Raw genomic sequence first — 72,089 nt, 5'->3', positions numbered from 1 at the left:
AAGAAATTCCTCCTCATCTTGGTTTTAAAGGAGCGTCCCTTCAATTTGAGGTTATGCCCTCGAGTGTGCCAAAGAAGCAAGTCCACGTGTTTCCCAACCAGAAACTATGACTGATCATGGATATCCACTGCTTGCTGAAGTCTAGGTTTGAGGCGTTCAAGTCGAGTGACCCTGACCTATACAAGAAAGCCAGATATAATCTAAGGAGATCCATCAAAGATGCCAGAAGATAGTATCAGCCCAAGCTAGAGTCCCAGGCTAGCCACACAGACCCCCACTGACTATGGCAAGTTCTGCAACACATAACAGGTTACAAGATGAAGGTTTGTAAAATCGCCAGCAGCCCTCCCTGATGAGCTCAATACATTCTATGCCCATTTTGAAGAGATCAGTGAGATCGGGATGAACCTGTATCGGAGGTTGCCATTGCAGATGTCAGAGCAGCCTTCCTGAAGGTCAATCCACGGAAAGCAACTGGCCTGGATTGGGTACCCGGACAAACACTCAGATCCTGCATGAATCAGCTGGCAGGGGTATTTGCAGACATTTTCAACCTCTCTTTACAACAATCTGAGGTCCCTATCTGCTTCAAGAAGACGACCATCATACTGGTACCCAAGAAAAGCCAAGCAGCGGGCCTTAATGACTATTGTCCGGTGGCTCTGATATCCATCATTATGAAGTGCTTTGAACGGTTAGTCATGGCTCAAATCAATTCTAGCCTCCCAAGATTGCCTGGATCCATTACAGTTTGCCTATCGCTGCAACAGGTCCACAGCAGATGCCATCTCCCTGGCCCAGCACTCAACCCTGGAACACCCAGAATACAAAGACATGTATGTCAGACTCCTATTTATCGATGTAAGCTCAGCCTTCAACACCATCATTCCCACAAAACTCACCTCCAAACTTCATGGCCTGGGGCTTGGCTCCTTCCTCTGCAACTAGATCCTGAAATTCCTAACCCACAGACCGCAATCAGTAAGGATAGGCAACAACACCTCCTCCACAATCATCCTCAACACCGGTGCCCCACAGGCTGTGTCCCCAGCCCCCAACTATACTCCTTATACACTTATGACTATGTGGCCAAATTCCCCTCCAACGTGATTTTCAAGTTTGCTGAGGACACTAGCATAGTGGGCCGGATCTCAAACAATGACAAGACAGAGTACAGGAAAGAGATAGAGAATCTGGTGAACTGATGCAATGACAATAATCTCTCTCTCAATGTCAACAAAATGGAGGAGATAGTCATCGACTTCAAGAAGCATAGTGGAGGACATGCCCGTGTCTACATCAATGGGGATGAAGTAGAAATGATTGACAGCTTCAAGTGTCTAGGTGTCCAGGTCACCAACAATCCGTCCTGGTTCCCCCATGCCGACGCTATAGTTAAGAAAGCCCACCAACATCTCTACTTTCTCAGGAGGCTAAGGAAATTTGGCATGTCCGCTACGACTCTTACCAGCTTTTACAGATGCACCATAGAAAGCATTCTTTCTGGTTGTGTCACAGCTTGGCATGGCTCCGATTCTGTCCAAGACTGCAAGAAACTATAAAGGGTCATGAACAAAGCCCAGTTCATCACTCAAACCAGCCTCCCACCTATTGACACTATCCACCCTTCCCGCTGCCTCGGCAAAGCAGCCATCATAACTACAGACCTCACGCACCCTGGACATACTCTCTTCCAACTTTTTCCGTCGGGAAAAGGATACAAAAGTCTGAGGAGATGTACCAACCGACTCAAGAACAGCTTCTTCCCTGCTGCCATCAGACTTTTGAATGGACTTGCCTTGCATTAAGCTGATCTTTCTCTACACCCGAACTATGACTGTAACATTACATTCTGCACTCTCTCGTTTCCTTTTCTATGAATGGTAAGCTTTGTATAGCGCGCAAGAAATGAGAGAAGAAGAAAACCAGAGCTGGGCAGCCAACTATCTCCACATTGACGATCAAATGAGTTCATGCTAGTCTTCACAAATGGCTTGCACACAATAAATGTCAGCTTAAATAGGATTGACGGAAACCTAGCCTTGGCCAGTCAACATCCCATTGAATTGCAGCTCATTGCTGATGGGTAAGTGCAGTTGGGCAATAAGTGGCATGATGATGAAAGGGGATGTGGAAGTGAGGCCTCAGCTTAAAGTGGCTCTCACCAGCCCCCACCTAACCAATAACTGCCAGACTGCCTCATGCCCAATGACCGTGTCTACCCCTGAAGCTGCAGGCTGGAGGCCAGGCCCTTACAGGCTTCAATACTCAAATGGATTTGGCCAGCAGCAGGAGTCTAAATTCACCATGTAGACGTACTAGGAAGAGAAAGCGTAAAGATTTGTAGTTAGTCATGCAAATGCATATGGTTTTGTTGCACAATGTTAAATGGTTAAGTTTCTGCTTTATTGTTAGGTCACATGTTTCATTTGTTTACACCACTTTCCCATCTTGCCTATTTTTGCTTGCTGCCTTTTCACGTCAAACAATGGATGGTTATGAAAGGGATATTTAGTTGGTTTGGGGGACCAATTGGTATTGGGGGGTTGGGGAGAAAAATGGATTTAATATGTGGCTGCCAGAAGGGTGCTGTGCTGGAACCTAACTGATTCTCACCAATATGAGGGCATTCCAGACGGTGATATCCTACAAATGTCACTGGAATATCCTTGCAAGGAACCTGAAGCAAAAAGGTGAGGGTGACTTTGACGGCCAATGAGGACAGCAAGGCCACCACATTCACTTAGCAGCAGGTCATCTTTCAGCACCATCAAGTTCAGCACTACCCTCCTCACCCACTCCTAAACCCTTTTACTCCTGGAAGTAAGAAAGATCTCACCCGATATAGAACATGAGGCGGGAGTTCAGAGCACATTTGGATGTTCGGTACCTGCCAGGCAGGAGGCTGGAATATTGGAAGCCAGAAGCCTGAAGCATTTCTCGGGTAGGAATTTAGATCATCCATTTAAAAGAAGCTCGAAACTGGATCATGTGTCAGCAGCAAGCCTGAAGGCAGTGTAATTTAGGAGCCTTGAGTGTCTAATACAGAAAGCCCAGAATATCATCCAAACAGCGGAGGATGTGCTTGTAGAAAGACAATACAATGCAAAAGACAGTACTTTCTGGGAGGCATAAAGGTGTATCACCTGCTTCATTTAATTCTTATGGAGATCAATATTAACTGGCAATTGTGAGGAGATATTTAGACATATGATCAGAGGGCAGTGTGCTATGATGTGTCATGTTGCCATTACTATAACTCTGATACCTCATCCCAGCTGGATGATGTAGTTTCTGAAATAAGCATTCATTAGGAAGGAATAAGCAGATGAATCTAAATTTGTGCCGTTATTAGCTGTATCTTTATTCACAGTTTCTTAAGGAAAATATTGGACAAAAATTCACATGCCCAAATTTCTGAAATGGTAGACGTATTCAATCAAAATATCTTTAATTTCAGTGATTTTTACAAACTGATGATTAAAATATGCTACATTTTAAATATATTTGCTTCAGAGCAGCATGATTCTGCATAATAATATTACTTGTACTTTCTAAAATCAACAGCAGTGCTATAAGTAATGGGATTTAAATGCAATAAACTGGATTTCTTTTGTATCTTCAGTTTGATCTTCAAATCTTCAATTTCCGTTATCTGTGTTCTCCAGCAGTTTTCTTATCCCCAAAACAAGTTTAAACTTGAATTGATGTATGCAAATGAGCTAACACTCATAGATGAAGCTGACTTGAATACGTTCAGATAAATAATTCAAAATTAAAGAGAATTTACGGTTAACCCTTCTATTCCTGTCGGTTTCAGAATATTTCATTTATTATCTTCCAACCCTTGCGTATGTACATACTGCATGTGCAGCAAGGAAGATTAGAGTTGACAATAGGGGGAACTTAAGTGTCTGTGACAAAGATTTCATACTAAATGATTGACTGTCATGTAGAAGAATGTCGTATGGCTTCCCGACCTCATTTGCATACACATCGGCATATGATATTGGTCAGGGGTTTTACTTGGGGTTTATATAGTTAGCAGTTTTATGTATGGATAAAATGGAGACAGGGTGTAAGGGAACGCAATGTAAGATAGGATTCCAGCTATCAGTCAGGGTATATTGCATGAGCCAGAGGGCTTTGGTGGACAAAGGATCTTGGTGGAAAGTATCACAATGGTGGGCTGGCTATGATGAGTTGCTCTGTTTGTTTAGAATAATGTGGAGATGCCAGCATTGGACTGGGGTAAACACAGTGAGAGTTTTAACAACACCAGGTTAAAGTCCAACAGGTTTATTTGGTAGCAAATGCCATTAGCTTTCGGAGCGCTGCTCCTTCGTCAGATGCAGTGGAAATTTCCACTCCATCTAACGAAGGAGCAGCGCTCCGAAAGCTAATGGCATTTGCTACCAAATAAACCTGTTGGACTTTAACCTGGTGTTGTTAAAACTCTTACTGTGTTTAGAATAATACATGGCCATTTAGTTTTAGTCCTTACCATACATTGTAGGACTGTGAGGTGCACAGAGGTAGATTTATAGCTCATGGAGTCCTGTGCGCACCTTCATTTCTGGGGGCCCCCCCTCCCAAACCTCACCCTTCACCCCATCTCCCCAGCCTGCTCCTGTTCTGCCCCCTCCCCCACCCCCACCCCTCCCATCCCCACCTGAACATGAAGGCAGAAGCTATGAAAATACGCCTACTGATCACTGCTTCTTCACTTGTGCCTGGATGAATAGTTGAAATCTAAGGTTACCTCTTGTATGAAGCTGTGATATTGATCATGGATTTTTTTATAACACTCGTTCAAACCCCAGCTATTCCCCCCTCACATACTCTCCCTCCTCCCCACACGCTTACACTCAACCCCCACTCCCTCACACGCTCCCACTCTGATCTCACTCGGCTCTGGGGTTGCCTGTCCATTATTCTCTCTTGTCTCTGGGGTTTTCCATCCATGCCATGGCCACCTCCCCCTCACCTCAGGGCCTCTCTCTCCTGCTCCCTACCTCACCCACACTCGCCAGGTGCCCGCCGTTGCTGCCTCTCCCTCATCTCAGTACTTGGTGCCTTGCCCCCGTTTGGTGTTGTTCTCGCACCTGCTGCTGGGTCCAATTCCAACTCAATCCTTCCAATGTTTTCCTGCTTGGTACCTTCCCTCCTGCTCTTTGCTTCTGATTCAATCACAGTCTGCATTCCTTCTACATTTGACACTGAAAGGCTCAACCAGCAAATGCAGGGTGGAATCAGCTTGTGGTTGGATGAGCAGCAGAGGCCAGCTCCTCCAGGACAACTCCCAGAGGCCAGCTGAGTCCTCCAGGACAACCCCCAGAGGCCAGCTGCGTCCTCCAGGATAACACCCAGAGGCCAGCTAAGTCCACCAGGATGCCCCCGAAGGCCAGCTGAGTCCTCCAGGACAATCCCCAGAGGCCAGCTGAGTCCTCCACGACAACCCCAAGAGGCCAGCTGAGTCCTCCAGGACAACCCCAAGAGGCCAGCTGAGTCCTCCAGAACAACCTTGGTGGCCAGCTGAGTCCTCCAGGACAACCCCAAGAGGCCAGCTGAGTCCTTCAGGGCAACTTCCTGAGGCCAGCTGAATCCTCCAGGACAACCCCCAAAGGCCAGCTGAGTGCTCCAGGATACCCTCGGAGGCCAGCTGAGAGCTGCATGATCACTCATCCCCCCCCACCCCAAAGGCCCTGCGTGCTCCAGGATGCCTCCCCCCGCCACCTCCCCCCCCCCCCACACACACCACCCCCAACACCCGTGTGGGTCCCTGTGCCTAGGCAGGGTGTATTTCATTGTAAATCCTCCCCTGATGCCACACATCGTTACTACCGTTCTGGGTGAGAATTTTCAGCCTTATTTCCCTCAGCTTTTTCATTCTTCTTGCAAATTGCTACTTTTCAATTTCCAGATGCTTTCCAGCCATCAGCATAATTTAGGTAGGCAAACACACTTAGGCAGAGAAGTGAGCTGAAAGCATGGCCTTCAATAAGAATTCAAATCTATTTCCATCCTCTGTTCCTGATATTTAAAAAATGCCTTTTTATTTCTTCAGTCCTTTGAATGTGTGCTGTCAGAATTGAGATGTCATGCCCTCTTTGCCACCATGATTAATCATAGCTGCTACTGTCAATTTATACAGTATCTTTAATGGGGATGATTGTAGTTTAAGTCTGACAACAAAGAACATGAGAGACTGCATAATTGTGTTTATTTGAGTAAACAATATAAATGCATTGTTGGTTGGTGGGTGAAATTATCCTGCATTAGACCTAACACACACACTGAGTTTACACTAATATTAGTAATTTGGGGTAAGTGAGCTGTAAAATTATGGAAGCATTTATAAAGAGTATGTTTGTGATTTCTCTATGCACGGCACAGAGTTAAATCTTCACCCTGAGCTGTATTAACACTAATTGAATACTAACACACTTTTTCACACGTCTGCATGACTGGGCTGAATCAGTTTTAAAGTTTATTTATTAGTGTCACAAGTAGGCTTACATTAACATTGCAATGAAGTTACTGTGAAAATCCTCTAATCACCACACTCCGGCGCCTGTTTGGGTACACTTCTGGGCTGAATCAGGTGTCTTATTGGAGTGTTTTTACAAAGCTTTGGGTGTATGTTGTAAGATGAAATGTGCATGCAAAGAAAATTATTTAAAGGACTGGAATCAAAACTGTTAGGATAAAAGGGTGTGACTGGAACTAGCCAATGGCTGTAAATGGTGTACCCCAGCAGGGAATACTGGGTCCATTCTTGTTCTGTGTCTATAGAGGATTTGAACTTGATACACAGAAGCACAATTTCAAAATATTCCTGACACAAAAGTAAGAAGCTTGCTGAGTGACAAAAAGGATGAGTAAATGTGATTTGCTGTGGAAATATTGAAGTAATAGATTTTGGAAGTTAAAATAAGGAATGGGAGAATACACTAAATGAAAAGACACTGAAGGTAATTTTACCTTTGCGCATTAGTGTAGAAACGGTGATAGCGAACTGGCAACTCATTTTACACCTTTCCCAATTGTTACCTTCTATAATTCTTCCTCCATGTCCACCTCTTCTTCTTACGCACTCATACAAATGAATCATCGTGCAATTCCCTTCCTAGACCTTTAAAAAGCTGCTGGAGCGTCTGTCTCTCTGCTGTTGCTTGTTTCTAACATAATGATGCTGAATGCTACTGTGAGGCTTATTGGTGAGCAACTTGCTCCTTCTGGAATAATGGTTTATCTGTAATAAGAAGAAAAGGGCACATGATAAGTCAGCACTCATAATTAGGCATGTTGCTGCTACACAATCAGTCTACACACAATCTGCAGTACTGTGTGCTTTACACCTACTGAAATACTGATTATAATGGAGCAATTTTAACCTAACCCGATAGTTGGGATGCAATATTAGTTTTCTACCTTGCTTGATTTTAGTCTCCATTCTGTACTTCAGACCGCAGAGCAGTTTTGGCATTCAATATAACTGACACAAAAATGAAGTACCTTACCTATTGAATTTTGGAGATTGTTTGAAAACTGACTGAATTCCCTGCAATTCTGTATTTATCCATCAGCTTTCCCACCTACGCTATTGTAGGTTTGGATTTTGCAGTACTGGATCTTAACTACATTCACCACTTCCCTTTGTGCTGCATTTGCAGTCAGTTATTGCATCAATTTGGATTAAATATGAAGGTACTCAAGCTAACTTGTCTGGCAGCTGCAGTGTGGCAGCCTTATACATGGCAAACGACATTTATTGTTGCTGATTTTCATTTCTCACTTTAGTACCTTTTCTTCAAGACAGATTGCTTCTTCTCAGTATGTTTTCATCAGCTATGAGTATGTGACTCCATGTTGATATGCCCCCCCCCCCATACCTAGTTCACTCTTTGGCTATTGATGTATTGTTCCTCGCTCAACAGAAAGCAGATTGTCTTGCCTTCATGCCATCCACTGTGATCTATAGGGTTTATTCTGCAAATCTTGGTTACATCTTCTGCAGTCTCCCTCCATTTTTCACTGAGATTGTGCAGTCCACAGCTGAAATGGTCCACAATACTGTGGGAAAAATGGTTAAATAGATTGTTAAGCAAACCTGGAATGTGCTTTCTGATTAGGTACTTTTCTGTATGGTACTCCAAGGGCATCTGCATTTCTAGAATAGCAAATAATAAAGCTGCACATTCATTTGGGTGCATTAAAAAGGAGCAATGGACCAAATAGCTTCCTTGTATGTGGTATGATTACTTAACACCAATTTTGTGCATTACCCTGTGCAACTAAGGAAAAGATCAGTCCTGAGTAGAGTTGTATCACGGACTCAAATAAATATAAATATATATATATCTATTAATATAGATACAAAACAGCAACTATAGATGCATACTCAAGGAAATTTACTTTTGAGCCACTGAGTCACCTCTAGGTTTGCCTCAAACATTTCTATCTGACATGAATATATCTATTTTTACATGATTTGTTGACGTTTGCCATAGACAGTGGATATTAAGTGAGAAAGATAGAGGGCACCAACTGATGGATTAGCTGTGCTGAAAACATTAACCAGACGATATACACTGTCCCACCCTGTGAAACTTCACCATTCTTCCATGCAGCTATGGACTCTGGATACCATTACAATGAATTATTTATTATTTTCTAGATTAGGCCTACATTTAATAAAGCCCATTCGTGGACTACATTGTTTTTTTCCTTCAACCTAATTGACACAGTAGTTAGTACAGCTGCCTCACAGTGACAGGAACCTGAGTTTGATTCCCGGCTTGCAGAGTCTGCTCGTTCTCCACGTGTCTGTGTGCGTTTCCTCCAGGTGCTCCGATTTCCTCCCACAGTCTGAAAGACGTGTTGGTTCGGTGCATTAGCCATTCTCCCCCAGTGTACCTGAACAGGCGCCGCCAGAGTGTGGCGACTAGTGGATTTTCACAGTAACTTCATTGCAGTGTTAATGTAAGCCTACTTGTGACAGTAATAAACTTAAACTTAATCTTAATGATACAGTGTTCTGAAAGCAAGCAATACCTCAATATTAGAGGAAGGCTGGATTTTCATCTCAGTTAATAGTTTTCAATTAATGGACTGCTTAATCCTGGAGTACTTTGCCACATCCAGCTATATCTACTTTTTCTCATGGGTGGAGACTGTTATTTACATAGAAGAACATTGTCTTGGGCAGATTTTTGTTCACTGGTGGGGGTTGGTTTACTGCCTTGTAGATGTGTGACTGTAATGATGATGTTAAGGTGATTTTCCTTGTTTCCTTTCACTGTGCTTCTTGCCAATCAAAGGAGACACATATGGTGCTCTGTGTCCAAGTCATTACCTCATTACAGCCCATGTCTGTCTGCGACTGGGAGCCGAAAGTTGCAAATCTCCAGCTGTAGACTGTGATACAACTGGAATTGGTTGAGGTCAACAGTGCCGTAATTACTTGAAAATGTCAGAGTACAATAAAATACAACAGTTCATCTGGCAGAAAGCAAATTAGCTTTGACCATGGTGTAATTACCCTTTTCTGCTCTGCCATTAGAACAGATCAAATCTCTACATTCACTGTTTGAGGAAAGGCCATCAGAATACACTCTACCTGACAAGGATGCGCGTTTGCCATTTTGTGGTGTAATTAATTGTCCTTAGAATAGAATTTTTTAATATTTGACTCCATAATGGAAAAGTGTAAAAACTTGACATGTTCATCTAAAGACTGCTTACGTTCTTCGCTGAAATGAAAAATTTCCATTTTCCCTCATTGATGTGTCTTCAAAGAAAAGGTGCCAACAATTTGTAATTTGAGGGAGAAGTGCTATTTTTCGTAGCATAATATACGGATCATATTTTAAATGAGAGATTTATCCCTTAAGGGATGGCATGATTGTAATCTTAAAAAGTAAATTCCTGAATATCTGTTTTCTTCTAAGTATTGTTATCAGAGACCAGTGACATGCTTTTTTTAATCATTCGAAAACCCAGATATTTCCTGAAAGAATGAAACCACAAAGTTCACAGTTTAAAACAAAATAATTTTGCTGCACAAAAATCAAAGAACTTGGGTATTGCTAACTATTCCCTCAGTTATGCTAAGGATATTAAAAGTACAATGAACACAGTTATTTATTCTCTAAACTGAATTTCTTTCTCACCTATTTGACTTACACCCCAAAATTCAAGTCAAATACTTATCCAAAATTGGAAAATTAACCACTTGGGCTAAGTACTGTTTCAAAGATGTTTATGAGGGTTGAAATTTATTTGACCTTCTGCTCTCTTCCAACAAAGTTATCCCTTCAGATCTCTTCCAACTTTCCCATGTTTATAGACTTCTCATTCAACACAGGCATCACTTGTGTCTTAAGCATGGTCACCTAAAATCAGAACTCTACTGGATCTAGTATTCTTTGTCTCAGGAGTCGTGCATTAAAACTCTCCCTCAACTCAGGTTGACTATCCCTAGAAGTTTAACCCACTGTTAGGAGTCCTTTGATTAACAAGTGTTTTAAACTCTTTTAACCAGCATACACAGTTTCTTGTGAGCCCTGCTTGAAAGAGATGTTTTTGCTCTGCAGCAGATTATTCTAAAGTCAAAAAATACTACTTGAAACATACCCACACCCACAATCTACTCAACCCTGTAATTAACTTCCTGTTGATTCTTCTCCAATGGTTATCTCCCAGGCAACTTGGTCACATGATCATTTACTGGAAGGCAGATGTTTTACCAGAAATCTATCTCCTAGAAACCTAGTGGGGGATTAATCGACTGTCTCAGAAAGCCTGGGGAAATCCCAATGCCCCGCTGAATGGGGTGTGAGCCAAAAATCAGAATTTTTTCCAGGCATTTGTGCTTTCAGGATTCACTCGATGCGTTCCACTGGCTCCAATTGGGTTCCTTCCCAGAGCAGGCTGCAAGCCAATAATTATGCAAAATTAATACAATTGGCGAATTTGATGGCCTATTCGCCAACCCCCCACCAAGCACCCAGCCCTCCAGTGGGAATAGCATTGGGTGGGCTTTGGTATTGCTAATCACAAGTGGGGACATAAAAGTAAAATACTGCAGGTGCTAGAATCTGAAATAAAAGCAGAAAATGCTGGAAAACAAAAACAGAAAATGCTGGAAAGTCTCAGCAGATTTGACAGCATCTGTGAAGGGAGAACAGAGCCAATGTTTCAAGTCAGGATGACCATTTGTCTGGGCTGAAAACAAGGAATGTTGGACAAAATTTATTCCATGAGAGTGGGGTGGTCATTGGGGGAGCTATACTTGATAGGAATGACATGGACGAAAAGACAACGGGAATGTAAATAGTGATGATAAAGGCTGAGAATGTTGTGGAGAGCATCCATTCAGAGAACGGAATGTGTAACTGGCAGACAAAGGAACGTGGCAGTTGGCCTTAGTGGAGTGGGAGGGCGGGGTTGGAAAACAAGATGAAAAGTGAGATATTAGAAGTGGAAAAATAGAAACAAGAATATAAAGTAATAAAAATGGATGAAAGGAAGAAATGAAATAAAATAAATGGAAATGGGGTGAAGATGGAGGAGAGAGTTCATGCTCTGAAGTTATTGAACTCAATGTTCAGTACAGAAGGCTTTACAGCCTGTTCCTCCAGTTTATGTTGGACTTCACTTGAACATTGCAGAAGGCCAATGACAGATATATGAACAGGAGAGCAGGATGGTGAGTTGAAATGGCAAGCAACAGGAATATCTGGGTCCTGCTTACAGATGGATGGGAGCTGTTCTGCAAAGTGGTCACCCAGTTTGTGTTTGGTCTCTCCGATGTTGAATAAACTGCATTTAGAGCTGCAAATGCAATAGACCAGTTAAAGAAGGTGAATGTGAAGCGCTGCTTCACCTGAAAAGAGTGTTTGGACCCTGGGATGGTGAGCATGGAGGAAGTAAAGGGGCAGGTGGTGCAACTTGTTGCAACTTCTACGCTTGCAGTGGGAAGGTGCCATTGCCAGTGAGTGCAGTGTTGGGTGTGATGGAGGGGTGGACCAGGGCGTCCCAGAGAGAACGGTCCCTGCGGAATGCTGACAGGGAGAGTGAGGAAAGATGTGTTGAATGGTGCCATCATGCCATTGGTGGTGGGCAAGTGACAAGTACTACCACGTGGTCCAGCCCTAAAACTCAATATGAAGTTGAGGCATACAAATACTTTCCTAAAGTATGTGCCATTGAACAGTAACTTATGTTTGTTAACATCAGTACAATAGTCACTTTTCCACACATTTCTAAAACAACTACTGGCAGTGAAGCACACAGATTTCTATGGGGGTTTTCTATTCTAACTTCAGTGGAAGATTGATGGATACATCAATCAAATAACTGCCCACATGCTTTTTCTGGCATTTTTGCGGTTTTTCTGAAACTTTGGTTGGAGTTCAGGAGAATTGTGCAGAAACTCTACCTCACAATCTTAAAGCATTTTTTGCTTGTTAATAAGTGATTAATGGAAAACATGCAAATTTGCTCAGAATCTCATTTCTTCGGGCATCACAATAGCTTTTCACTATTGATGCTGGCATTAAAGTACAAGGTAGTTTGCAGAATTCCAGGGGCAAGGAGAGCAGTAGAAATTATATTAAAGAGGGATTTTTCAGTGAGCAGGTCTGTGTGGGCATAAAAATCTAGTTTGGTCTTTGATGTATATTTTACAGGAGGGACAGGAGCCTGTATTAAAGTATGCTATCAGGACTCAATATTGCACGATACAGTATCACTGATGTGTCAGCTACTCAGAACCATATCCAAGAACAACAAGCACAGAAACTGGGCTGCACCCCAAAAGTGATCAATTACCTTTTTAAGTTCCTGGAACTCAGTCAGGTGCAACCTCCAGGCAGCAGTAACAGTGGAAGTGATCATTGCCTCAAATTGCTTCGCAATTGAATACTTCCAGAAATCATGAGGAGAGATAAGTGTCAGGTAGCTTACAGTTTTATTATATTCATTTAGGGGATGTGGGCATCATTGGCTCTGCCAGCATTTGTTGCCCATCCTTAATTGCTTTTGCATTGAGGGTGTTTAAGAGTCAACCACATTGCTGTGGGTTTGGAGTCACATGTAGGCCACACCAGGTAAGGGCAGCAGATTTCCTTCCCTAAAGGAGATTAGTGAACCAGATGGGTTTTTACAACAATCAACAATGGTTTCATAGCCATCATTAAACTTTTAATTCCAGATTTTTATTGAATTCACATTTCACCATTTGCCGTGGTGGGATTCGAACCCGGGTCCCCAGAGCATTACCCTCAGCCTCTAGATTACTAGTCCAGTGACAATAACACTATGCCTCCATCTCGTTTGATGTGTATTGGCATTCAGAACCTTAATGCAGTGCCAACAAGACAAATTCAATTTTTGAAAATGTGCATCATTTTCAGAGTATAAGGTGTCATAAATTGTATTTGTAATACCAGAAAAGTTATTGCTGCATTAATAAATGGATGGTATGTGAAAAGGGCAACAATTTTTTTCAAGTATGCTCATTTTTCAGGGGTGCCCTTGATGCACAGGTTTTATTGGAATTAAGTATTGCGAACTGTTAAGTGCATTAAAAAAGAGTGCAAAATTATCTCATGGAGATAGGGGCCAACCATTTCACATGCAGTTGATGGCAGTTCAAGAAATATGTTTGTGAGTCAAATATATTGTTTCTTTCTCTTAAATTAGCAGTTTAGACCCCTCAGTGAATGCCTTATGATACGACCTGGAACAGGTTTAGAGAATAATTGTAATATTTTGCATGCTTCGCAATATTACAAGTTAGGGTTTTCACATGTTTGCTGAAAAGTAGTATGCAACATTATGGGTGGAATTTTCCCGTCCCAGCCGCCACGGGAATTGTAGCGGGCGGAGTATGGACCATGCAAAAGTCCATTGACCTTGGGTGGGATTTTCTGGTCTTGGGGCGAGCGTGGCTGGAAAATCCCACCCGATGGGTCTCAAAAAGAGGAGAATACAAAAATCTTTGCGGCACGGACATTCTTTGCTTGCTCGAGTACTTTTAGCAACCAAGAGGATAGAGTTCAGTATTTTCCATTCAATACTGTTTGACTTTTTTGTTCCTAATCTTAAGCACTATTTTGGAATTACTGAAAAATAATTGATTGCAATATTAACAATTTTGAACATTTCTTTGCATTTGTATTGGAGAATCACTGATACATTGCCCTTGATTGTTTCGGGGAAAATAATAATTCACATCACAACAGATCGAACATCAATGCTGAGAAAATTATTATAATTTATAATTCAACATCAAAACGCGTCAATATTTCGAAATATCTTAATTAGTCAAGAATACCCAGCTTAGATTTGTTAAAGGCTGGTTGGGATGTCATTTTTTTAAAAGTTGTTTTGAAGATGTGGCAATTTGGACAGACAGATAAGATATAATGGGCTGGATTTTTGATTGTGGGGAGGGACAATTTCTGGGTCTGAACCCAACGTTGTACGTTGTCAGATATCCGAAACAGGGCTGGATTCTCACCTGCAGGTGGAATTTTCCAGTCCCACTGCAATGAATGGAGATTTGACTGAGCGCCAAATTCTCCATTCACACTGGCAGCGGAGGAGGGTGGGGGGAACATGAACAAACAAAGAATTCCGGCCACAATCTTTGTAGGGATGTAGTCGGGGAGCTACTATGACACCCAATTAAGGACGGAGGTGATTCCTGAAGGGAATTTAAGAAATATTCACTTTAAAAATGACACAGCTGCCAGCGATGGGTGGATAGGTGGGGGTGAGGCTGTGGGGGTGGGGCTGACCCTAGGAAGATGGCATGCTGGCCCAACGCTCCCACCCATGCCGCCACCTGCCACCAGTTTTCCAAACCTCCCAATTTGAGTCCTACATCTGATGCAAAGAAATTCTGCCGAACATCTCCATTGAGGCTTGTTAGACAAATTAAGGTCTCTGTTATCAGAGCAAATAAATTAGCATGAGTACAAAGTTGGCTAACAAACAAGAATAAAGAATTTGATTACATGGGTGATACTCAAACTGGAGAAGAATTTGAAATTTGCGATATCCCAAAGGGTCAGTGCAAGATTCCCTCATATTTTCAGTATATAGATAATTAGGGAAAAATGTATTCAAGATTCCCAGGTACATTTTGATTGACGCCTCAGTTGGTGAATTAATTGTACTGTAGTTAACCTCCAAAAACAAGAATGTTTGCAGCTTTATAAGTAAAGGAAAAGAGCACACAGGAATATGTACAGTAACACATGTGACACCAGCATTCTGCATTAAGATATAAAATACTGAAAGCACTGAGAAAATTAGCCAATCTATCCAAAAATGTACTGTAGTTTAATTCCATCCACACACTTACCATAGAATCATAGGATCCCTACAATGCAGAAAGAGACAATCCAGCCCATCGAGTCTGCACTGACTCTCTGTAAGAGCATCCCACTCAGGCCCTGCCTGCCGTCCAATCCCTGTAGCGCCGCACATTTACCATGGTTAATCCACCTAACCTCACATCTTTGGACACTAAGGGGAAATTTAGCATAACCAATCCACCTAACCCCCACATCTTTGCAGTGAGGGAGCAAACCAGAGCATGCGGGGGAAACCCAGGTAGATACAGGGAGAATGTGCAAACTTCACACAAATAGTCACCCGAGGCTGGGATTGAACCCGGGTACCTGACATTGTGAGGCAGCAGTGCTAACCACCATGCCATCTGTGTACTTGTCGCACACAAGTTAATAAAGTAAAGTTTATTTATTAGTCACAAGTAGGCTTACATTCACACTCCAATGAAGTTACTGTGAAAATCCCAAAGATGTTCAGGTTAGGTGAATTGGCCATGATAAATTCTCCCTCAGTGCAACCAAACAGGTGCCGGAGTGTGGCGACTAGGAGACTTTTCACAGTTAACGTGTTCATGATAACTTATTGGGGGGATTTCTCGGCCGTACAAACCGCAAGACAGGAAATTCCCGTCCAAGGTCAATGAACCATAATTTTCAACTCATGTCTGCATCAAGTCCCAACTCTGCAAACCATAATCCAGTCCTTGATGCCTGGAGCATCATGACTACACGATTCTTACCTCCAGCCCCTCCATCCTCTCTCAACACCCACATACCTCCACACAGTCATGGAAGTGCCTCAGAGACATCAACAAAGACACGGCCAATAATGGAAAACAAAACTGTAAAATGTTGTCACCAACACATTCCAGAAGTCCACTACTCTCCATGAATGAAGAACTGCCTCATATTTAGTCTTTTCCCACATTTCCATGGTTTAACTTCACATTCCCAAGTCTGTAAAGCGGAAATAATCTATTAAAAGACATGGAATCCAGTCCTTTAGTTATTTTATATATTAACGTATAGTGTCAATGTCACGTTATTTTACTGTTGATACCCCAGGATTTTTTGTCAATTATTCTTTCACAGTGTGACACATTTTAATAATTGGTCATGTCGGCCTTTCTTCTGCTTCATCTTCTTTAATGATACATCCATGATGTATATTCACATTTCATAATTTTAGCATGGGTAGAAATTACATTGCATTATGCACTATCAGGGCGGCACGTTGGCACAATGGTTAGCACTGATGCCTCACAGCACCAGGGACCCGGATTCAATTCCCGGCTTGGGTCACTGTGCGGAGTCTGCACATTTTCCCCATGTCTGCGTGGATTTCCTCCGGGCGCTCCAGTTTCCTCCCACAGTCCGAAAGACGTGCTGGTTAGGTGCTTTGGCCATGCTAAATTCTTCCCCAGTGTACCTGAACAGGCACCAGAGTTTGGCGACTAGGGCATTTTCACAGTAACTTCATTGCAGTGTTAATGTAAGCCTACTTGTGCAACTAATAAATAAACTTTTAAAAACACTTTACAACATGTTTGTATGCACAAACTTCACCATCAAATGAAAAGTTTACAATTAGGAAGAGAAATGATACTGCACTTAATAGTTCAAACACTTGAAATGATTTATGCTTTTAGCTCCATCTGGTTTGTAATCTGATTTCCTGTTACTGAAATTTTTTCTACTTGTAAGACATATTTTAATAATGGTCCTCATAAGCATAATGTATCACAGAACACCTCCAGAGATTTGTCACAAGGGATTGATAAACCTAAAACAAAACACAACTAATAGAGTAATAGTACACTTCCTGAAAATAAACTTTACACTTACTTCTAATAGCATGTTTGGAGAAAAAAATCACACAAATCAAACTATTTTCTCTGATTGAAAATTTAAGTGGCACCATAGCAAATGAATGACCAGTTGATTTTGCAAAGGAAAGTATATATTACTTTGTAAACTTAAAATGTTAAATTGTGGCCATATTTTACAGATGGCAAAATTGACTTTCTGATATTTTCATAAGGAGGATTTAATCAACATAAATTTGAACGAGCATCCAATGATATTTTATTGGCCGCAAAGGTGAATGTTTCGCAAAGCTTGCACTGGACTGCACCTCGTTTTCCAGGTGGACTGACTCACAGCACAGCACTGCTTTCCATAGCAATGGTAAAGGTTTTATCAGAAGATGTATTGGTTGCCTCGGGCCTCATTTACACTACAGCTGTAAATCTAAATTTATTCCAGATTTACAGCCATTCTGATTTAAAATGCACCGTCTAAACAGAACAGCTAAACACAAGCTCGCACCAGTTCAGATTTTTAAAAAATGACTGCTGTCTCTCTTTTAGGGCTAAGCAGTCTAATCTGACTCTTCGCTCACTTCTTGCTCCACAGTGCATGGTAGTTTATGTGTCACATTGGTGAATTCATGTCTTTGATTCAAGATGGATGTGTGGTATAATCATTTGAGTCTAAATGCTGGATTGGTATACAAAATATCAACTGTGTACACAGGACACAAATGATATTTTGTCTATTCCCCTGACTGACTGGACATTTGTCTCCAAATGTTGCATGCTGCACTTAACAATTATGTGAGAGGTTTCTTTTTTATTTCTACAATATTGCTTCTTAGTATTTCTGTTCTGTTTTCCTCACATTGGTCCAAAGGGCATCACCTGACAAATGTTGCAATCAATGTTACTAACCCTTTGGGACAAGGTGGTTAGGGATGATTTATATCTGAAAAAATCGGGTTACCTTTTCCATTTCATCCCTTGGTGAAAACCAATTTAATTGTAACATGCTATAATCATCAGTGGTTCTATTGTTATGATCTGAATTTTACTTCACTTGAACATAGCTAAGAAAAAAAAAGAGAAGATGCCCAGTAGTGTCTTTGTTATTTTCAGAATGCTTACAAAATGTGCACGGCCACATGGTTTAAGAATATACGCTGCCTGAGAATGTCATTTCATTAAAGCGCATGAAAAGATGAGCTAATTATGATGCATCTGTGATCAGCATCCTTTCACAATTCTCAAGCATCTAACTTATGGGGCCAGATTATCCTCGGAAATCGGGCTCCCCGGGCCCCAGGGCAAATGTCGGGGGCAAGCTGGCTTATGGTTGGTTGGCTCGCTGCACTTTAATTTTTCGGCTGATAAGCCTTCAATTATTATGAGGTGAGACTTCTGTCCCTTTCCAGAAGGAGATTCAGCCTCAGAGCCTCATAGAGTGCTGGCCCATCAGAGGCAGCTCTGTAGTACTGACAGCACCACTGGGGATGCTGGCCACTACCAGTATTGCAACTAAGCCAAGGTGGAGGCATTCAGAGATGAACTTAAAATCATAGAATCCTTACAGTGCAGAAGATGGCCATTCGGCCCATCAAGCCTGCACCAATAACAATCCCACCGTAACCCCATGTATTTATCTTACTAATCCCCCGTAACCTACACATCTTGGGACACTAAGGGGCAATTTAGCATGGCTAATCAACCTAACCCACACAACTTTGGAGTGTGGGAGGTAACCGGAGCACCCGGAGGAAACCCACGCAGACACAAGGAGAACGTGCAAACCCCACACAGACCTGGAACTCCAGATAAATCCGGGATCACACCGGGGCCAGGCTAGCAGGCTTTGGCAAGGAAAATGGGGGGAATGTTGAACAGGGGTGGAGGTTGGGGAAGGGGGAGGGTGCGGTGGGCATGTGGCAGGGTGGAGGGTGGATGGAGAGAGGAAAACTGTGGCAGTTGGACCTCTGATTGACATTAAGGACCAGTTCACTGATCAGCAGCTCGCAGGGTCAAACCTGTCAGGTTTCATATTGAGGCAGGCCTCTCCTGCTGCCTATTAAATCTGAATAGTCATGGGATAAGGCCCTTATATGAGCATCAATTGACCTCTTAAAGGCTTTAATTGAACCATGGGTAAGCAGCCCACTCAACACCTCGCCACCAATGGCATGATGCCCCATTTTATGGGTCCACCTGCCTGTTTTGCAATCCACAGTTGGCCTGTAGAATCCAGCCCATAAAGTAGAACTTTATCCCATGGGCAAAGGATATTTGACCTTTACACCAGAGCCAGCTCTCTGAAATATCTATTCATTTGATAGTATATGCATAACTTTAAAAAATGAGCTTTAAAAATATCAAATATTTATCCACTGCTTTTAAAAATGACTATGGATTCTGATATTATATCTGAGGATACTTCATGTCATAACTCTGAGTAACAAAACTAACTTTTTTCTCTGTTCTTTCAGTCCTTAAATTTATGTCCTCCAGCTACCTGCTCTCAAACCACTGAACATTTAACTGGTAAAACTGAAAACTTCACTCATTCTGCAGTAGGGTGCAGTTTGGCTTCATGAAAACTAAGAAAAGTGAAGATGTATGAATAATCCATAGAAGAGTCATGTTCACAGCTCCCATCAATGGGCAATCCTCTTTGCTGCAAACTAAACACTGCACAGAACAAGTTCCTTTTTTCATTTGAATGGTGATATTATCACATTATGTGTAAAATAACATCTATTTATGGGGTGCTGGATCATGAGCATGATCTTACCGGCCGTTCAAGCCCTGCTGCCGCTACAAGCAAGGATGGAGCATTTAGCACTCAGCCACATCTCCATCTGCTGTAGATGCACCAGAAAATCCCGTCTGTGTGAACGGCCGGAAGGTTCCGCCCCATATTTAGCATCCAATGAAACTAAAACTGATAACTATAGTTGGAAATAATTTAATGCAAACTGTTATTGGAGATACTGGGGTGATTCTCTGGGGCCACCAGCCCCAGCCCAGGATTCCCGATGGCCCATTGAATCGGGCGTGAAGGGCAAATCTGGATTCTCACAGGGTGTCAAACTCATTGCCAGCCCACTGCATCCAGACAGATCAGGTTCTTGCCCAGAGCAGGTGAGAACCTGATCAGTGCTAATTTAAATACATCTGAATACACTCAATGGGCTGGAAGCCTGATTCAGTGGTCTCCTGGGATGCTCCTGTCCTCCCCCCAACAGCAAGTCCTGTGGGCGCCAATTAGACCTGGTCCTGAAAATTGGGGATCAGGTGCCATGGACTCCAAGAGGGGGCAAGGAGGTGAGTACTGCCTCCAACTGTGCCCATAGGTTCCTCTGCTGTGACCAGGCTGGGAGTCTCAAGGAACATGGGGGTTGGGGTGGCTTGAGCTGGGGAGAAGGGTTTAAACTTGGGGGTCCTCCCTAGAATGGGGCTGGCGTAGATGGACTTCCCCTCGTTGCCCTGGAAAACTCTTAGGGTGGTGATTTCAGGCACCTTTTTGGTAAAAAAAATCTTTATTATTGTCTGTGTTCTGTAAATTCTTGGATTAAAATCCATGCCACCTGGACACCTGGAAGCCTTCAAAAATCACAGCAGCACTCTATTCTACAGTAGGGATTGCTCTTGGTTGATTCAGCAGGCCCAGGTGTTACCAGACCCCTTTGAAGTGCTTTGAGTGACTGGAACTGTCAGTTTCACAGGTGATCCCCTTATTTTTCTCATAAGCCTCAGCTGCTCTGAAACCTCTTAGAACTGCTTTGATTGACAGAAGTATTCAATTTCACAAGGGAGATCCCCCTTTCCAACTTGAATGAGCCCCAGCTGCTCTGATACCACTTAGAACTGTTTTGACTGATAGCCAGAACAGCAGATCAAAGAGGGGAGTTGCCGAGGTTTGTTTACACGATGAACTGATGGTCCACTAGCTGCTAAAAGCTTTCATTAGTGATTGCTCCGGGAAGAACAAACAGTTCATTGTAGATACAATAAGTTCATGCTTCATTAAGCTTGAAGTGCTTCCTCTTTTCACCACAGTTGTTTTGTCTGACCCCATTTTTAACACTGCATGGTTTTTCAAGTTTTTGACCCTTCCTAGAAAGCAGATATGGTTTATAGCATGTTTTTATTTTCCATTGGCTTTTTTTATCTTGCCTCCAAAGCTCCTTACTGAACCCATGAGCTTCACAGTACTGCTTCTTTCTCTTACTGTTTCTTTTTGAACTCTGCCAAACTAGTTTCAGAACTGCACCTATTTCTACTATCATGGCTATCTTTGAAAGATAGAACCACTGAGATGCAGTTGTCATTGGAAAAACTAGGGGTTTAAATCAGTTAAATCACATATTTTGAATGGACATTGCATGGAACATCTAATCTGTCTTGTGATGAACTAAACCTTTGGGGGGCAGTTCAGTTGCAGGCTTCAATGTTTTTTTCTGGATTCTTCCTGCAGTAAAGACTGTCAGAGGTAAATCCACAGTTATGGGCAGGATTTTCCCATCCTGCCTGCCACGGGAATCGTAGAAGGCGGGGGGCAGTCTATGCAAAGGTCCGTTGACCTTGGTGGGATCTTCCTGCCTTGGAGCAAGCATGGCCAGAAAATCCCACCCGAACTGCATTAATGTGAGACTGGGTAACCCTTCCTTCAGTAATTCTAAGAGACGGAAAAGCAGGATGTTTTCTGGAATGTCAGCTGAACAGCTGATCGCCGATTCAGTAGCCTCACATGCCTGGCGCGTTTGGCCCAGCATAATTCACGTGGGGGCATTTTCTTTCCTGTTTTAAAATTGTTAAATCCCACCTCAGTTGCGCTGCCAGCACCAGCGGGAAACGCACCAATTTTCCCATTGGCAGCAGCACTTAGAATTCATTTGGAAGAATTACAGCCATTGTATGACATTTTCCTTCAAGTTGCATTTCACAGAGAATCTTAGTAAATACATTTGCTCTTTCTGTAGTTCTGATGTGGAAAGAACATAAACATAAGAACATAAGAACTAGGAGCAGGAGTAGGCTATCTGGCCCCTCAAGCCTGCTCCGCCATTCAATAAGATCATGGCTGATCTTTTTGTGGACTCAGCTCCACTTACCCACCCGCTCACCATAACCCTTAATTCCTTTATTGTTCAAAAATGTATCTATCGTTGCCTTAAAAACATTCAATGAGATAGCCTCAACTGCTTCACTGGGCAGGGAATTCCACAGATTTGTGTGAAGGAGTTCCTCCTCAACTCAGTCCTAAATCTGCTCTCCCTTATTTTGAGGCCATGCCCCCTCGTTCTAGTTTCACCCGCCAGTGGAAACAAACTTCCCTGCTTCTAGCTCATCTATTCCCTTCATAATTTTATATGTTTCTATAAGATCTCCCCTCATTCTTCTGAATTCCAATGAGTATAGCCCCAGTCTACTCAGTCTCTCCTCATAAGCCAATCCTCTCAACTCCGGAATCAACCTGGTGAATCCCTTCTGTACCCTCTCCAGTGCCAGTATATCCTTTCTCAAGTAAGGAGACCAAAACTGTACACAGTACTCTACACCAGCCTCACCAGCACTTTATACAGCTGCAACATAACCTTGCTGTTTTTAAACTCTAGCAATGAAGGACAACATTCCATTTGCCTTCTTAATTACCTGCTGCACCTGCAAACCAACTTTTTGTGATTCATGCACAATAAACATGTGTCAATAAACTTCCATCAAATCCTCTATCAATTTAAACTGGACTAATTTTAGCATTGGAATTTTAATGCTTCCTGTTTGTATACGTTGGTGTTGCTGAAGAAGGATGACTAAAAATGCAACATTCATTGCAGACTGTAGCTTCATACTTTTATCTCCACTTTCAACAGTTTGTATTTGTTATCTTAGTGATGCTTATCCAGCTTTGTAGATAATATGGAAATTCTGTTAATTACCTATCTTAATGAGTCAGCAGGTTCATGGAAATAATATGTGCTTTTTAAATGATAAACCAATTACTATTCCCAGAAATATGACCATCTCAATCCAAACTGTAACTTTAATCCATGTTAGTTATTTGCTTCCATCACCACTTATTTCTTTTTTCCATTGGATGCCAGTAATGAGCAAATCTTTTATTTTATTTATTAGTCACAAGTAGACTTACATTAATACTGCAATTAAGTTACTGTGAAAATCCCCTAGTCACCACACTCCGGCGCCTGTTTGGGTACACTGAGGAAGAATTTAGCATGGCCAATCCACCTAATTGTCTTGTCTTTTGGACTGTGGAAGGAAACCAGAGCATCTTGAGGAAACTCCCTCAGACACGGGGAGAACATGCAGACTCCACACAGACAGTGACCCAAACAGGGAATCGAACCCGGGTCCCTGGCGCAGTGAGGTAGCAGTGCTGACCACTGTGCCGCCCCTAAATCTGCTACTAGATTCTTAAATGCACTGAAGTTTGAAGATGAAATTTTTCCAGAAACTGCATTTGTATGATTCTCAGAGTCACTAATAAAACTACAGTGGGGATAAATCGTGGAGCCTTATTTTTTTAACGTGATGTTTTCTTCCAAGAATATATAAGTTAGACTGGAGCATTTTTATGAAACAATTCTGCGAATTGTTCATGTTTTCTGTTTGTGCTATTGTGGTTTAACTGCCAAACGAAGGTGATTTTTTTATGTACAATGCCTGAAATGGGAGTTGCAAGCAATCAGTAGTATGGTGGAGGTTAGAGAATCATTCAAATTGCACAACCCACTGACTTCTTGTGCTGTTCCAAAAAGGGCACTGAAGATGTTTGACTATATTTGACTACACAATCCCATATTTTATGTCGAGTTGTGATGGAAGAATGAGCAGCAACCTGATTTTGTGCCATATTATGTGAGCTGTACACATTGAAATACCAAAAGTCTTTTTGACGTCTGTGAAGCCACCCTCTGCAAGTGATCTTGAAATATAGGAAACTGCTTAGTTTATATTGCACCTTCATGTAATTGAAAACAGTGGCCGGGATTTTGGATTGGGGCCATATCAGAGGTGGGCAGGCAATGCAATGTGTCGCTGCCGGCCACTGTGCCAGTGCCGGCCATGATCCCCACCCTGAAAAAATAACAATGAAGGTGACTCAGGATTGGATTAGTTGCCTGCCATGACAGATAAATGCATAATTCTTTCTTTAGTTTAAACAATAGATGGAATTCTCTGCTTCCCCCGACCCTCTACCCCCACCCTCCGGCGGCATGTTTCTCGGCAGCGGGAGGCAGCCCACCATTGGCCGACGGCAGGATCTTCCGGTCCCACCAATGGGATTCAATGGGAAATCCCGTCAATGGGATTTCTCATTGAATCCACCCACCATTGCTGGGAAACACGTGGTGGGGATTTGCTCTCGGTGGGACCAGAAGATGCTGCCAGTGGGAAGGGTGGGATTTTCCCACCCAATAATTGATTTTGTCAATGAACTGCCCAACCAACGTTATCAGCATTTCCCCCCTTTACCACCACGTTCGCCGATCTGGAATCGTGTCGAAATGAACATGCTGAATAAAAGTCTGAATCGGGTGCTCCAGCAGCTGAAGAGGTGCGTTCTGAGCTTCCAACAGCTCTCTGACTCAGATCGGTGGTGGGGGGGCGCGGGGAGGGAGGCCAGATTGTTTTCTGGTTGGAGGGGGGAGGAGGAGGAAGCGGGTCAGATGTATCTCTGGTGGGGAGGGGGGGAGGGGAGGGAGGGCCGATCGTTGTCTGGTTGGGAGGGGGGGGGGGAGGGCCGATCGTTGTCTGGTTGCGGGGGAGGGAGCCGGGCCAGATCATTTCAGGCACCCCCATACGCACTCAGCGTGAAAAAAAAATCGTGAGTCTGAGTCGCGCTGTGGGCGTGGTTTAGCGCACCCAAAACAATTGGAGCTCTGAACTGCGCATGCGTAGTTAGGAAAAAATTTGAAAAGCGCGCCCGTGTCAGATCGCTCCCGGGCCGGAGAAAGCGGCCTGGGAGCAGAAAGCTCCCAGGGCGGCACGGTAGCACAGTGGTTAGCACTGCTGCTTCACAGCTCCAGGGACCTGGGTTCGATTCACGGCTTGGGTCACTGTCTGTGTGGAGTTTGCACATTCTCCTCGTGTCTGCGTGGGTTTCCTCAGGGTGCTCCGGTTTCCTCCACAGTCCAAAGATGTGCGGGTTAGGTTGATTGGCCATGCTAAAAATTGCCCTTAGTGTCCTGAGATGCGTAGGTTAGGGGATTAGTGGGTAAATATGTAGGGATATGGGGGTAGGGCCTGGGTGGGATTGTGGTCGGTGCAGACTCGATGGGCCAAATGGCCTCTTTCTGTACTGTAGGGTTTCTATGATTTCTATGATTCTCTGGTGGGGAGGGAGGAGGAGGTGGGTCAGATGTTCCTCTCGGTGGGGGAGGGGGGGGGGAGTGAAGCTAGATCATTCTCTGGGGGAGGGAGTGAGGCCAGATCATTCTCTGGGGAGGGGGGGCGGAGTGAGGCCAGATCATTCTCTGGGGAGGGGGGGGCGGAGTGAGGCCAGATCATTCTCTGGGGAGGGGGGGCGGAGTGAGGCCAGATCATTCTCTGGGGGAGAGGGGGGGAGGGAGGCCAGATCATTCTCTGGGGGAGAGGGGGGGAGGGAGGCCAGATCATTCTCTGGGGAGGGGGGGGCGGAGTAAGGCCAGATCATTCTCTGCGGGAGGGGGTGGGGGGGAGTGAGGCCAGATCATACTCTGATACTCTGGGGGGGTGGGGGGGGGGGGAATTGAGGCCAGATCATTCTCTGGGGGAGGGGTGGGGAGTGGAGCGGAGTGAGGCCAGATCATTCTCTGGTGGGGGAAGAGGGGGAGGCCCAATCGCTGAGTGGTGGGGGGGGGGGAGGGGGGGCAGGGGCGTCCGCTGCCACTCTGCGGGCGATTGGTGGGGAGGAGGGGGCAGGGGATCACAATCGGTCTGGGTAGTGGTGGGGGGGTGGGTGGATAAGGGGGACAGTGATGTCTGTGGGGGCCATCGCTCCAGCTTTCCGCTCCCAGGCCGCTTTCTCCGCTTTCTGTGGCCCGGGAGCGATCTGACACGGGCGCGCTTTTTCAAATTTTTTTCTAACTATGCATGCGCAGTTCAGAGCGCCGATCGTTTTGGGTGCGCTAAACCCCGCCCACAGCGCGAATGGGACTCGTGATTTTTTTTTCAGGCTGAGTGCGTATGGGGGAGCCTGAAAGCAGGTTTCCAAGTCGGATCTGAATTGCGCCCAGATTCAGCACTTAGAATGAAAACGGTAAAATCAGGCCCAATGTTATGGTTGTAATGTCCTCAGTGTATGCAAGCAGGTGCCAGAATGTGGCAATTAGGGGATTTTCACAATAACTTCATTGCAGTGTTAATGTAAGCCTACTTGTGACACCAATAAATAAATCTTTAAATTTAAATTAAGAAGAAGTGTATTTTTTAAAAATTCATTCGTGCTGGCTGGCCAGCATTTATTGCCTATCCCTAGTTGCCTAAGGGCAATTGAGAGTCAACCACATTGCTGTGGCTTTGGAGTCACATGTAGGCCAGACCAGGTAAAGACAGCAGATTTCCTTCCCTAAAGGACACCAGTGAACTAGATGTTTTATTCAGACAATCGATAATTGTTTCCTGGTCAACAGTAGATTTTTAATGTAGACATTTTTTTTATTGAATTCAAATTCCACCAACTGCTGTGGCAGGATTCGAACCTGGGTCCCCAGAACATTAGCTGAGTTTCTGGATTAATAGTCTAGCAATAATACCACTAGGCCATCGCCTCCCCATTTGGTGTAATTCAAGCAGGAATTTCAATACTCCATAGATTATAGAAGGATCACTGACTGAGGAAGGTATGCTGCACTATTTGGAACCGAAAATATGTGGTCACTAATAGTCTGATGATTTTTTTTTGTAAGTGTTAATAAAAATACATTTTTTCCTGGACTGCAGTGGCAGTTGCATACAGTATAAAGAAACTTATACAGGCTTCAATCTTATAATTTTAATATAGAGTTGTGCATGGAGAACTAAATTAAAGGTACAGAATTGTCTTTTATCAATAGAAAAATACATTTGCAGGTATGACACTATTAGCCAGTTTTGAATGCAGCTGAATCCTTAATATGAAAATATTCTGGTAGCCCTTTGAATGCTGAATATATTAAAATTTTATATAGGTCAAGGTCTTCAAAAAGACCGTCTTATAAGCTTTTCATTCCTATCTAGAAACACTGGTTTCTCTTCTAATACTAAGGTGAATCATAATGAAACTCCCATAATGAAATGATTTCCAACTTTGGGTCTTAACAATGGAGACAAAAAAGGAAAATGGAAAAGAATAAAAATATTTTCTTAGGGCAACAGATGGATTTATGGATCTTCACAAGAACTACCAACACAGAATGATTGTTTGCTACTCCCGGGTTTTTGTTCCCCCAATACTTTTATTTGTTTTGTAACGTTTTAATTCCTCTGTGGTTCTTCAGCACTTTTAGTAAAAAATAAATCTTGGTGCGGCTTAACATTTAGTTGACCTCATTGGCTGTTTAATCTCTGGCTCAGATAAGGCCACCCACATTGTAAAGCTTATTTCCAATCTGACAGGGCTGAGCCAAAATAGGTAGCTTGCTCTTGCTCCCAAAGTATTTCTATGAAATGGACCACAGAGAATGAATTCTCACAAAAGCTGTTGAAATTAAACATTTCAAATCAGATAAGATACAATGCTTTTCCTGGGAACATTCCAGACCAGGTTAAAGTCGTATCTATCCATTCTAGTTTCTATCATAGTTTTATGCCTTAGGCCCATATGTTGCATTGCTTTTTATTCCCCCTGTTTCCATTCACTTGGACCCACACATGTGACTGGGAATATGAGAGATTTAAACAGACATTTATCATTTAAAGAATTGAACGCACTGTGCCAGCCTTTCTACTTCAGTTTTGCTTAACTTACTTTATCCAAGCTCCTGATCAAGGTGGCCTAAACACATTCAATGGCACGTTGTCTGTTTTAAGAATACTAAATGTATGCCTAAGCCTCCAACATAGCAGCCATTAAACAAATGCCAATGAGTCTGAAATGTGCTTCCCGCCATATTGACAAAGATAAAGTGTCAAAGTGTCAAGGCCCCATGACGCAAACAGGAATTAAGTCGTAACAGAACCCAAATGAGTAATGAATGTTGAAGGTTTTGACAGTTTATTTTGAAACATAACAAGGAATCCTTATGCCACCTCTGCCCCTGGTTTCCCCTTCCTCCTCCCTCTCTGGCTGTGATCAGCCGAGATACCCCTCCTGCCTGATTTACCATGTCAGGAGGTGTTTGCTTAAGTTCCTGGCAGTGGAGTGCAGCTGCACAATTTCACAATGCTGTTCACTGGTCTGCATGTTGTTGGGAAGGAGAATAGAATAGAATAAAATCCCTACAGTGCAGAAGGCGGCCATTCAGCCCATCAAGCCTGCACTGCCAACAATTCTACCCAGGTTCTACCCTGTAAGCTCACGTATTTATACTGCTAATCCCCCTGAAACTAAGGGTCAATTTATCATGGCCAATCCACCTAATCCACACATCATTGGAGTCATCATCAGGAAGTATAACTGGGACCTACGGAATAAGAACATGAATCAGAGTGTTCTGCCATCCAATTAGATCATGGCTGATCGATATATCAATTCCATCTCTTCACCCTGGCCCAACAAAAATCCATCAATCTCAATTTTGAGATTTTGATTTGAACTAGCCTCAACAGATTTTGTAAGTTCCAGATTCCCACTACTCCACATATGAAGAAGTGCTTTTAAGGACCTCTCATTTTAAGGTTATGTCCCCCTGTCCTGGACTCCCTCACCAGAGGAAATTATTCTTCTCTACCTATCCCATCAATTCTTTTGATCATATTCAACACCTCAATCTTCTATACTTTGTCTATGAAACTTGTTCTCATCTTAAAATCTCTGAATCCTTAAGTCTCTTCACATCCATTTTTAGATTAGTCAGCTATGGATTACAACCAACCCAAAACAATGTCACAAATTTAATTATCCATTAAACCATCTAGGCTCAGATTGGTATACCATCACTACAGGGTTACATAATTGCCTCTGCGTGAAACATAAAAATATGAATCAATCAGTCAAAGGATATCACCACTATGAAGCTACCATGCTTACATTACTTGCTAGATGCATATACACCATAAAGGTACAGACTACTTTACAACTAGACTGTCAGGAGCAAAATTTTGCATCAATGAGTTTCCATATCTTCTTCCAGCATAAATAAACTATAAAGGATAGAGGTTAGTGTTAAGTACTCACATTCAACATTGTAGTTATAGCGGTATTCAACTATACCCAACACCTGATCAACCATCATGGAAGTAGGAGAAATTGACAGCAGGTTTGCTTATCGTCTTTATGGACAAAACTAGAGAACTGAGGGGCTGTGATCCTGAAATAAATACTAATATATGAACAAACAACAACAGAAATGTAAATTTTTATGTTGGACATTTTGCTGGAATCATACCTAGATTCCAATGGTTAAATTACAAGATAAATTATGCAAACTGAAACAGGAGCCCCAGGAATTTAGAGGTGTTCAAAACTCCCAACTGCTAGTTGGGAGTTCTAGGACGAGGGGACATAGCCTAAAAATTAGAGTTAGACATTTAACAGATAAGGTTCGGAAACATGTCACCACAAAAAGGATGGTAGAAACTTTGAACTCTCTCCCACAATGGCAATTGATGACAAGTCAAATGTTAATTTTAAATCTGAGAATGGTCAATAAAAAATATTCAAAGCTATTAAGGGATATGGGACCAAGGTGCATTAGGACATAGATCAGTCATGGTCATATTTTATATTAAAACATGCTCAAGGGGTTAAATGGTCTACTATATTTGCTATTTTCCAATACATGCCTTTAACACAGCAAAACATCCCAATGGCTTCAAAGAGGCACAATCAGCAAAAATGGATACCAAGACAAAGCAAGGGATATTTAAAAGAATTACAAAAATCTTGTTCATTGAAGGAGGTCCTCAATGAGAAGGGAAATGTGAAGAGGCTGAATGGTTGAAAAAAGGAATACAATGGAAAACAAAATCAGGCAAGGTTTGTAGTAGTCAGCTAGAGTACAAAATGAATCTTGACTGAGCGTCCAGAAATCCATTAGCCTATTATAATACCTGAGCCTCACAGAAAACATTGCTTGATTATTAGCTTTAGCTTTCTGATATCTTTTGTCAATATTTCAATGCGTTTTTACACAAGATAAAAAGTTTTTCAACGCTTATTGTTTCTACTATTGAAACTGCAAAGGGACTGGATGATTGATACTTTTATTGAGTTATGAATGAATGACCAGTTTAAAGATTTTTAAACACATTCTACTGTCACAAATAGGGTTCATTGTTTCTATACAGTGTATAGTGGTTGAATGAGCATGGAAATGCCATGTTTTGGCATTGGAGTATAATGGGCCATAAGGGTTGTTTGAAATGGCATGGTTTATCATGGGGGCAGTTTGGGGCATAGCTTGGCATGGGGAGCATGAGGGGCCACAGGGGTTGTTTGGATGTACCATTGCATGAGGAGGACCTTTGGAACTCACTTTTCAAAAGATTCCCTCATGCAGACTATAGTTTACAACACCTCTGAAGGGCTGTGAACCATGACTCTTTGAAAAGCTGGCTCCACTTCATGAAAATTGCGAAGGACTAGGACATGCCTATCTCTCCAATGGAACCGGCCATGTCAGGACTGCAGGCTTGTGATCTGGGGCGGCACGATAGCACAGTGGTTAGCACTGCTGCTTCACAGCTCCAGGGACCTGGGTTCGATTCCCGGCTTGGGTCACTGTCTGTGTGGAGTTTGCACATTCTCCTCGTGTCTGCGTGGGTTTCCTCCGGGTGCTCCGGTTTCCTCCCACAGTCCAAAGATGTGTGGGTTAGGTTGATTGGCCATGCTAAAATTGCCCCTTAGTGTCCTGAGATGTGTAGGTTAGAGGGATTAGCGGGTAAATGTGTAGGGATATGGGAGTAGAGCCTGGGTGGGATTGTGGTCAGTGCAGACTCGATGGGCCGAATGGCCTGTTTCTGCACTGTAGGGTTTCTATGTCATTCTTAAAAGTCACTCTTGAAAATTGGAAACCCCAGGAATAGGGTCGGGAATCACAGAATCGGGAAAATTGGCTATTTTTAAGGGCTGCCCAGTCACCCAGAGTTGGTAAAATCCAGGCCCATGATTTTAGAAAACTGAAGAATATATGTAGAAATATTAAACTATCCCTGAAAATAAAAATCAGCTTGCATCACCATAATGCCCAATCCGCCTTACCACACAGCTCTCAAACTTTGCCAATTGTTAATGTGACAGGGAAATGTTTTACTATAGGTATCACTCAGAGTTGCCCAGGTAAAGTGACAAATGGAGCCAGAAAAAAGCAAAGCAATGGCCAATAATAAAACTGCTGAAGCTCCTTAATTACTCAGATAAAGTGCTCAGGATTCAAGGCCCACTCCGCAAAGTACTGAAATAGCAGCCTAACAGAAGCAGGTCGCTATTACCGCCAAAGTAATCTGCAGGGAATGATTTACAAGAAGTTGACACCACCAGGGAAAGGTACAGCAGTTAGCCAAAAACACTCGAAGTGTAGAGTAGCATTGTAGGAGAAATTTGCCATTGCTGATCAAAATAAATGTATCTGGCTGTAAAATCAGCCGGATATATTACACTACTTTTCTGCCAATGTGGAAGTTTCTGGCTGGCCTTTTGGGTGTCTCACTTTAAATGAGTAAAATCTTACTAAGTATTAAAATATATTTATATTGAGCATGGTGAAAGTTTCTGCAGGATGAGCATGGGACCATGCAGTGTGCACCTTTCATCTATTTCGGTCTGGGCTAAAAGGAGGCTGTGCTTGTAAAAGAGAAGAGGCTTTTAGCCATTATTTTCCATTTGCAGCTTTTAGCACTGGTGTTTGCTAACATTTTGACTATTTTTATGATTACTTTCAAATTTTTGTCATAACAGTCGGCTATATTTATGTGGAACATAAAACAGCCATTTGCCAGCTGACTGGAAAGTTGACAGTAATTCAGCCATTTGTGGGGCTATAACAGGAAGTACTGGAAAAAGAGAGAGGGCATGCGAAATGGTTTCTCACAACACAAATGTTCGCAGGAATTCAATGATAAGCCGTTGAACACAAGTAGCAGAGTCGTTTAGCATTCAGCAAGTCAAGTTCTTTTGAATAATGAGTTTGGTTTGTGTTCCCTCCTCCTCTTCCTCCAATCTTCCTCCCTGCATCCTTCAGAATATATCTCGTTCCTCTAGCACTTGCAAACCTTCATCAGAGGGGTGCTGCTGAGCGACTATCATGTTCTGGATCCCTGACAATGTTGTCAGGCTCTTCTTCCAGGACTGTCATGACAAAATAGAACAAATGAGCCTGCCTTCAAATGATCTTGCATCCACAGATGCTGTGTGATGATTGTGTGGCCATATGTGTGCCTTTGTAATGAGTGAAATAGACAAGAGGGAATCAGACATAAGTGCTGGTGATACTTGCTCAGACATAAGAACATAAGAACATAAGAAATAGGAGCAGGAGTAGGCCATCTAGCCCCTCGAGCCTGCCCCGCCATTCAATAAGATCATGGCTGATCTGACGTGGATCAGTACCACTTACCCGCCTGATCCCCATAACCCTTAATTCCCTTACCGATCAGGAATCCATCCATCCGCGCTTTAAACATATTCAGCGAGGTAGCCTCCACCACCTCAGTGGGCAGAGAATTCCAGAGATTCACCACCCTCTGGGAGAAGAGGTTCCTCCTCAACTCTGTCTTAAACCGACCCCCCTTTATTTTGAGGAACTGTACTCCTTCCATCTTCCTCTGTTTCTTCCAGGATTTATTGACAAGGATTTTTAGGATGGCCCCTCTGGGGGAGTCAAAGCCTGTAATTGCAGAGCTCTGTTCTAGTTCAGGTATGCTTCCTTGTTATGCAAGTGGATGAACAGCATTAAGGCATTGTAAGTTGAAGGAATATGTACATAATGACAGATGTATCTATCATGCAGCCCATTTCACACTCATGGAGCAGCACCTTCACTTCACCACACATTTGGATGCTGCACATTTTATCAATTGCTCATGCGTTTCTAAGATTTACACTTATTGTTATCTCTTTTTCTCCATTGGAAATACATTTAATGTATTATCAGCCTTTAGAAAGGGATGAGATCATTATGCCTCCTATGTGATCATTTACCTTTAAGTGCCTGCATCTTTTAAAGGACCGCAGGCAACATTTAAAGGCTTATAATTCAAACAATTATCCTTCCCCTTTGAGCAAAACCAAATCTAGGCAGCAAGATAAACGCAAAATACTGCAGATGCTGGAATCTGAAACAAAAGCAGAAAAATGCTGGAAAATCTCAGCAGGTCTGACAGTATCTGTAGAGAGAGAGTAGAGCCAACGATTCGAGTCTAGATGACCCTTCGTCAGAGCTGATGAAGGGTCATCTGGACTTGAAACATTGGCTCTACTCTCTCCACAGATGCTGTCAGACCTGCTGAGATTTTCCAGCATTTTACTGTTTTTGTTTCAAATCGAGGCAGCAGTTCATTATGCATAGCTAATTAGGGCTGAAGTTGAGAAATCTCAAGTTCAGTACAGCTCAGTGTTTGCTAGTGTTAAGAATGATGTTCTTCAGTCCCATTGTTATGATGCTGGGTGCTCAAAAATCCCACTTTTACACTGCTCAATCGGTGTAAAACTCACAAACAAGTATCCTTCACCTTCACATGTTTTTCTCAATTTAAAAAAAAGCTGTTAATTTAAGTAATAGCTACATTTTAAGTGGCTCATAATTTCCTGAAATGCCATAATGGCATCTTCAATAGTTATGTTGAAATTTTCTGAAAATCTTATTCACTACCATCAGAACATCAAACCTGATGCAAAGCAAGTCAAGTTAAAAGTAAAATGTCAGAGCATCAGAGAAACACCACTTCCTTCTTTAAGCCCCTCTATATACCTGAAAATTAAAGTTTAGAGACATCGAAGCATAATTTGTGCACATTAGGCACACAAGAAAATGCAGAGGCGCAATTTAAATATTTTTAATACAAATCATTCTGATGCTATGAAGATGCATTCAAAGGTTCAGGAAATCCATTGTAGGTCTCAGTGAGAAGTTTTAAATAGTACTGAAACAAATCATTGTCAGAAATGGCTTTGGGCATTGTGCCTAACATTTTAAGCGCAAGTTATGATACTTTGATTTCATGATTCGATGATTCTATGAAATTTACAGTTTGTTCAGAACTGGCAGAAATGCACGAGCTATACTTTTGCATCAGGGCTGAGCTATGTTAGGAAGAGGTAAAGAGTTTCAGCAGAGAATGTCATGGAATTAAAATGAAGGCTGTGGCATATGCCCAAATAATCTTAATCTTTTGGTCACTGGAAAACGTGTTCTACATGCAGCCTAATTAGCTGTCCTTAAAGGGACTACTAGAGGTAATCACCAAAAAGATAAGTTTGTTAAAAAGCACTTGTCTAAATGTGGAGCTGGGAGAAGCTCATGTGTCTGTGACCATTGAATGTTTCAACTCTGTCCCCTTTAATGCTTCTCCCTCTCAATCATTTCCGCCCTTTCTCTATTGCGCCCTCCTGCTCCCCCCAATCACTTTCCTCGATCCTGATTGCTCCCCCTCCACCTGCACATTCCAGGACCTACTTGAAGGCAACTGTCAGCAACAAAATGAGCCCAAAATCCATTGCTGATTGCCAGAGAGCTGTCAGGAGGTCCCAAGCATAAGCCTGCAGCTCACTTGTCTCACTGAAGTGAGATTCCAAGATCAATACTGTGTATGCCTCGGGCCTACCTGTTCTGGCACAGACAGCAATCTCAGCAGGGAACCAATTTCTAGGCACTTGAATTGATGCTTAATATAGAATTCTCCTTTGCAGGATTCCTGCTCCAGCAGTTCGAGTCATGGAAACCCACTGTCAGTTGAAATCTGGAACAGAAAAATTAAGGGCAATGGGAATACAAAAACCTGTCTTCCTGGCTCCACATGAATTTCAAAATACAGATATGCTATATGGTTTGGGCCACTTGTTAGACTCCATCCGTGTCTGGAAAATCTAAACCCAATGCCGATTATGCTCATGACAGTCTAATTTGCCTGAGGCATTTGTAAAGAGTCATTACGCCCCTCTTAGCCTATACGAAGGACCTGTGGGCAGCACAGTGCACAGTGATAGGCATTGCTGCCTCACAGCGTCAGGGACCTGGGTTGGATTTCCGGCTTGGGTCACTGTCTGGGTGGAGTTTGCACTTTTTCCCCATGTCCACGTGGGTTTCCTCCGGGTGCTCCGGTTTCCTCCCACAGTCCAAAGATGTGCTGGTTAAGTGAATTGATCATGTTAAATTCTCTCTCCGTGTACTCGAGCAGGTGCCGGAGTGTGGCGACTGGGGGATTTTCACAGTAACTTCAAAGCAGTGTTAATCTAAGCCTACTTGTGACTAATGAATAAACTTTATTTTACTTTAGTGCCTGTTTAGAAGGTCATCTGGATTCCAGAACATCTTCTGTAGCTAATTTGGCATTGGGCATTTTTCAACTATCCTTGGGATATAGGATGTAGCCCTACAAATTTTTTTCTTTTTGCTGCCCATTTTCATCTAGAAAACAGCTGCAGCACTGATCAATTTGTGGTTCATTGTAACCTTGGCCATGAGTTACACTCAAAGTAAGGTCGGAGCAAGTTTAGTTCAGAAAATGGAATCAGTTCACTCAGCACGTGTTTACTCTGGCACCCCAGATACAAGAATGTTGAAGATAACCGTGAGACTGGCAGCCAGATTCATCACCTGTTTCAGACAGCAGGCTATTTGTCAGTTGAAAATTAGGATATAAATATTTCACCAATTGCAACATAAAGGTAAAAATAGGTAGATTGTGTCATGAGCACACTTTTGCTCAATGGTTCCAGCTGTTGAGCAATAAATCCTGTGGCAGAGTTTAGGATGAGTGGAAGATAACACACTGCGGCCTGGAATTCTGCTTCTGAATCAGTTAGTAGGAATTTGGAAAATCCCCGACTTGCTTTGTGAAATGGTCCTAAATGATGGGATTGTTATTCTGAGGGGGCAGATGTGGGATGGAGTTGGACCCACCGCCCCTAGACACAGATTGGAGGCTCGCCTCAGTTCTCTGGGACTTTGCCCCAGTTGTTTAGCAAAATATTAGGCCGTCTAGACCTCACCACCTCAACCCCCACCCATCCTCAATGCCTGCACATGCCAACTTATGGCCCCCACCAACTCCAAATAGCCACTTATGGCCCCTATACTAAGTACCAATTCATGCTCACTCATGAACCCCCTTCAACCACCCTTGGTCTAGGCTAATGGATTTCTGGTTCTCAGTGAAGAGTGCACAATGAGGTTTGCCTGAGAGACCAGAAATTCACTGGGCTGTTGAAACACCTGAGCTCCACATAAAACCTTGCTTTATCAGCAGCTCTAGATCTCTGATCTCTGCTGTCAATTGCACTGTTTTCTTTAACTCAACCTTCAACTCCTCTGGGCTGGCATGTACCTCTGAGCTCCTGCAAACACAAAGCTTACTCTATCAAAATTGCAGGACTGAAATTCCTGTTCCCACAATAGAGCTGGCAAGGTTGAGAGTAGTGCATGCAGACCTGCTACACGCATTCTTATCGTCCACTGGTAAAAATTGCTCGAGGTGGGAAATGGGGCCGGGTTCTGGAATCAGGTCCGGTGCGCTATTTTAAATGCCCTTCTGCTTTCATTCTGACACACACAAGGCATGAAATGTCAGGCCAAAATGGGTGGAATTATCCCAGCCAAAGAGAGATGTGTTTACATGCACGCGGGGAGTTAATTCCTCCTGAAATTGACATCTGGTTGAGATCTCAGTGTCACCCCACCCTCTTTTGAGTTTCTCTGGGATGGGTTCAGAGGCGAGTGAGGAACTCCATTAGGTCTGATGGGTAACCAATAAAGGTGGTTAACATGTAACTAGCAGCTTCTTTGCCCCTCGATTCTGGTTTCCCGGTCAATGTACTAAGGGTTTCTTGAACTGGCAGCAACTCACTAGGGCCGCCAAGGTGAGTGCACAACACGACGATCTCCTTCAGTGAAACTGACAGGCTGGGAAGGTTTTGCCCAGTGAATGGTGGGGTGAGAGGCTGCTGCTCACTGCATTCCTTTTCAGAGAGTAGGTAATTGCCAACTTCTTGGAAGACACTTAATCTACTGTGTACTTGATTCATTTTCTGCCACACTTCCTTGCTGCCAGCATTCACTATAAGAGTTTTAACAACACCAGGTTAAAGTCCAACAGATTTATTCCTGTCTGGAGACAATACACATCTCTTTAACCTGTGCTTAATGCTCCCTCCACCCACATTGTCTGTATCTTTAAGATCTGGCTGGCTGTAGGGATTCGCATTCTAATCAGTATTCTGTAACTTGATTTTTGTGTCTCTGTGCCCTGTTTGAGAGCACATTTCCACTCCATCTGACGAAGGAGCAGTGCTCCGAAAGCTAATGGTGTTTGCTACCAAATAAACCTGTTGGACTTTAACCTGGTGTTGTTAAAACTCTTACTGTGTTCACCCCAGCCCAACACCGGCATCTCCACATCATGACGAGCATTCACTGTGCCATGGACACAATATTTGCAATGTGTGCAGCTCCATCTTCCAGCTCCGCTGTTTGGCAAGAGCAGAAGTAGCATCATCACCAAGAGTACCAGCAGTAGCAGGAAAAACAGCAAGCATGAGCTGCCTTCTAGGCTTCTCCAAATGACAGAGGGGATGGAGACTAAGATCCAGCTCCAAAGAGGCAAGATCCCTAACACAGGTAAAGGATCAGCTCTCTTGACATGTCCGAGCATCAGTACCATAGGAGGACCTGGATCTTATGGTAGGTCACTCCTGATATCTGTCTCCATCTGGAACAAGACCTGCTTCCCATTGAGCAAGTGAGCATATATCGCCAGTGGCATCAAGGTGCCTGTCACTAATGGACCACCCCCGCTCAACCCCATGCTGCCAACAACCACCTCCCCCATCCAACCCTATTCTCTGTATCTAATGTAATGTTCTCCCTTGGGTGGCACGGTGACATAGTGGTTAGCACTGCTGCCTCACAGTGGCAGGGACCTGGGTTCGATTCTCGGCTTGGATCACTGTGCGGAGTCTGCATGTTCTCCACATGTCTGCATGGGTTTCCTCTGGGTGCTCCAGTTTCCTCCCACAGTCCAAAAGATGTGCTAGTTAGATGCCTTGGCCAAGCTAAACTCTCCCTCAGTGCACCCGAACAGGCGCTGGAGTGTGGCGACTAGGGGATTTGCACAGTAACTTCATTGCAGTGTTAATGTAAACCTACTTGTGACACTAATAAATAAACTTTAAACTCTTCTCTTACAATGAGAGAAAGTAGAAAGTTGTGAGTGTTCATAATGCATTGTGTGGATAGGAGGAAAGGACAACATTTACATGACTATAAGGTGACTGTGAGACATGGATGTAAGATAGCAATAGGCTGAGGGTGTGTGTGAATGTTGATTATTTTGTTGGGGATCTGAGGTGCCCATGGAGAGAAGAATAGGTGCACCTGCAATGTGTGTTGTTCTGAGGTGTGCTGTTCAGTAGCATGCTTGACATGTCAGAATGTGGGGCTTAGAACCTGAAATAGCTCTGTCATTCAGCTTTCCCACCCTCCTGAGGTCCTGGATTCTCTTGGTTCATTGTCTCTAAGTTGAAGGGAACCACACTCCTGCTGCTGACCTCCTCAGTCACATCCATCACACCTGCTTGGTTGGAGAGGCTGTCCTCTCCATCCAGTCCTTGGAAGAGCTCACTTCATTGGATTCCCTCAGATCCCTCATCTCTCCATTGCATTGGTGCTACAGCCTCAAGAGTTGGTGAGCCGATATATTCCATGTCATGGTCTCTTTAATTCAAACTCTTTCCATTGACAGAATGGGCACATCATGCCCCATTCCCCCATTTCCCCTCACCACCTGCTCCCTGAAAGGTCAGGGAAAGTAATGCCATCGATCTGAGCAACATCCTCGGCAAAGCTCACCAAATAGTGACTCAGGTTTCTATCCTGGAAATGGTCCCTCGGTCTGACAGGGATTAAGTGCAGAAGATTCCACCCATAAGGTTGGTTTTCACATATCATTGACACCAAGTTCTACCTCACCTGCATTTCTCAGGGCCCCTCCAATGCATCCATGCTGTTGGACATATTGTCTGATAAATTTTAATTCTCAGCTAAATACTAAGAAAACCAGAGACATTCTGCTATTCATTGCATCATTCTCCCGACCACAGTTGCAGGCTTTTCAAACCCGCGTTTATTCTTCCAAAAAGACTGCATATTTCCATAATTGTATCCATCTATCTCTCCTCAAGCCTATTCACAATTCCTGCCTTTGTCACCTCCAGGCTCAAATTAACCCAAAGCTCGTTCCTTTTGACTTTCTATTTTCCATCCTCTATGAACTGTAGCTCAATCTAAACTTTGCTAGCCCCATCTTGCTCTGCCATCATTCCTGTCCTCACTCACCCCTGCATTGCATCCTAATCCTACAACGTCTAGAGTGGAATTTTACAGGCCCCCCCACTGGTAAGATCTTATATTCCTGTCAATCAATTGCGTTCTGAACAGCTTGCCACATTTTATGGCCCCATCCCCACCACGACAGCGCTGTAAGATTCTACCCCTACATTTGAAATTCTTAGTTTTGTATTTAAATCCTTACATGGCCTTACCCCTCCTTACCTCTGCAACACCCTCAAGCACTAAAGCCCCCACAAGCTCCCCATTCCTTTGCCTGCAGACTCTTCCATGTTCGCCCCTGCATACACTCTGCCATTTGCAACTTTGTCCACAGTCACTTTCTCTCCAATTTTAAGACTCTCCTTGAAACCCATTATTTTTAAGGAGCTTTTGTCTGCCTTTCCTAATCTCTTCCTTTTTGTCTCAGAGATCATTTTCTGTGAAGGATCATGTGGTATTTTCTATTATGATAAAGTCATTGCTGTTGCATCTTTGTGCGAAACTCTCAATGGTATTATTGACATTTTTAAAAATGTATTCATTCTTGAAATGTGGGTGTCGTTTATATTTTTAAAGCTCTTAAGTTTTTAACCTCAAACTGTACCAGATATTGCCTGTTTAAATTGTTGCAGGACAGGGGCCTCTTTTTAAAGCTTTTTATTTGAAGAAGACTGGTGTTGCGTGCAGTCCAAATATTAGTAGCGAAAATCATCTCTCATTGAGGGTATCAAAGGGTCAAAAATGAGTTGACAATGTTTGTCAAGATGGAGTGTGAAAGAGATGTCTACACATCTTGCTGGTGTTGTCTGCTGTGACACAGTGTTCTGTAAAAACATTAGAAATTAATTGCTTGTGTATGTACTTATGTTATTCCATGGGTTGTGCACATATTGCTGCTGACAACACAGAACATTAATAATAGAACACGTGTTGCCACTGACAGTATTAACTGGACAATTCTGACTGCAGGAATACAGTGCATTTTGCATGAAGTGATGTAGTTATTCCATCCCTCTATTTATTTACATCACTTCAAAACAATTTTTGGTAAATAATTTAGGGACCCATAGGTTTTTTTCTCTCTGAGCATTATGCTGAAATTATCAATAGCAGGCCATGCTTAACTGTCATCTTCATGCACCTCCATTCCAGAAAATAGATTTTTACCTTAGTTAGCTAATGGAGACATGAGACTGCATCCTGTGCAGTATAAATACTACACTCCATCACCCCTTTAACCTTAAACTGAAGTGGAATCAGACCGGGTATTATACCTTGTTGCATATTAACTATTCACTTGCAACTTATTCCAGGGTTACCCAGCCTAACAATTGGCAAATTAATTCATACGAGGAATATTTTTATATCAGCTAAAACAAAGCTACCAGATTGCTGATAAAACACACATTTTTAATTCACTGCATGGCTGATGTGGGATTGGGAGTTTTAATTTATATCATACTGAAGCCACATTGTGAAAGGATTTTTAAAAATCTATTATTTTTCTCTACAGTTTCTTGCTTAATGTGATTTACGTTTCTGTGTTAGGTCACCATCTATTTCCAGTAACATGAAAGTTTTATTGCATCATCATGGTCAATTTATTTGTTCATTTGCGCCCATCTCAAACATTCACACTTGTCATGATTTTTTTAAAGTATGTTTTCTATTCAGAACCTCTTTGTGCGAGCAACAATTCTTTCAAATATACATAAATGTGTGAGCAACATTCAACAGAAACCCATTTCTCTGTTTCAAGCTTCAAAAGGAACTGAGTTCATCATGCATGATGTTTTACATATTTTCAGTCAAACCTGAATAGATTTAACACCTTAGAAGGTTAAAGTAGTTACATGGTTGAAAGCACGTTGCTGTGCAGCAAGCCACAAAAGCCAAGGGTTAAAGGATTAGTATTTCATTTCCTTTTTACTGCAATGTCTGTTTTCTGTCCAGGCTGCTTCACTCTTATTTGCCTCACACCTTCGCTAAGTGAAAGGCTGAGAATTTGCAGGCCTTAGGCCTCATTTTAACAGGCCATATCTAGCACTTTGGTGTCTAATTTGTCACGAATGTCATAGGTCAGGGGGTGTTAGAAAGCTTCAGCCAGCAAATGGCCACTGGGACAACAAAGATGTTCTGAAGACCAACAGATTTACCATACTCACTATAACGTGAATATGTGTATGTGTCCACAAATTAAATCAAGGTTAAAAGCCTTTGGTTCTTTTCTGTTATAATGCAGTGCTTTTACGTTTCGATTAATTTGTGTGAATACTCTGTCAGACTTATTACATTGCATTCATTATTCTATAGTTACAGGAGTAGAAGAAATCTCAAAAAAAGCATGAAATTCAGCTATGAAATTGTTAACAAGGGAGTACTGTAACTGACAGAAAATATTTAGCTCTGCTCGAGCTATGCTACATTTAGTGAGAGGGTGTTAGCTGCCTCTGATATGTTTGAAATGTCAGTCATCATTACATCATTCAGAATTAGAAATATTACTTTCTGAGCATTCCAGTCCACAGAATCCGGCATGTAATATGAGCGCATTCTGTGAGATGATCAGAAATTTGTGAAGGTCACTAATGATACCTAAATTTTACACTGGTTTGTCATCTGTTTGCCTGGGAGACTCTAGTGGGTGAACGATTTTTTGCCTTTCTCTTTCGCATATTGAAATGTTCAGACGTTTAACCTCAAGATTTGAGATGTTCAAGAGCCTGTTAGTGATTGTGAAAGTATTAGCTGTCACTGTACTCCTATATCAAAGGGTAGAATTTGGTAGACGTTATTCCTGTTTTTCAACCATACAGTAGGCATAAGGCATAGCAGTGGGACAGTCTGTCCCCAATGTATCTGTTGGCTTCACTGCTGCATTTGTGGGTCCCTTACTTTAGTCATCCCAGGCGAAGGTCTAAAACAGGTGTGAGGTTCATTAGATACGTAAACTAAATGTTTAACAATCTGGCATCGATAAATAGTAAGAAGTTTAACAACACCAGGTTAAACCTGGTGTTGTTAAACTTCTTACTGTGTTTACCCCAGTCCAACGCCGGCATCTCCACATCATCGATAAATAGGGCAGACATCAGTCTTGCCTGGCTCAAGACTCAGGACTCTTCAGCGTCAATGAAAGGTAGGTGACATTTTTTAAAATGAACAAATGTTCCCATGGAATTGAAAGAACAGGAGTCTCCCCTGACTCCACAGGCATCATCCTCATGCTCCCTCTGCCCCATACCCTTGTACCCAGCCTCAATTCCCTTCTGGGCGAGATTCTTTGGCCTCCCAGCCGTGTGTTTCCCGCCAGCAGGAGATGGCGTGTTTGCTAGTGGCAGGATTCTCTGGTCTTGCCGCTGTCAAGGGGAATTCCAATTAACGTCATCCCACGCTGGCGTGAAACCAGAGGGCGGGGGTATGTTGCCGGCAGGACCGGAGAACCCCGCCGGTGTGAACAGCCAGAAAATTCCGGTCATGATGTCTGATGTTGATGAGACAGGCAGGCTAACATTGATATTTTCCCCATGATCAACTGCCTTTGGAAGCTCAACCTTCTGTTCTTCTATGACTGTACTCCTGAGATTGAAGATGTCTTGCTTCCACTCCAGTTCAATGGTTTCTCAAATGGCTGATAATTTCAATGCGCAATCTGCAGATTCGAACACATGTGAGGCAGATGGGGCTTGGAGGGTTAGGCTTGGAGTTGTTGGGAGATTTGTGCAGTCTTTCCAATACCTTGTCTTTGCCTCTGCGTGTTCCCGATGAAGTCTCTCTGTGCTCGGTGTCTTCCTGAGTGAATTTTCTCCATTTTGGTTCGTCACAAGCTAGCGACTCCTGTGAGTTGGCAGGAATGTCTGCCCTTTTCAGCGATGTTGTTTCAGGATACCCCTGAAGCTCAACAGTGGGGCTGGAAACTCATGCCAGTTTATTGTGAAAACTGAAGACGAATTGCCATTGATTCCTGATTTGGGAGTTGGAGTTGGATGGGAGGGAGGGTGCGGGGGGCGGGGGGGGGGGGGGGCTGCATAGAAAACAAGCCCAGAATGACATACACCTCACAAGATATTTAAATTCATAGTATTCAATGTTCACTGACAGTGTAAGTTTGTAATTACGATAACAAAACTATTGATATGGACCTTCACAGCAACATTTTAAATTTCATGTGCAGTAATGGAAATTGCACACTCTGATCTGACTTCCAGATTCCGCACCATTCCGTGGCTGAAAGTGTGTAAGCAATCTCCACAATTGTCATCTAAGCTGTTCTCCAGTGGCAAATAGAAAGTATGTTTGACGATGAATAAAGCTGGTGATTTGTCGCGAGAACGACAAGCCCTGCAAATTCCTACACATACCGCATGTAGAACCATTTATTGCCCAGGTACCACAAGCTGAGTGACAAGAAAGTATTTGCTCAGTTGGGGAAATGCAAGTCTCAGCTGCTGCATTTCCTCTGATGGCGCATTCTGCTGCTACCAAAGACACCGTGGCCCAGCCAAGAGCCTGTAAATCATACTCAGACAGTTGAGTTTGATGTCGATTGAACCCTCAAACAGTAGCCGACTCTCCCTGTTGCTGCGGTTATACCATTGCATGGCGATGCCTTCTTTCAATAAAAATTCAGACAAGAGTTAAGCAATCCTGGAAATGAATTTCAGCAAAGTAGGTCACAGTTTAAAAAAAAAATCCCTATGAATAAATTCAAATAAAATCGTTCGCAGGGCCACATCAGAAATATAATTTGGATGAACTAAATGCATTTACCTTTAAAATGGATTTGGAAGATTTTTATTTTGAACATTCCATAATAGGCTCATTCAAAAAAGAAAACTGGAAGCGGCCGTGATGAGAACAGTCTATTACAGATTGTAAATAATGTAGTAATTTAGTAGATAAATATAAAGGTTTTGCAGATGACTTAATTTGCTGTGGGAACCTGGGTTTCCTCTGATCTGAATCCTAACTCCTTGCAGTGTCTGACCTTCTGCACTATCCACCTGCTGGAAGCCATGTTTGATTTTCTAACCAGGGAGCTGCCGGCTTGACAGCAGAATGGTATCATAGGAAAGAGTGCAGGAATTTTTTTTTCTCCAGCATCATTAAAGGGGTTACCCCTATGGTGAGGGGAATGAAAAGTACGATTTAATGTTCTTAAGAGAGTGGCAGAGAAAGAAAGGCTCAAAGCTTCACATGCTGCTTTCTGAGTGGGTCATTTCAGTCCTCGCGGCGAATGGGATGTCCCTGTGGAATTTACCATAGACTGAGCTGAAAAGAAAGGGATTAAGACCCTTTTAAGGATGGAAATGTAACAAAAGGAGCACTTTTATGATGTAGCAGCATAAAATGAGAGGCTCAATTGTGTGACTGATTGCCAAAGATCTTTGAATTGAACAGCCTACGACACAGGCCTCTGTTCCCTGCGGGTTTAGTGGCTTGTACAAAATGACTTGTCTACATTAGAACCATAGCACAGCCCTCATTTAGGAGCAAATAAGAGATTATTGGTTTGTTTCTACATCATTTTTCCACACCTACCTAAAAGTGGCCTGTAGGGAGATTATACGTAAGTAAAAGTTACTGGGTAATTAAAACAAGCAATTTGTATTCCTTTAGGCTTTGCTGTTCAGCCTTACTTTTTCTGTATTTAGCTGGCATTCATTTCAAATCAGCACCAAATTGCCATAAGACGTTGTTTTACAAGTAAATAAAACAGGGAGTTCTTGTGTCTCTGTGTTACTTGTGCACATGCAAATCTGCGAGAACCTAAAGAGCCATTGTTGCAACAGTTAATGTTAAATACAAGAGAGTATCACTTAAAAGTTGCAGGCATTCATTCATGTCAATGTTTTATTGAATTCATTGTTGCACTTCTAGTAATCTACTGGAAGAGATAGCTGGAATCCGAGTTTTATTTGTTGCTTCCAAACATGCGAAATGTTAGGATTCAAAGTTAGATGAATAATCAAAGTGCACAAGTGTAGTGGAGAAGGTATATAACACTTTTCAATTTCAGACATGAAGGAGACACACATTGAGTTTTCCAAAAGCATCACACCCTCCCCCCCACCACTCCCCATCCCTCACACACAAACATACACACACACACCCACAAATCATACTGTCGCTCAATTCATCTTGACTGGTATCATACACTGAAGTGGCAGCAATTGAACCATTATTGCTTGGAGCTGATATTGCAAAACGTTTCTCCAAAAGTATTAAATAAGTACGTAAGTTGTAAAAGCACTGCTTTTTAAAGCTGGATAGAAGTTTGATTATTATGAAATAACACTACCTGATCCTTTTCCCTGTGAGACACTCCAGGAGAGCCAAGCAACTGTTAGTAACGGAAAGTACTTAATTTCTTTGAAAACACACTCCTCGTAACTAATGCATTTGTAAAATAGATTAATTTCCCTTATTACGCTCAATCCTCTCAATGTATACTTTTGATTCATACCATTCTAGGTAAGTGTCATGTAAGCCCTCGATAAAGGAAGAGTGAGCTAGTGCAGCATTCTCTGCTTTAGGCTATAATAGCCATGAGATGCTGTGAAAGAAGATTGGAACAGTTAAATGGGTCACTACATATATTTTATTTGTAAAGTTTTGGCATGCCCCTGTGTACGTTGAACAAAAGGAATTCTGTAAATGCTCCCTTCATGAAAGGAGCCAGCAGATTAGATATTACAGACACTGCTCTCAGTTCCGTCCTTCTTGGGTGACACCACTGGTATTCATGCTGGTGTTTTTTTACCTTCCATGGGAATGAATTTGTTTCTGTGGGAGGTAAGCATTATTCCTATGTCAGAACTTGCATGAAAGACCAATGCCCGACAGCATTCGGGAGTGAAAATAACTGATGAAGCGGGTTTTTGTTGGCCCTTTGGAAAAGCATGTTGTGTCAATGTGTAGCGTGCGAATATGAAGCAGCATCCCTGCTAAAGGAAATGTACGTTGAGTCAGTGTGTGACTGCCAGACCAGAGGTAGCACTGAGTTCTCACCAATACTGTCAGTAAATGAGGCAGGGCTGTTGGGAGTTGGGACTGAATGAAATCCTGACAATTCGTTGGATCTGGTCGCTTTTCGGACTGGCCAACTTAAAGACGTAGGCAGCTTTCCTTTTAGATATTTCAATCTTAAAATATACTTTGCTTTGTTTTCAGAGGTTGAAAAGTTTCCATTTTTATTGTGTATTTTTATCCCTTTTACGTAATTTCCTTGACATACTTCTCAACAAGAAACAGACCACCACCTATACCTCTGTAGCTGTGGCAACATAACTACACCCACCTCCCATCCCCTGATCTCTATTTCCCTTTCTTTGCCAGGAGATGCTGTAGTGCCTGATTGTCTTCTTCAACATGGACGTTGTTCAGATCAGGAACTCAGTGGAGCTGAACTCCAATCTACGGTTACCTGTCTGGCATTGAGCAAGATACCAGGCCATTGTAACCACACCTTAAATGCTAACAAGATCATTGTCTATTAAATGACATCGATGATGTGATCTTACCTGCCATTCACGCCACGCTCCCGCTGCAGCGAAATTGGAAAATTTGGCGGCCAGGCAAATCCCCATTCACTGAGGCAGGATGGGAAATCCCGCGGGCGTGAACGGTGGTAAGATTCTGGCCAAAGAGTAATTTCCAAATCAATCATTCTATTTCTCCTTGGAGGGACGTAGGATGAGAGGAGACCTAATAGAGGTATATAAGATGTTGAGAGGCATAGATCGGGTGGACTCTCAGAGGCTTTTTCCCAGGGTGGAAATGGCTGCTACGAGAGGACACAGGTTTAAGGTGCTGGGGGGGTCGGTATAGGGGAAATGTTAGGGGGAAGTTTTTCACACAGAGGGTGGTGGGCGAGTGGAATCGGCTTCCATCAGTGGTGGTGGAGGCAAACTCAATAGGGACTTTTAAAGAGACTCCTGGATGAGTACATGGGACTTAATAGGATGGAGGGTTATAGGTAGGCCTAGAAGGTAGGGATATGTTCGGCACAACTTGTGGGGCCGAAGAGCCTGTTTTGTGCTGTAGTTTTTCTATGTTTCTTTTTTCTATGCAACATAAGAAATCAAGCAGGAGTAGACTATTCGGCCCCTCGAGCCTGCTCCGCCATTCAATACGATCATGGCCAATCCTTGGCCTCAACTCCACTTTCCCGTCCTTGTCCCCGTATCCCTGGACTCCCTGAGAGACCAAAAATCTGCATTTCAACATTACATATATTCAACGGGATAGAGAATCCCAAAGAAATATTTTTGAACTGCTTGTTGCCAAAATAAAAGTATTGCAGTCTTCAAAGGGTTACCCTGTGATTTATCTTCGAGAAACTGCTAGACACTTGCTCAGTAAGTAGCTGCTTATTGACTAAGGCAGGCTGGTGTGAGGCCACAGGAATGTACAACCTAATATCAGGAGGACAGAGTGTTAAACACACAAAGATATGCTGAAATCTTAATAAGTTAGGAATTTAGATACATCTTTGCATTTTGTATAGTTATAAATAGGAATTCAAACTTTGTTTACCAAATGATGAAGGACTGATTAAATAATTTTCCTTCATTAAGCTGCCTTCATATTGGTTTTGCACTATACTGGTGATGATGGTTCTGTTTTTAGAAAATGTCAGAACATCCAAATGTTGCCAAAGACTGGGTTAGGGGATAGTCGCACTGCCACAAAACAAAATCAATATAAAACACCTTTTTCAACCGCCAGCCCCCTCCCCAAATTCCATTCCCTATCTGAGACCCGACTGTGGTAGCACGACTTGTGAAATTAGCAAGAATTGACTTATTCTGTGGCTCCTCTTGTTCTGGAGGGAATACAGAAAAGGTTTACCAGGAGGGTATGGAGGGTATTAGCTATGAGGAGAGATTGAATAAACTGGGATTGTACTTCCCGGAAAGACGGAGGCTGAGGGTCAACTTGATAGAAGTTTATAAAATTCTGAGGGGTATAGATAGGGTGAACAGTTGGAAGCTTTTTCCCAGGACAAAAATGACAATTACAACGGGGCACAAGTTCAACATAAGGGGGGAAAGGTTCAGTAGAGATGTGCAGGGGAAGTTTTTTACACAGAGGGTGGAAGGGGCCTGGAATGCACGGCCAAGTGAGGGGGTTGAGGCAGATATGTTAGCGACATTTAGGACTTATCTGGATAGACACATGAACAGATGAGGAATAGAGGGATACAAGCGGTTGGTCTATTTAGGATGTGATTGGCGCAGGTTTGGTGGGCCGAAGGGCCTGTTCCTTTTCTGTACTGTTCTTTGTTCTACAGGTAACTCCACAGCCACCTTCTTCTTACTATTCAGGAGATCATTACATGAAGGACTTTGTGAAAGCATCATACATTATCTGTCATGATGTATTCAGTTTGTACCCTAATACTCTCCTGACTGGAATTCATAACATCACATGCTGAACAATCATAATCCACGCTCCAATTATCAACGTTTGCTATCTGAAGTCACCATTATTTCTGGTTGTTTTGCAATATATTCTTTATATTTATATGCCCATGGATACTCGTTCTGCTCAGTACCAGGATTTGCATCATTTACTGCAGTGTTGCTGCTCCCAGCTGAATGGACAATGAATGGGTTCGCGTTTTTTCAAAATAGTTGCCAAAATTCTTCAATCCAACTAAAATTCGAAATAAGGAGAAATAAGACTGTCCTTCACCCTGTGCACGGTGGCACAGCGGTTAGCACTGCTGTCTCACAGCTCCAGCGATCCGGGGTTCAATTCCCGGCTTGGGTCACTGTCTGTGTGAGTTTGCACGTTCTCCCCGTGTCTGCGTGGGTTTCCTCCGGGTGCTCCGGTTTCCTCCCACAATCTGAAAGACATGCTGGTTAGGTGCATTGACCCGAACAGGCACTGGAGTGTGGCGACGAGGGGAATTTTACAGTAACTTCATTGCAGTGTTAATGTAAGCCTACTTGTGACAAATAAATAAATTTTATTTAACTTTAACTTTACTTTACTTTTACTTTACTTTTATTTATGTCGCGACAAATTATTCACCCAGCCATACTTGGCAGTGCCAGTAGTTCCTGGGAAGTTTCAGGTTCTTTGGTGAAAGAGGCACTGAGCAGATTGTCGAGATCTTTCCAAGGAAAGGAGAGGATAAATGTACAGGTAGATCAATCTTGACAACTTTTGTGTCCTTCTTTCAGGAAGGCCGAGTGTTGTACGGTGAACACTATTCAAAATTTTACAAGTTATTTTTTTCCTCCTGCTAGTGATTCCTCCATCGCTCTCTCTTCTGTCAATGGATTTCTGGGAGGCATCCTTCCAAGATTATGTTGGCCTTGTTCTTCATCAAGCTTCTGGGAAATGTGTTGGAAACAGCTCGCCTGTAATCATTCCTTGGTGTGTGATCTTGGTGCAACATGCGCTACACTCAGCTAATAAGTGTGGCGGCCGGACCAAGGGAAGCTCGTTCCCCAAGCCTCATTAGGATAATATCGGGAAGCTGTGTGCACCAGATATAGTTTGCCTATCGTGGAGGGCAGCAAATGTGGTTTGATTCTCTGAGGGCCTCCTCTTCCTGGCTTAGGGGAACAATGATGTAGTAGTATTATCACTAGACTATTAATCCAGAAACCCAGTTAATGTCCCGGGTTCAAATCCTGCAGCAGCAGATGGTAGAATTTGAATTCAATAAAAATATCTGGAATTAAGAATCGACTGATGACCATGAAGCCATTATCGATTGTCGGAAAAACCCATCTGGTTCACTAATGTCCTTTAGGGAAGGAAATCTGCCGTCCTTACCCAGTCTGGCCTACATGTGACTCCAGACCCACAGCATTGTGTTTGATTTTCAACTGCCCCTGGGCAACTATGGATGTGTAATAAATGCTGGCCAGCAACCAATGCCCATGTCCCATGAATGAATAAAAAATATATGATAAATTTAAAAAACAATGCTGCCAAGTGCCTGAAGGAACTGACCTTAGTATGCACAACACATGTTGTGGTCATTAATTTGGTGCTAACGTCTGAAATAGTCATTAGCCCTCCCTCTTCATGGGAGGCCTAATGTCAGTTTCTGGCTCACACCCTGTATGTCTACTGAGCATCCCTAAACAACATGGCAGCAGCATACAATGAACGGTGCTTGGTGCCAACCATTTTGGGCCCTGTGGTAGCTATATTATGCCTGCAAAATGGAAATCTGCACAATCCAATTTCTAGATCAGTCTCTTTATTTTGTTTTTACTGGCGTTGCTCCTATGGTTGCGGTAAAGTACTTTCTTCAATAACTTAAGTTGTTGAAGTGAACCACTGTGCAAGCAATCCTCGGCCTTATGGCTCCAATTCTCATTTTGCCTTAAGGATTTAACTGCAGATGGCAATTATCATTACGGATGTTATTTAATTGTAGTTTTTCACATCAGTATTTAATCAGCCCCTTCCACAGCTAAAACAACACATTTCATTCTGAATCAGTAACCTGGTACAAACTGGTTATGAGATTGTATTTCACAGCGTGGAAAATCCACACTGTAAGCTTGATGAAAAATATAGGGCAAGACAGCCAGAAGTGTTTCAGTCATGAGAGAAAGTGACAAGCCTTTTTGATTTAATCTCATAATGCATTTTACCTGTAACTATTTATTCACCTATCCAATCTAAATATTGGGGTTGCAGAGGGTTAAAGACTGAAGTGATTTTGTGAATTCAGTCTTAAGGCATGCATCATATTCCTCCCTCAGTCACATTACCTCTCTCTCTCATTCATTACCTGAGCTTTGGAGCTACAAGTTTATATGCTGATAAAAAATAAAAATGGCAGATTCTTTATGCAGGCTTTTTAAAAATAGTGTTTTCTCTGCATGCACTTGTAAGGAAAGCATTTAATGTCAAATATGTTTAATGTACTTAACCATATATTTTGGGACTGTGTATTTTGTCTCAACCTATTACTTATGGGACTTTATAGTTAACTTACGGCTCTGTTGCTCTAATTCACTGCAGTAACAAATAGGGCAATGTGGACTGGGAATCTTTTCTTTCAAGGGTAAAAAGTGACAAAGTTAGTGAATCAGTAAATGTTAATATTTGTTTTCTTAATAACTATTATTCCTTGGAGGATGGGTACTGAAGGCCTTCAGGGACAAGTCTAAGTGTAACACACTATTTTGTGAAAACATGAACGTGTCGCAGAACGTTTTAGATTTTGAATTTCCAACCATTAAGCTGAAGGCTCCTTTGAGAGTTGAAAAGTGCCATCACACATGCTTAAAAAAAAACCCTCTCCACTGGAATAATGTGAAGAACAATGAACACTAGAGGGGGAGCTAAACCGTTCAGAGGAGTTCAACCTTCTGCCCCACTGGGAGAGGATCAGCGTGATCATATGGCTTCTGGCTTAAATGAGCAAAAGTTAGTGGTTGGGTAGCAGTGGTTGAAAAGTCAAAGGGTCAAGAAGAGTTGAGAGCCAATTTATTACTGTTTTTCAGAACGGGCTAGGAAATCATGAGTGGAATTGAGAAGTTTGCCTCGGCTACGTTGGGGATGTGGAGTATTATTATTAAGCCCCTTTGGAAGTTATTCAAGGTGAAGAGCAGGATTATCGGGTTTTCTCTGTGTGCTCCTTGAGTATTTAAAAAAATGGTTAAACTATAGTAAAGCCTTCACAAATCCACCAGCGAGAAAAAAAATCCATTTCCTGATCTTTTTAAATACAATGTGATACTAATAATTCATTTTAGATGCTACTTAGTCCACAAATAATTACTGTAATTACTGGGCAAATATGTATGAGGAGACGACATAAACATCTGAACTGAGGCATATGCACATTGCCTACATTCTTCCAAATCACATTAACCAATTACATTTATTCTTCAGTAGGATTAAGCAAGAGATTTGGTATGTCTCTTTAAAGATTTAAATCCGTGGTTCCCTTTAAACTGTTTATTTTAGTTTCCACACTTAAAACAGCATTTGAATAAAATACAGCATTGCTGTACAGAATTTTTACTCAGAGCAACTTTCCAGAAGGCATTGAGCAGGGTCTTCCAGCCCTGCCAGTGGCGGGTATTGTCGCGGGCAGGATGGGAACATGTGGACAGCAGAAAAAAGTCAATTGGCCGCCCAATATGTAACCCTTTAATAAATGAAAATCTTACAGGGATAGACAGGAGTATGAAAATCAAATAAAAATAACAACGTGGTGTATGGTCCTTAGCTAAAATCCTGCCCTTCTCAGTCATTCAAACCGGTCTTCAGTTTAGTCAGGTCCCAGCCAGGCCACCTAATAAAGCAAAACACAGTGTAACATAGTCAAGTTCCAAGGCACCTCCTTCTGTGCTGGCATTGCGTCCGAGTACTGATTAATGATAGCTATGGAGGAGTCAATGATCCTGATCTCCAAGGTGAAGGGGGGAGGGTGATAGTTGGATATGGCAGTGAATGACCCAGAAAGAAGAAATTAGAAACATACTTTACGTGGAGAACATGTGTATTTCTAATGGATATAATTTCTGTGCAACAGGTGAATCAACTGAATAACATGGAAGAAACTTTACTTATGAGCACAATAAACCAGTGATCTAAGAACCATAGATATTTACAGCAGCGAAGTGAGATATTTGGCCTATTATATCCGTGCAGGCTATATACCACAGCAATCTAAAAGTAATCCAATTGGCCCAGGTTCTCTTTGTAGCACAGAATCTTTCTGAACTTCAAACACCTAGCCAGTTTTCCCGAGGGAGAGGCACTGATCTTTGCCATAACCATTTCCTGAGACAAAGCATCATATGCTCTGCCAACTCTCTCCAAAGAAATTTTTTCTACCTACCTTGTTTTAGAATGATAGAATCGTTACAGTACAAAAGGAGGCCATTTGGCCCATCGAGCCTGCACTGACAACAAACCCACCATGTCCCCGTATCCCCATATATTTACCTAATACCTCCGAAACTAGGGTCAATTTAGCATGGTCAATCAACCTAACCTGCACATCTTTGGACTGTGGCAGGAAACCGGAGCACCCGGAGAAAACCCACGCAGACACGGGGAGAATGTGCAAACTCCCCACAGACAGTGACCCAAGCCAGGAATCGAACCCGGGTCCCTGGCACTGTGAGGCAACAGTGTTCACCACTGTGCCACCATGCTGCCCGTGATTTTCTTGGTAATAATTTGAAATTGTTGAATTCTTGTTACTGATTCCCAAACCTGAGGAAATACTCATTCCCCGAACTTGACATAGTTTTAAAAACCTTCAGTAAACATTTGCTTAGTTTTCTGTGCTCCAGTGGAAATTGTTCCGATGGGGGCGATTTTGAGCTCACACACTCCGTCTGCGGAAATGGCGGCATGTGCTCAAAATCCAAAGAGCGCCATTTACACCGGCAAGTTTCTGAGTTCCAATCATCCCGACCCATCACTGGTGGAGTGACGTGAAATACGCTGCGGGACTGCAGAAAGCTGATTTTAATACATTAGCATTGCCTTAGGGAGCACTCCCTCCGGGACCCCCAACCCCCCAATCGGATACCCAGCAGGTGCTGGCATGACGTCACGCCAGCGCCATTTACAACACACCTACAGAAACGTGAACCTGGCACCTTCACCTCTGTTGGAAATTATAGAGGTGAGCATTCAAGCAGCCAGCACCCTCAGTGGTGTGCATGTTCAGGCGGCACTGGAGAGGACTCAGGGCACACTGATATGTTAAATCCGGGGCTGCGGGGGTTGGAGGTCCCAGTATAACCATTTCGGGGTGAGGGGTCGAGAGGGGACATCTGCAGGCCTTCCCTTCTCTTCATGTCAGGGCACCTCTTGCTCGAAAGGGGTTGTGAAATCTGGTATGCAGGCAGCAGATCCCATGTCCTCCTTCCTAGGTTCCTGTCCATATCACAGCTGAGGGAGTGCCCTTTTTTAGTGGCGGCTGGCAAGAGAGTTGGAGGGACATTGCACTCCTCAGGGATGAGGCACAGGGTGAGCATAGTGGTTCCCCCAAGTTTGGTGGCATGAACAGACAGGGTGGAGGCTCTGTAGTGAACAAAGTGAAATTTATTTACAAACATTCAGGACAAAATGGTGACCTTACTGTGTAATAGTGCCTATATTTGCATGTGCCCACCAAGTGCCTACAGTTTCTTAATGTTCCTCACCCTTCCACTATCTCTAGGTGTCTCAGCAGGATTCACAGCTGAGGCTGATGTGCTCTGTTGTCTTCCACGCCCTTTTGCCTGAGGTGACTATGGCGGGTGTCCCTTGAGGGGGGAGGGGGGGTGCCTGAACCCTGCTTTTGAGTACCATGGATGTTGGTCGGCTGCCCCCCTCGGTGCCAGGGGCTGAAGGCGTGTCGCTCACAGGGAGGGGGGCATTAGATGGGCCAGAGATGCCCAGGGTCTCCTGACTGTCGGGCCCCAGGCTGTACCTCTGCCGATCCTCTTCCCTTGGGGTTCCCGAGGCCTCGATGCTCGTCTACGTGATGGAGGGGCAGCTGGAGTGAGATCAAAAAGCGATGCCATCCTCTGGTACCAACACTCATGGACTCCCACCAGTGCCTGCACCATGCAGTCAAAGCCCTGCACCACAGTGCGGACATGTCTTGCCAGGGAGTGCACATCCTGCACCAAGGTCTCCACTATGGTTGCCTACCTCGCAGTGTTGGCCTCAGTGCACTGTAGTGACGACACCATCTCCTCGGATAGAAGGCAATGGACTCCTCCAATCAACCTTGCACTCTGAGGAGGGCTGTGGGACAACCGGGCCCAGGGGCACGTCCAATGATGTGCAGGTTAGGTTGATTGGCCAGGTTAAAAATTGCCCCTTAGAGTCCTGGATGTGTAGGTTAGTGGGTAAATATGTGGGCGTAGGGCCTGGGTGGGATTGTGGTCGGTGCAGACTCGATGGGCCGAATGGCCTCCTTCTTCACTGTAGGGTTTCTATGATTCTATTCTATGATCATCGGCAAGGGGCTCAGCAGAGACCTGAACTCCAGCATCTCTCAGAATGCTGCTCCCCTGGGATGTCCCTGCCTCTGCCTGCTGTGGCTAATCAGCTGTGAGGTGCTCACCAATGAGTGACCCAGAAGCTGGCCTACATATTGAACCCACTGAGTGAGTAGTTGCCAGGTTTGGGAGGCAGCATTGAGGCAACTTCCACAGTGGGGTTGGAGAAGACCCCTCTAAATTGCTGGAGTCCGGTGGTTCCAGGGGGCAAAGATGAGTTTCACAGTAACTTCACTGCAGTGTTAATGTAAGCCTACTTGTGACAATAATAAATAAACTTAAACTTAAAACTTAACTGATGCAGCCTGTTCCGCTGGCCAGCCTGCAAGAGAAGGAACATGTCATCAGTGCATTACAGGGAATACTGAGGGAATATTGTTTACTCACATGAAACTTGAGGAATAACAACATTTATGTTGTGGATTCTCACGTTTCTCTGCTGCCCCCATTTCACTAGCAGCACAAGCACACTCTTCCTCTTCCCCGGCCAGCTTGTGTGCCCACTCCTCGAAGCATGTGAGGGTTCTCAGCTAGGGATAAGGAGAGGAAATCATTTTCACATCTCTCCAGCATACCTCCAAGCAGCTGAATTCAAGTTTGTATTGTTTGAGGAATGGGAGTAGGAAGCACACTTGTCTCCGCAGTGGGTAAATGGTCCAGTGCAATAAAAACAAAATTAAGGGAGAAAAGAAGTGGAAGAAATCCCTCAAAAATAAATAAGTTTTCAAAAAGATGGGGAAGAACTTTCAAGTTACATTTTCATATCAATCAATCAAACACTGATCTAATCTGTGTGGAGTTTGCACACTCTCACCGTGTCTGCGTGGGTTTCCTCTGGGTGCTCCAGTTTCCCCCCACAGTCCAAAGATGTACGGGTTAGGTTGATTGGCAATGCTAAATTGCCCCTTAGTGTCAGGAGGATTAGCAGGGTAAATACATGGGTTACGGGGATAGGGCCTGGATGGGCTTGTTGTTGGTGCAGGCTCAATGGGCTGAATGGCCTCCTTCTGCACTGTAGCGATTCTATGATAAATAAAATCTGCGGCTCTCCATGCCAGACTGCTCCCTTCTAATTTCCAGTATTGATACTGATTGAAACGCCATCTTGAGTGTGAAGCTGTCGGAATATCAGAACTCAGTTTATTAACATACATATTAATAAAGCTACCCAGTCACAAACATGCATCATGCAACATGGGTATATCTTAATCATGAGAAGTAAAAACAGAATTGGTGATCACATCTTCCAGAAGTGAGTAGCTTCATTTCTCCCTTTACAACACTGATCTCCTGTTTCTTTTGGGTGAAATTCACAACAGGCAATTACATTTGAAGCAATTATGTGTCCCAAAAATGATGTCTATGGGGGTCAGAGGTCAGGATTGTGATATAAAAATAAAAACAAATGCTTCCCTCATTCATAGCCTGCTGCTTATTTTGATCGAATGAATCTGGCCAATGTTATGATGCTGCAGCTGAGTTACTGTATAAAACATTGCATTTGGAGTCATGTTGTTTAGTTCTAGGAGCTGGACAAACATGGAATTAATATTTTGGGATGTGCAGAAGGCCAAGGCAGTTTACAGAACATTGGGATTGATTTACTAAAACCAGTGGCATCGGGGTCAAGTGTTTCCCTCTAATAAGACAGCATTTTCCACAGATCTAGAGCCAGCGAAGATTTTGTAACCCAACAGTAGTGGCTGTTAAGATTCTGTTTCTAGTTCTAAGTGGCGCAGAGGTCACTAGTCAAAGCCTAAACGCCAGTTCATGCTTGCTTTCATCAGTTCTCAGCCAGGTCATTAGGTGGAGTATTCCACCAGGGGAAACAACACACTTGATCCAGATTAGGCTGCAGTGATACTCTCCTGCTGGAGGAGCAGTGCTGGCTGTAGCAAAGCTGGAGCCCCAATATCTGCTTGGCCATGGAGGGAGTCGGGAAGAATCTCCATCACATTGCATTTTTACAAAGATTTTAGGTGCTCAAGTCGGAAACACTTTTGCGCTGAAACAATTTAAGAACGGTTGCTGATTTTTCTTTTAAATGTTTGTTTTTATTGTAGAGTTGACAAATAAACAAATGACAGTACAGCTGCAGCTAATAGGGAGATTAATCATCAGTTTATCAACCCAAATACACGGACAGCAGGGAAAGTGTAGATAGTGCCTCAAAAGTAACCATTCTGACCACCATATAGGCTGCCGTGGAGTGGGCAGGAAAATGCATATCTGTATCACGGAGCATCTCCAGCCCCCATTCCGCTCTTCACCACCGCTCCCCCCCCCCCTCCACCCCCACACCCTAACCCAACCGCCCAGCCTCACTGAGCTTTTGCCCTGTGGGCAAACCAAGGTGCAGGCGAATGGAAGACATAAAGATTGAGGACAGTACACAAAGTATTAAAGTGACCGTGTATTCTAACAAATACTTCTACTCATACTTAAATAGCTACTAGTCCTCTGCACAGCAATGAGCAATAGATTAGCAAATACGGGAAGAAGCGGAGGAAGAGATTCAGACTCTCCCCTTCACCATCTGCAACTTTCTTTGCACCTTCATTATCAGTGATTTAACCATGTAAGGACAAGAAAATAAATCATGATTGGAAAATATTTATGTTCTTATATTTCTAGCCCTGATAACGTAAACCTTCAGGAATACCGGGCATCTTGCATAAATGCTAGTATAAATATATTTAGCCAATACAAATTTGCACTGGAATATTTTGCGTGCATGCATCAGAATTTCTGATGAATACTGAGGTTGGAATGGTCTTGGTTGCCAGCCAACAAGTACTTTTCCAAGCTGAATAAGAAACAGGAAACAGGCTTTTAAAGGGAAAATAAAGATCTTTTTAAAAAGTGAGTACTTCCTGTGTTGTACATGCTTATGGGGAATATTAAAAAATACTCATGGGCAGTTCCAGTAATTTGCAATGAGTGGATTTGTCATTGCCGGAGTTATATGCCATCAATGAGTTATTCTAAAGGAAATTCCACTCTTTCCCTATTGTGCACCATCAAAGAAATGCATGGTGGTACACGAAACTTAATTCTGTGCGTAATTAAAAATTGTCATCGGAAAATCCATTGTTATGTAGCAAATCTAACAAAATTCAATCCATCGTTCCACCTCTTACAGATCCACTGTCAGAGTTTCGAGAAACATAAATATTAAAACTCCTACGACTGTGCTTCTGAAACTTTTTTTTCCATTATAAATTTTCATATTCACATTTGTCATGAAAACTGACTATGTAAACTTGTCATGTTGTGATTACACCCTTCTACTGGTGGTGGCACATTGGCACGTTAGTTTTCTATCTCTAAACTCCTCAGCATGTACTGTATATAAGCACCAAAGCTGTTTAACCACAAATCAAAGTCTTACATAAAACTAAGAACAGAATGTGTGAATTTAAGATGGAAACTGCACACAATCTGCATGTTTGAATCCAATTATTCCCAATCTTTAACCTGTTTCATCTGAATACTATACTTAGTCTTGACTCCCTTTGTGCAACGCTGTGGGAGATCGACTGGTACACTGTAAATATCAGTAGATTTGAGAAATACTGCAAAACTCAGTCATGATTATCCTATAGTCTGTAAAAAGAAAAATAAATTATCAGGAGATATAGCAATTAAAAGCACCATGCCAACAACACTTTAGGAAATTGCTCCATATGGGATAGAGTTTATCTTTTTTGAGAAATGTTCTATGCAGGCTCACCAAGAGTCATCCACAATTTTTAAAATATTTTTTATTTGCAAGAAGCATTTGATTTTAATTCCCATTTTGAGGGTGTGTGAGGGTCTTGCACTTTGTCCATGCTGCACTAATCTGTGCTGAGTGCAGCTGAAGTTTAATTATTGCTTCTTGGCCTTTTACAAGTTAGCTGTGACTGTGCGTGCCTGCTGAGCACAAAACTCTTTCTCGCCACCGTTAATAGGGAACCACACCATGTGTACTTTCAGCCAGCAAATGCTCCAATATATCACAGAGATTTGCTCAACCCACCTTTGCAGGGCAAATCGAGCATGTTATTTTCTGTTCAGATCTGAATTCTGAGCCTATCAGTCAGACAAGCTTTCCCGTTCTGATTAAAGTGAGTCATATAAACCTGAAGTGTTCACACATGGTCTCATTAGAGTGTTGGCTGTCATGACCTCGGGCCTTCCAGTACAAAGCTGTGAGTGAACTTCAAATATTAGAGTGCATCAATCAAATCTAAGTCAGGCTTTTCTTTTCTGTCATCTTTTTATTTAACCTTAATCTGTATTACTGGTTACAACGCAGGAGCATTGGTGCAACAGCACCATATGTTTTCATCTTTTCCAAAATAGTTCATTTATTAAATTAGTTTGCGGTAAAAGTGCATTTAGCTTTCACATCAAATTACTGTGCCTCAGTGCTTTATTTTTGGTGAACAGAGGATAACATTTCCCATCGATTCGAACGGCCAGTTTCTCAGCTTGTCCACATCTCCAGCTACCACTAATTGGTCGCAAAAAGCTTGTGTAAATGCCTGCATTTAGAACTGGAATTAAGATCCATCGTGTGCCTATTTGCGGAAGCAACTCAAACAGGTACAGTTCAGTTGCCCAGTGGCTGAGTGCTCAAATGAAGAAAGCCACAGGTTGGATCCTCGATCTGTTCTGAATTAGCCAACCTCAGTCAGGTCAGAGTGTTACAGGTGGCCTCAATGTCCTGGATTACAGAGAAGAAAAATAACCCTGGGAACCCATTTTTTATTGGTATCCAGCAGTCCCAGTATTTAACTGTGCATTTGTGGACATCAGATGAAAGCAGAATTGGATTTAACTGTGATGCCCCCACGGACAAATAGCTAATTGACCTTTGCTCCCTCAGCATGCGCAAAAAGTGATCAGTTGGACAAGGTAACAGAAGAAGGCTACCATTATCCGTTGTACCCCAGTTAACTGATTATGGAAGAGAGTGGAGTGGGGAAATGATGCATATCATAGTTTGGATGACTTGCTTTGAGGGTTTAGCCAGCGCTGTGATGTCTTTCTGATTATGTGCCTCACAAACTCAAGACACTCAGGGAAAAGTTTTCCCAACCAGATAAGGCAGGTTCTGATACATGCAGTATTGGAAAGTTGCAGGAAAATACATTGAGATAGGACCCTGATGTTATCTCACCTTCTTCCAGCTTTTCCTGGGTGTGTTCCAGAAGTCCTGAAGCCAATCCACCTGTGTCTGGCAGGAAAGCAACGTAGCCAATTAAGAAAGCAATTGAGAGCCGTTTTAACCATGGATTCCTTCTTTTCCAACAGTGCATGACTTTTATGCTGTGTCTGCACCTCGCCAGGGTCATTGAGGCAAGAGCACAAGGGAAACAGCTTCTTCACTGAAACTGACAAACTGGAGAGAGTTTGATCAATTCCACTGAAGAGCTCCAGCCATGGCCATTTAGAGACTTCTGTTCAAAGATTTCCTCCCTCAGAGTGTGTTTTCACTGCTGGATAGGTGATTGCCAACTTCTTGGATGTCACTTCACCTGTCTAGACTTCACTTACCTTCAGCTACACTTCCCTACTGCCAGTCTGCACCACAGTTTGGGAGCAGCTAATGAAGCTCCACCTTTCACCTCTGCTGCGAGGAAACAGTGGAGGCCTCAATACCACCAACAGCTCCAGCAGCAGCACTACAATTCTTCTCCTCACCTGTATGCCCCCCCCCCCCCCCCCCCCCACTGGCAAATAGGATGTACACATGTAGGGAGGCGAAAGAGAGTTCCAACACAGGATCTACAGGCAGGGACTCAACTCTCTCAACATGTCTGAGTGTCAGAGGCGCGGACTCTCATAATAGTTCTCTGCTATTAAATTCTGCCTCCTGGAACAAGACCTCCTACCAGTGGAGAAGGTGGGCATACATTGCATTGGTTGACAAGGTCCCTTGAGGGCCACCCATTCAGCTCACTGCAGCCCCTCAGATCCAGCAGCAGCAGCTCTGGGTGAGAGTGAGTGAACTCCCACCCACCTGACGAAGGGACAGCCTGTTCCGAATGCTAGTGGCTTTTGCTACCAAATAAACCTGTTGGACTTTAACCTGATGTTGTTAGACTTCTTATTAAGAGTGAGAGACGCAGCGAGCAGCCTTCCCAGGTCTCCTCTTCACTCCTGTGTTTGCTTCAGCCTCAAAAGTCCAAGTGCTGGAGAGCCATTTTAATCCATGCCAGTCCCCTTTAACCAGACATCTTTCCTTTCACAGAATGGACACATCATTCCACCCCACCTCGGTGGGGGTGGGGGAACTCGGATCTGGGTTGCTCATGCTGTGGCTCTGGGAAAGAATCTCAGCAAAGGCTGAATTAAGTTTCCAATCTGAAAATGGTCCCACCATTCAAGCAGGGACTGCGTGGACAAAATTCCACCCCCAGATTCTGCTCAGCATTCCCACGGTGATATGACTGAAATGAGAAATTTGGTGGGCTGAAGGATCAGGAGCATGTAACCACGACACACAATTAGGAAGGTATGATTAATGCGGTGCATTTTAGTGTGGGTGCACAACATCACTCATTATCTGGATATTAAAAATGGATGGTTCTGCATTTATAGTTTCTGGTCATCTAGAGATTTCTGCTCTATACCTGTGGCATTAACATTGTGTCAATCATTGTTCTATGAATGATTGCTATACTTTGACAACTGGCTATTCATAGTTAACGGTGTGCCATCAAATGGTAAATTGTCATGCCAGACGATGTTATAAACAAAAGTAGAATTATTAATGACACTAATGGAAATGTGACAAATTCATAATGCCAATCATATTTGCTGTTACAGATTTATTATTTTAATCTCGTTTGATTTCTTCTTTCTGATTTTCCCCTTTATTCTGAGCATAATGTATTCTTCCATGTGATTTGACACATCATAAATGACACCCCACCCTGGAATCTCAATAATTCATTGATTGTTCTTTGTGTGTAAGCCAGGATAGCGAATATGAGATAGTTAATCAACTGCATGAGTTATCAGATGTGAATCTAATCCTGATCGCCGAAACCTCTGACCTCGTCCGTTGCTGGGATTCTCCAGTGCCGCTGTAGTGAATGGAGTTTTGACTGAGTGCCAAATTCTCCATTCTCGCTGGTGATGGGATGAACGAGATCGGAGAATCCTGCCCAACATCTGTATCCTCACAGTATGTCAGGTTTGACACCACAACACCATACAGTACATTTGCACAGATGACATTAAAACTTTTGAGTGATTTGTAAATACTTACACTATACTTGATGGAGCAACTTTGTGACAGCCTCAATGTCTGAAGACTGCTGTTTTGGGACCACTAGAATACTATAACAGATTTGTTCAACAGGAGATTCTACTAGATAATGTAACACATCTGTACTCCAGAAGTGGAGCCTCATCTAGCTGGAATGCATAATGGAAATTTGGGCAAATTGTGGGGCAAAACATCCAAATTCCTGATTTGCACTTACGCCAGATGAAGGCTGCACATTAGTATTGGAAATTTAGAAAGTAACCTCGACTGTATCTCCTGTAGAAGACATTTGCCACATCAGTCAGTTAGGTGCCACAGCAACGGTGTCTGGGAATTACATCTGAAAACCACATTGATGGTGTTGTGAGGCCTAACCCTCTCTTCAGGCCCATCTGTTTCTACCTTTAGCTCTGATACCAAGTAATGTTAAACCGTCGCAAAACATGAAATGTATTTGTGATACTTTAAATGCACTGCAATAAAAGGGCTATTGAATCTACCTTTATCATGATATCGTACACATATGTGGTAATGTATTTGAACTGGAATAACCACGCACCTCTGGTTTCATGTTCAAGGCCTCACTGAGGCAAGTCTCAACTCTCGGAGACCCATCTACCTTACACAGACAGAAGCATGTTGCATGCATTTTGAACATAGTCACATGCAGTGGAATACAAATATATAATGCAAAATCAGAAAGTATTCATACTTCCATTACTGTGGATTGGCAACCTGTTACTAGTAATTGGAAGATGTTGGAACATAGGATGAATGACATTTTACTGTTACAAGGATGTTACTGTGCAGTCTTCACTGCATAAGGTACAAAAATATAAAATCTGTGGCATAATGATTCCTGGTGCTTGAAGGGTTAATGAATTTTCTGAGATTCTTGTGAAGAGCAGAGCTCGCAGACTGTTATGAGGGGTTCAGTACCTCTAATGATAATGTTTAGGGACAGTGCACTGATAATTTACAATTTCTGTTGTACCCTCCATAGGGATTTATAGTGAATTATTTATGCACCTTATTCAGACAGAATGGAGATATTTTAGTTGAACCTAATCACTCATAGGCTTGAAACTACCGGTGCCTTTTTGCTATAAATGTTCTCAGCCTCTCGTGGTTTATGGCACAACATTTCATTTCCAGTAAAATATGTTGTCCCACAGAGACAGTGATACAGTATAATATGATGCTATCACACTGGAAACCTTTCAGGGTGCATTTACACTGCAAGCTTAGCATCAGGGCAAAGTGATTTCAGCTTCACACTAACATTAAACCAGCATTGTAAATCCAGAGTCAGGTCAGGAGTGAAGCAGAGTGAGACTCCCTGGAGGGAATAGTCACACCGTGCTTCAGTTTGACACTGCCTGGAGTGCAAATCCAACCTGGTGTCAATCTCACTTTGCAAAAGTATCCCTGAACATTTTGTAATACCACCTAACTTTTAATTTAAATGTCGAGAGAGCATGGATTCCCCACTCCCAGCTTTCTCAGCCGCTTAAATGTTTTAACCGTTGAGAGGAAGCTCAGCATCTGCCAATGGGCAAGCATGTGCAACGCTCTCTTCTGGGCGGGACTGTCACTATTGCAGCCCAGCAGGAGCCAGGTACAGGGACATCAGTTGCAAATAAAAATGCATTTACAGCATTATTCTTTGAATTGGAAAGTCTGCTTTACTGTGTATTTCAAATTTATCCGAACAACATGAAAGGGTTAACAAAGCCCCGCTTCTTCTGCAAGTACCTGATTATTTGAGCATCTTAATAACACCTCTTCCCTCCCACCCTTCCTCCTGTTTCCCTCCTTCCCTTAAAAGCATTATTCCTTTCTTGTTTTAACTGCACAGATAGTGGCAGCACTTTTGCACCTCGTTAAAGTGGCTAGTCTTCATAAGTGACCTTTGTCAATACATGTCGGCAGGCAACTCAGCTAATGAAGGCATCACTGTTGAACCAGAATCTGTGCTTAGTCAACTGCCTCAAATGCACGCTTTTATCGAGTGTTTCAGGAGTGCGATCAGGCACATTTTTTTCCCTCTGATCCCGGGGGGTGCTAAGACCGACTTGAGGGCTCCAATTTTCTTCCAGTTGAGATCAGTGGATTCAGCACAGCATAAGAATGCAGCAATTACATTTTAAGTGCCAGCAAACCATACAGGTAAAGTAAGCTGTAAGATCTAATGAAACCTATCCAAAATGAAATACAGATTTTAAGCCGACACCTTGTCAGAAAATACATGCCTAAAAACAAACGTAAACCTATTGCGGGAAGATACAGAGGGTCACATTTGGAATGATGTGTTTTCTAAACAAATATAAAATTTATTTATACTTTATTGGTAATAGAAATGTTCCAATGTACTTTTTCAATGAAAGAAAACAATAGCTACAGTCCCTCAAAAAGACCTGTGTGTGTGTCTTTAACGCCGGCATCTCCACATCATGTGTGTCTTTAAATCAGTAAAACCCCATCAGCCAGGCGATGGTTTTATAATAAAGAGGAAGGTGGAGTATATTGATAAACTGCTTGACTGTGACACAAAGAAGTGAATTTGGTAAAAGGCTGCAGTCGGCAAAGAACAGTATTTTTTGTCGGCAGTTTAACCTCCATGCCTGTCAACTGTGACCTTTCACCAACCCCAACAAGAACCTGATTTCTTGCTCTTGCTGTTGGCTGCCAGCTGGATGAATGTCGGACTTGACAGCGCATGATTTTACATGAAAAGGGAAAAGATACTGGGAAAAGCATGTTTTGTGCAGATAGTGTACATTTGTTCACTGCTCATTACGGCCGGTTCTTCAGCCTCAGCGGATTGATTGGGTGTGAGCATCTTGTCTTCCATGCAAGCGAAGAGGCATTATTGACCTGCATGGAAGCTCAAGTGACCTCTTGATGACCTCCCTTTCACCTGAAATTGACCTTGAAAACAACCCAGGGTTCACCCTGGTTTTTTTTTGAACAAAAAAGCCCTAACAGTATGGGGATTATTGGAATTGACACATTGTGCTTTCTCCTTAGACTTTTTTTTCACAATGAAGGTGGGGGGTGCATCTTAACACATTCGAAATCCATGCACATTTGAAGCACTCTGTGTTTGTTCAGATTTATGGATCACGCCAAGAAGAATTTGTGCTGCTTGTTGCTAAATTTCACCATTCATCATTATTGATCAGAGCGCACACTCAAACCACACTATGACAATTGCTATTTCACTTGTTATGGGCTGTAATGGGCCAAGGGGATGATTTAAACCTGCACAAAAGCTATCTGTAATTACACATGAATAATCCATGAAGGCTCGACTAGGGTTTACAGTCAGCTGCCGGTTATTCGAACAGTCCACTGCCAAGATGTTTGTCTGCTCTCTCTCTCTCTCTCTCTCTCCCTGCCTCTCATTCTCATTGCCAGGACCTGGTGAAACTGTAATGTGGCAAGTTGGTATGCAGGCACATTGCCATGCTGATTTTCCAGGTCAAAAGCTGAGTTTTCTCCTGCTCCGAAAATAAATCAGTAAAATTGGAGAGTAATGGAGTGTTGCATGTCTCTCTGTGGGACTCAATCACTTGATGAACTTGACTGCTTAACAAAAGTGGTTGACAGTGTTAACCCTTTGCAGGCCTCTTATTTTTTTAAGAAGGCTGGGGAAGTTTTCCTTCGTGATCTTTAGTTTTATCCTCTTGTGCTGTTATCAGTATTTCCTTTTGTTTGTTCAAACAAAAATCTTAATTTCTCATAAAAGTTGCAAATCATGTGGAAATGTATCTATCCAACATTAGGCCATGGTAAGAAAAAGTTGTAAATTACATCACAGGGCTTTGTTCTTTCATTCGCAACCGACTGCATTAAAGTGCTCCCATTTAGATCGGCTTGTAAAGGACCTTTACATTGCCCCTTCATCTTGCTAAAAAAAAACAAATGGGATGCAGTGGAAATGGTGGTGCTCAGAAAGGGCACAGGGTTAAATTTTGTTTGTTTAGAATGATTAAAAGAATCATACTATCCTTTTTGCAAGTGCATACCTTTTGCTGAATTTAAGCAACGTCTGGACAGATTTGGAAACAGAAGAGTTAGGTTCGATTGTGTCATTCACGGTAACACTTTAGGAAGTCTGAACTGCAGTGTTGGGGTTGGAGCATGTATAGAGGAATCTAACATTACTTTGTTATTAAATAGCTTTTCCTGTTCGAAGGACATTCCCAGATGCAGTTAAGAGCAATATTGAGGCTTAAATGAAGGAAAAGGAAAATGGTTTACATTTTTTTAACGCAAGAAGGAGTGCGTGAACATTCTTTGCGCATTTTTGTGGCCCTGTGGCCCCGCACTTTGCACTCAGTCTTCTGGGTTTTTCTGGGCAATTCTTTTGCCAATTTGTTGTAAGTTGGAGCAGCTTGTAACTATTTTCCAATTGATGCTGGAAGTATGCTATAAAAATAAATTGTGATGTTACTTTATTTTGGTCAGTAGATGGGAGCAGACTTAGAACCGATGTTCTGCAGGTGATAATGTCCATGTGTGCAAGCTGTGAAAATCACCACACTGAAAAGTTTTAAGGCTTTCCCAGGCAAGTTAGGTAATCTGCAGGAGATGAGCCCATATTTCTTAGCGGATGTGACATGGGATTATCCCAAAAGAAAGAGCATTGTATCCTTTGAAGATACTGGGCGGAATTTTACGAGATTCTTTGCAAGTGTCCGGCTTGTATGAAAACGGGAGAGTTGCTGATATGTTTTTCGGGTGAGTTTTCACACCCAATTTTATGCACTCAGTCTTTGAAAATATGGGCTAAACCGTTTCTAGCTGGTAGAGGCAGTGGGTGGGGCCTAATTCACCAGACAGCCTGCAGCTCAGATCAGAGCCACAAACTGCGCATGCGCAGAAAAAGCGAAAAACCAGCTCTGCTGACAGTACCCCTCCCCAGGCCAGATACAACCTCCCCCTCCCCACCAAGGACATTGGAGACCCCCCCCCCAACATTACTGACACCTCCCTCCCCCAGATCCCCTTTCACATTCCCCCCCTCATCACCCCCTAACCCTGATGGCTGACTGACATGACCTTCTCTCTCTCCTGCCCCCTCCATCAGCACACTTGCAAGTGCTGACTTGGCTTCCCCTCCATGGTAACAAGGCAAACTGCATTAAGCTCGCTGAAATGCTCTAACGGGCACGTGACTCACCCAAACTGCCTGCAGTTGATCTGCCCTAACAAGGGCGAGCTCCATAAAATCCCCACGGATGGACAGACAGGCAGTGCAGGAAGAAATGGCCTCCAGGAAGACAGCTCCCCATTTTTTAGATGCTGATCTGGCCAGGTTGCTGGAGGCAGTGGGAAAAGGCAGGACACCCTCTTCTCCCAACAGGATACCGTCCCAGGGGAAGAGATGAAAACACAGCCTGGCAGGTGGTGGCAGCCTGTGTTAGTGCCAGTGAGAACTGGGAAGCAGTGCTGCAAAAAACTGAATGACCTCATCCGGGCAGCAAGGGTGAGTGTTTTACCTCATCTAGTATCTACCCCTGGGATGACCCCCAGATCCCCTCACCCCCAGCACCCTGCATGCTTTCAGCCCCTGACTCCCAAGCAACTCCCTCCTCCCCCGGCTAGAATATCACAACCTTTGCTCTCTGAGGGCCACCCCCTGAAACCCTACAGGACTCGTGCTATCAGATTTTACATGGCTCCTTCTGTCCCCACAGGAGAAGAATGCCCATAATCGCCAGGAGAGGGTGAAGACAGGGAGTGACATGCCTGAGATCCGGGTCCTCATCCCTTTTGAGGAGCGGTCACTGGGGATTGTGGGAGAGGAGGGGATGCGGGCCATTAGTGACAGCATGTTCAGGCTGGGACATAGAAGTGAGCACTGGCAATCCTCCACTTGTTGGAGAAATCTCAACTAAGTCGCATGCAGCCCAGATTCCTCTCCCTCCCTTGCACTTAGCTTCGTGTCCTGTGTTGCAGGAAGGGACCCCAGTGTGCCTGTGTCACCTGGTATCGCGGCCCCCACTGCTGCTCCCACCCATCCTGCCCCCGATAGCTCAGAAGACTTCTCAAAGGAAACGGATGAAGGGACCTCTGAAGCCGACACCAGTTTTGCGTCAGCTTCCACCCCGCAACTCACCATCCCAGATACAGACACGTCGGTGGGTCCAGTTAGTGATGCGGCTTCTGGGTCACTCTTTGGTGCGCAAAACACATCATGCGGGAGCCTGCCAGAGGCGAGGACTCAGCTGGCCCCAGGCTACATGCTGGGCCTCTGAGATCACTTCTCCCTCAGCTGCTGGATATGCAGCAACAGAGCCAGGGAATGCAGGAGGGGCTGACTGCGAGGCTGTTGGGAGGCGTCTCAAAGCTTTCAGGTGGGCCAGCTATTGCCTGTCTTTCGTGGTTCCCAGGCCAACACTGCAAGAGTGGTGTCCGCAAGCTCTCGAGCCTCTCCCCATGCCAGAAGTGCCAGGTCCTGCAACAAATGGCACAGGTGTCGCACTGTCTCCTTTCGCAGCCGTCGGTGGCACACACTGTCTGACAGTTGCTCAAAGGACACTCACGTGCAGAACTGGCGGGGTCTCCGCTCCCTCCTTCTCATGCCCCCCGCCCCCTCCCCCCCCCCCCCCAAAACCTCAGGGGGGGTGTATGGCAGCCATGTCCTGCCTTCACCGGCCATCTCCCTCTACTCCTGCGAGTGGTGAGGCCTGGGCCTCCTCTGCGTGCACGTCATCCTCCTGCTCCTCCTCCTCAGCTCCAGCAGCAACTGGCAGAACAGCAAGATCAATGGGTTGCATCGCAAAAGTCATCTCGTCAATCTAAAGGGGGGGTGGAATTTGGGGAAGGGGAGAGACAGATGGAAAAGTTAAAGAACTCTGCTCACCCCAGCCCAGCAACACACACTCCCCACATCCGCCCCCCCCCCCCCCCCCGACAGCCTCACAGCAGCACAAACTCCCCATACCCGACCACAGACCCCCAGAATAGCACCACAGACCCCCATTCCACTCCCCCCCCCGCCCACTGACTCACAAACACACACTCAGGGCCCATGCAGTAGTGGCCACGGACAATGCTGCATAACAAGTCCTGAGGCTGCAGCACTGCCACTTCAGAGAGTTTCCAGCCCATCCCCCACCTGCAACAGTGCTGGCTGCTGCCAGCACTAGGACCCCAAGCCAGCGCTAAGTCCCGAGGTCAGTGCTCTGATCCAGGTCCATGCTGAGTTTGGACCCTATGAACAACAACAGCCCCCCACGCCCCCCCCCCCCCCCACACACTCGCAGGCCACTGCCTGGCCCAAAACACAACATGGTCGCCACAAAACAACCCCCTCTGAGCAGCACTTACCTCCTCACTCACCCTCATTGATCAAGCGCCTGAATCCGACTTTTGTAGAGCAAATGTTTTCCTGAATGATCTGGCTGCAGCGAATGAGGTGGTTGAGGCAGGTGAGCTGGGACGATTGGGAGTGAAACTCGCTAATGACATTGTGATGAATGCAAGAAAATACAAATTGACATTTTGGACATACTTCCGATTGCGCCGATCTTTTTTTCTTGGTAAAATGGGAATGGGCGCGAAAACAGGCACCATTCCCGCCAGCCGCATCACACCCGATTTTACGATATTTTCCCACTGCAAAACAGGCGCAATGAGGTCGTAAAATTCCGCCCACTGTTTCTCTTCATTGTTAAGAAATTAGTAAAAACTCTGCCCCCCACCCCTGCCCTGCCCCTGTCCCTCCAACCCACTCCACATTTGCAGTTTTAATTAGAGATTTTACCACATTTGCAGTTTTAAATATAGATTTTACTTGGGACACAGGCACGGTGATACAGTGATTCGCACTGCTGCCTCACAGCTCCAGGAATCCAGATTTAATTCTGGCCTTGAGTGACTGTGTGGAGTTTACACGTTCTCCCAGTGTCTGTGTGGGTTTCCTCCCAAAGATGTGCGGCTTAGGTGGATTGGCCATGCTAAATTGCCCCTTAGTGTCACAAGATGTGTAGGTTAGATGTGTAGGGTGGTGGATAGGGCCTGGGTCAGATGCTCTGTCAGAGAGTCAGTACAGACTCAATGGGCCGAATGGCCTCTTCTGCACAATAGGAATTTTATGATTCTACACCACACGGTCAACCAATTCCTAAAGTCGGTGCTGGGAAATCAGAGTTGTTTCACCGAGGAAAGAATGTGCCAAGTTAGTGTAGGTAGCATCTGCTTTGCCACCCAGTCGATCCATCGGGATAGAGAAAAGGTTAACAACACCTGAAGTAATCAGTTGGACTTTTATTAAGCAGATTATTTCTTTTTTAACAGCAATCAATTTTTGAGCAAAAGGATTTACATGATTGTTTTCAAATGTTTGCACACATCAATGAAAGTAATTATGTGCTAAAATCATAATGACAAAACCAGCAGTGGGAATTGTGCAGACATTGAAGCTGGGAAGTCTGCGCAGCTGGATTTGCATCTGCCATTCCTCCCTGCATCTCATCGCATAATGACAGAAACAACTTATGCTTCAAGGTTTCTGCTGATCGTAAGGTAATACATCCAACCAGAATTGACCTGCAAAACATGGATTCAATATCCTTAACTACCTGAGATTAACCCCTTGACCTGTGCAGAGTTTTGTTTTCCATACTGTGCATAAGCGGCAAATACTGGAAAACGGTTTCCAGTGTAAGCGCAGGGGGCTGAATTTAATGTCGAGGGAGGGTGCACTATACTCCCTTTGGCCCTGCACTTTGCACTTAGTTGTCTGGGTTTTTCTGGGCAATTCTTTTGCCAATTAGGTACAAGTTGGAGCAGCCTATAGTGAGGACACCGCCCCCCCCCCCCCCCCCCCCGCACCACCCATCACAACCCTGACAACAGTTATAGGATAAATTTATTCAAACATGCACTGCAATTTTAAGTAACTCATGTATTTTAACAGTTGACACACGGGTTGGAAGGGCAGGCGGGGAACTCACAATTCGGACTTTCTCAATCCAGGGCAGGATAGAGGGGCCGTGGATGGGGCAAAGAGT

This window comes from Mustelus asterias, chromosome 6, assembly GCF_964213995.1.
Source record: "Mustelus asterias chromosome 6, sMusAst1.hap1.1, whole genome shotgun sequence".
Classification (NCBI taxonomy): Eukaryota; Metazoa; Chordata; class Chondrichthyes; order Carcharhiniformes; family Triakidae; genus Mustelus; species Mustelus asterias.
Note: the sequence above shows the minus strand (reverse complement) of the source record.